Consider the following 72,089-nt stretch of genomic DNA (forward strand, 5'->3'; position numbering starts at 1 on the left):
GATCATCAGAAGAAGACACTCTACAATCAACACAAGGTGACCATTTTGGATGATTGTTTGTCAATAACATACTTGAGCTAGACATTGCTGAAGCATTGATTTGCTGGAAATAGATAACAGATATGAGCATTCTGACGCCAGATATGAGGCATTCATTTGCTCAGAGTAGAGTAATAAAATAATTGTTTTTTTAAAACCTTTTTCTTCTTTCTCAACCTGTTCAATTTGAAATCATTTTAAATCTGTTTTTGTTTTCAATCTGTATTCTTGGGTCAAAATAAGCTAACCCCATTAAGCTTAACGGCTTTTTGAGTGAATCATCAATTAGTTATCTTGTAATTCACAGGGCAAAATGTACTAGAAGGCTGAGTGACTATTTTTAAAATAAAAAGCCTTATAATTGATATTCCTGGATGGGCCACCTCTATTAAAAAGAATAAAATGACGCATTCAAACTCAAAAAAGGACAATCATAGATGAAATAGCATTTTCAGTATAAAACAGAAAAGTTACTTATTAATGAGGGTTTGAATCAAATGATCCTAAATGGAGATAGCTTGATATTTGAAGTGGAACAGTATAATCAAGGTACAATCAAGCCAGAAGAGACAGTTTGAAAATGATGAGGTGAAAAGATCACATAAAGAAAATAAATTGTGGAATACAGCACAAAAACTCAGTGATTACAGGCTGCGGTCAATCAATCGTTAAAAGAACTAAGTGAAGATAAAGAAAACTGGGAACGCAAATCTGAGCATAAGTTCACTGAAGTTTGATACCAAAAAAAGGTATTTGTGAAACAGAGTTTAAGCAAGAAATGGGAAGAGGAAGCTTGTAATCAGGAAAGCGAACAAAAGGAGAGAACAGGACGAAGCCTTGAAAAGTGCAGTGAGGGTAGCAGGGGAGGTGGTGGTGTTATTTTCAGTAGAACAGCAAATAGAGACCCAGGGCAAGATCTGGACACCCAGGTTCAAATCCCACAGATGGTGAAATTTGATTTCAATAACAAACCTAGAATTAAAAGTCTAATGATGACCTTGAGACCATTATCGATTGTTGTAAAAATCCCCTTTAGGGAAGGAAATCTGCCATCCTTACCTGGTCTATATGTGACTCCAGGTCCACAGCAATGTGGTTGACTCTCAAATGTTGTTTAAAATGGAGCCACAGTCTCCTTCCAGGATAAATTGGTGCACAATGCCCACATAGGAGGAAGCCAACCTTTAGACCCCCACCCTCCCACTTTGAGAAGAACATTGGAGCAGGTGCACACCCACTCAACTATTGTTATAAAATAAAGCAAGTTCAATGGCATCTTGACAGTGTGAGATTAATAACTGAGCATGTGCATCATTGCCTTGATACCTCTCGGAAACATCACACAGACATGATCTCCACACCCACCCACATCCCTTCTCTGTAGGGAAGGGTACTTTGATTAGTAAATTATGTGTGCTCAAATGCACACTCATTTAACTTCACAGGACAGATACCTGACAAAATTTGACACTGAACCATTTGCAGAAATATTAGTAAAGGTGACTAGAAGCTTGGTCAATCATAGAATCATAGAAACCCTACAGTGCAGAAGGAGGCCATTCGGCCCATCGAGTCTGCACCGACCACAATCCCACCCAGGCCCTACCCCCACATATTTACCCACTAATAACTCTAACCTACGCATCCCAGTACTCCAAGGGGCAATTTTTAACCTGGCCAATCAACATAACCCGCACATCTTTGGACTGTGGGAGGAAACCGGAGCACCCGGAGGAAACCCACGCAGACACGAGGAGAATGTGCAAACTCCACACAGACAGTGACCCGAGCCGGGAATTGAACCCGGGACCCTGGAGCTGTGAAGCAGCAGTGCTAACCACTGTACTACCGTGCCGCCCTACACAAGAGGTAGGTTATAAGGAGAAGAAAGAGAGAGATGGATAGGTTGATGAAGGGACTTCCAGAGGTTAGGGACTAGGCAGCTGAAGGTACAGCCAGCAATGAAGAAGTGATGGAGATTGGGGTTGTGCTAGAGGCTAGAATTAAAGGAATGCAGAGAGCTCAGGTGATTATATTTGTGAAATAGGTTACACAGATAGGACAAAGCCATGGATGAGATTGAACACATGGATTCGAACTTAAAAGTTCCTGGTGTTGTGAGACCAAGATTCAATATCTATAAGGGAATATAGGTTGAAGGGACATAACCATGGGTATACTTTTCTGACCCAACCGCTGCTGGAATTGTCTGGACCTGCCAAAAATCAATGGAAATTTGTCTGGGCCACTGCAACTCTTAACAGGTCCCACCACAGTGGGGTTGGAAAATACCTGGCCCGTGAGATTGGGATATAGGCAGCAGAGCTTTGGATGAGCTGAAGTTCATGGAAGGTGGGAATCCAGCCTGGGGAGCTTTGAAACAATGGAATCTGGTGGTAACAAAGGCATGGATGAAAGTTTCAGCAGCTGAAGAGGGAACGTAGGCATCTTTACAAGATGACTTAGTGGTGGAGGGATACAGTGAAGGTTGAAAGTGGTTGATGTGTTGTGATTTAATGGATGAGGGAATGGCCCCTTATTCCAATGTTGGGGAGAAGGCTATGGTGTTGATAGTACACAGACGACTCCAGAGATGACTACATCTGTGATACTTCTTGTAATAAAGATTAGTTAAGTTTCCATTAATCCCTTTGCATGGTACTGTTTGCCTTCCTGAGGATGGCATATCAGAGAATGCCCATAGGGGATGCCACACCATCTCTTGAGAGCCTTTGTGGGTAAAGGACATGGGACTGAAAAGGGGTTGGTGGTGGGGGATGGGGGGGGTTGTGTTGGGGGGTTGGTCTAAAAATCTGTTGGTGTTCTAAGCCTGAAAGGCAGAATGCTTAACTTCATTCCTCAGCTGCAAAAACTAGCATTTAAAATTGGCAGATTTTTCTGTGTCAGAAGTTTCTCATTTCTGTCTTTGATTAGCGGATCCTGCAATTGATGCACCTCATAAAATCTCAGTCTGTTACTCATTGCAGTGAGAGTGTAACATCAGGAAAATCACAGCTGTAACCATGAGTTGTCACTCTGAGCTATGCAAAGAGCTCAATGGGGACTTTCTAGGCAGAATGCAAGCTCAGAAAACAGGAGGAAAAGGGATTATCAGCCACAAGTGATGGACTTGATTTCCATTTGAATTTGCTCACGGAAAGTTTTCATGCATTACCCATTCACAACTTTATGACTTTCAGCTCTAGGATAGGTGACTTTTGCTATGTACAGATATCAAGGGATATGAATCAAAGGATTTAAAATGGAGCAAAAGTATAAATCAGGTGTGATCTAATTAAATGAAAAACCAGGCTTGAGGGTCTAAATGGTCTGATCCTGTTCATATACAATACCCTGAAAAGTTCAAGGACATTTTTCACCCTGTTATGAAGTTCAGGCAGTGTTATCGCACTGAGCTGCTACTCCCTCCTGAGGTCCTGGAAACTCCTGTTACCCGAGCGCCAGGTTAGAGAGACCACACTGTTGCTGCTCACTTCCACAGCTACTTCCAATTATCCATGGTTGTTCGAGGTGTTGTCCTTTTCCCTCTACCCGACCTCACTGCAGCCTCTCAGCTCTCTCTGCTGGATCTGCAGGCTAGATATCTGGGAATGGAGGTGAGCGGTATTGGGGCAAGCGGTAATGTTGTAGCCTTCATCATTCCTGTGGTTGCTCAGAAAATATGCCTAAAAATTCAAGTCCTGATGAACTTCTCTAAAATATGGCCGTGGCCCCTCTGACCAAATAGCTATATCATCTAATTAGGCCCTCCCTAGTTGGTTGAGAAGTCCAGGGTCTGGGTAAATTGGTCCAACAAATATAACTGGAAGGCCTGCTGCTGTTCATGACCACAAAATGGTCCTAACATTCCCTCAGACTCTGATCCTGGTCTAACATCCAACAGAGTAGGTTGTGACTGTCAGAAAATTGCCAGTTAATAGAAAAGTCTTCAGCAGGGTAACAATAGGTATTTGATACACACGGGTCTTAAAAAATCCGATCACCAAAACCATCAGAGGCAAAGGGCACATAGACTGTGGGTTCAGACTTTACTCAAAGAAGCACACACAGCCAGCAGATTTAAATGTTAAAAAGGTACCTTTTCTTTCCCCATGCTGCAAAGAACAGTTGTTCAATAGGCACCTGTCATAGAAATAGAATAAATAATGATGGTACCGTGTTGATGTAGAGGGAGGGTTTTCAAATTTTCAATACTTAAGTGTCACTGGAGACACAGAACATCTTTCTGAAACATTATCCTAGTTCTGACGAAAGGTCACAGTCTGAAACATTAACTTTGTTTCCCTCACTTGCCAGACCTACTGAGTATTTCCAGCATTTTCTGTTTTTATTTAAGATCTTCAATCATTCTGTTCCATTCTGTTAGAATTGCCCTAATGGTATAACACAATTCCCTGCTTAAGACAGGATTTATGAGTGCTCTCTCTCTCCCTTTCTTTCTTCCTCCACTGTTTGAATCTTAGGCTGCCTTTTCATTATGTGAAAGCTTTTGAAATTCTTCCTAATAATAAAGCCTTTGAATATAGTGGCAAACTGAGAAATTGGATTTTTCAATCTAAAGTAGCATTGTAAAGCCTTTCACTGAAATGCTGATGGACGGAATGACAAGAAAAGTACAAGAAAGGATGATGGTTTTATGCTTTTCATGTCTTTAATGATGTACGTCACATCACCCACTTTTTGAATTTTTCCTATATATTCAAAGAAAAATTGATTAGACAATTACCCATCTTGATCTCGCAAACCACCTTGGTGAAATGAATGGGATTGAAGATGGTGGGGTTGTGGAATAATTGCACTGCTTTCTGCTGTGCTGAGCTTACTATTGTCTTCCTGATTGGTGGGAGGACTTGCAAAGTGAAGGCCTTGATTTAGCTGTGATGTGCAACGGTATTGAAGCTGTGAAAGTTGAAACTATGACTGTCGATTCATTCAGCTGTAGATTTTCTGGGAATCCAGGATCCTTTTTCTTGCATGCCAGTGCTGTAAATACAACACTGGGTCTGCCCTTTATAAAGGCAAAATATTGGAAACACTGGAAACGTGAAAATTTTTTTTTGGTTTATTTATTAGTGTCACAAGTTGGCTTACATTAACACTGCAATGTGGTTACTGTGAAAATCCCCTAGTCACCATACTCTGACGCCTGTTTAGATACACTGAGGGAGAATTTAGCATGGCAAATGCACCTAACCAGCATATCTTCCTGACCATGGGAGGAAACTGGAGCACCCGGAGGAAACCCACGCAGACATGGGGGGAATGCGTAGACTCCACACAGACAGTGACTCAAGCCAGGAATCTAATCCGGGTCCCTGACGCGGTGAGGCAGCAGTACTAACCAAGTCAAAGAAAAAGAAAAGAGCTAAAAACTTAATTAAGCAGCTCATTATTGTTGGTCCATGTCAAGCAGCTGATTTGCTGATTGTTTTCTTTTGTGGTTTGAACTTGTCTGATTATGTCATTTACCTTATAAGACTGAAAGTGGGTCCAAAAATGAATAAAGAAAGCAGTCGAAAATTGGTTATTGAAACCCAGCAGGTCAGTCAATGTTTCAGGCTGTACACTTCTGCACAATTGGAAGGCTATGAAGAAAGGAACAAGCCCAAGATATCCTCTCTATACATTGTTACACGTATGTTGCTGGTAAGATTGTTATGTTTGGGATTGAGTCTCCAATCTAGAGTAAAATTAAAGGATCATGTGACCTGTTCTAAAGCCTGCCTGACAAAAGGCCTGGATAATGCGGCTGCAAAAGATTAAAGGGAGGCCTAGTTTGCTTTACTGGAAAGAAGGTGCAAGGTGTTCACATTTGGAGACAATGGCAGAAGCATTTGTGTTTACAGTTGTTAGACTTCTAGGACCAGATTTTCATAGCATGAGTAAGGGGAATTTGCCAGCTACCACACAGCCATGTGTCCTTTCAGAGACAATTTTCTCTTCAGGGCAGAGGTGCAGAATGGAATCAGGCCCACCACCATGGGACAGAGATCAGAGGCAGCCACAGAGACTGCCAAGAGTTGAGGCAGGCTGTTTAAAAAGCTTACCTCAGTCTCTGGGACATCATCCCTATTGTTTTGTGAAATATTATATCCTCTAGCCCTCAACCATGAGCCTCATCATCCACCCCCACCCTCCCTATGCCAACATGTCAACTCGGTCCCCAACCACCAAACTTTATCCTCACACCCTTCATACCTACTCACCCTTTTGCACCATGGGTGTGGATCTCTTCAGCCATGTTGAGATGTGATAAAATAAATGTCTAGATGGCTATTACATCCTTTACTATAATGAAAACTCTCCCATTCATGAAAAACCATATAAAACATGAAAAGGCCTTCAAGCACTTAATCCCTTATCAAAACAGATGAATTCATAATTTAACATCAAAGATAGATAATCCTTCAAAAACCTTTTTGAGCTGTCAATAAAACCCCTCAAATGCAACCCCACTCTGCTACCTCCTACCCCATGCAGGGATAATTATGGGTTATGGAAGTGGCCAACCATTAATACTGATATAATAATAGCAACCCTTGTGGTAATAACAGCAAATAGCGATTGCAAATTCTGGAACAGATTATTTTCAACTCTCACTGACACAGGCAGGCTTTTACTATTTTTTGAAAGACTCAGCATTTAACTAAATTCACAGATTAAGTCCTTTCATCTCTAACTGATACAAGCAGATTGCTTTTAAATTTACCAATGAAACATTTTTGAAGTGTAGTCACTGTGTTAATGCTGGCAGACTATTTGTGCACAGCAATAGCCCACAAACAGCAACAAGATAAATGGCCACATGATCAATCATTTAGTAATGTTTGTATTGGTATTGAGGGATTAATTTCAACAAATGTCAATTGGAACATCTCAATGTAGGAAATTAAAGCTTGAGAAAGATGAACTCAGGGAAGTGTATGAAAAAAAATAGGGATAATCCAGCACTCCATTGTGGAATCAGGCATCCATTTTAGAAATAATCCTATTTTCCTGTCCATTGATTACATTAAAGACCACCCAAACTGCAAAAAAAAGTTTTACTCCCGAGTGGTAAGATGAAAATTTCCCCAGTGTCATGAACAACATGATTTCACTTCACTTAAAGACTGATTAACAATGCAGTCTGCTCCTGCAAACCTTTTGCCATCTGTGAGACAGTATGAAGCAGGTTTGCATCAAGGAATGATTTGTTTTATTAATCCACTGCTTCAAATGCAATGTCAAGAGACTTTCATTAATCATGTGGCGTATGAACTGGCATAGAAATAATGAAACAGATAGTGTTATCAACCGCCACAGGCAATATGCACAGCAGAATATCAGCAGCTTATTATGACCATAGGTGAAGATCACACTGCTGCAGTCACCAATTGAAAAGTAGATATGAACTGAAAACAAATTATATGCAAATAAAGCAGTTGTGGGCTACCAACATCCTCTGGCAGCCCTTTGACAGTTGTTACAATTATGATGTTTATACAATTATGATATATTAGGACTGTAGCTTTAAACTTAGGGGAAATGGTGGTTCAGGTGACCTGATCTGAAGTCTGCCTGACAATATGGCTGGGTGGTTTGATTGTTAGAGATCAAAGGAAGGCTGAGATTGTTTTACTGGGAATAGGTGAAAGGTATTTATGCTTGAAGACAATGACAGCAGTCTCAGCATTTGCAATGAGTAGATTCTGAGTCTCCCAAATTCCCAGAAAGGTGTTGCTGGTATTGGGTTTCAAGCAGTTGTGCTGCAAACTGTTTCTTTAACCCTCAGATGAAAGTGAGCTGAGATCAAGAGTAGATAATTAACAATTCTACCGAGAGAAAAGGACAATGGGGGTGGTTCTCCCAGCCCGCTGTGCTGCTTTAACAGTGCAACGGGCCAGGAGACATCAGCAGGGGCTGTAGAGCGGGCTCCCCGCTGGGCGCCACAGCGTCCGTGCGTCTCCGGTTCCACGTTTGTTAGAGTCATCAGCTCTGCACCAGAAATCGGCACGGAGCTGATTTCCATGTTAAAATTTGAATATAAATCCCATTAGCGGGGCCCGGAGACTAGCACCTCTACCCCCGCCACCCACCCAGAGTGATTCACTCCAGCAGGGTTTACTCCTGCTCCCTACGAATGGGGAGCAGGTGGCCTGACCCTGCTGGAGGGAACAGAGGCTAAGGAGCCCTCGCCAGGAGGTTGGGGTAGGGGGGGGGGGGTGCCCTTGGGCACTGCCACCCTGGCCCCCGGCCCCCTGGCACTGCCTAAGGGGCAAACTGACAATGCCCAAGGGGCATCTTGGCATTGCCCATTGGACAGATTACTGTTCCCTGCAGCGGCAGGAGAGCGGGAGAGATGGCTGTGGCTGGTAGTGTACCAGTGATGGTCTATCCCTTTACAGGCCCAGCTTGGTCCTTCTCCAGTGTCTCCCCTTGGACGTGTAGTGATCTTGTAGCCGGTTTTCATGCGGATCCAGTGTGGAATTGGCTGGTTCTGCTTCATCTTCCTAGTGAGGAATTGCTTCATCCTGAAGGTTTTGTGGGATGGCATGGCCGCACGTCCACTCCGGCAGGAGGGATTCATTTCTCCTGTGGGGAGGAGGGATCGCCCGCAGAGTGGCGACGGACCTCCCTGCCCCCTCCCTCCCCACCGATCGGCCGCAGACTGGCAGCGGACACCCCCCCCCCCGACCAGAGGATGATCTGGGTCCCACCCCCCCACCCCCCCACCCCCCTCATCCCACCCCCCCACCCCACCCCCCTCCTCCCACCCCCGCACCCCTCCCTCCCTCCCCCCCCTCCAACCAGAGGATGACCTGGGTCAGAGAGCTGTTGCAGGCTCTGAGCCCACTCTTCGGAAGCTGCAGCAGTGACTTCAGACTTTTATTTTGAAGGTTGGTAACAGCTCAGACGCGGATCGGGCCAGAAGACGGTAAAGTGGGATTTGGCGGTAGAGTTGGGCGCACGGTTCATTAAGTCGATTTAAATGCATGCTAATGCATTTAAATCGTCGGGCCGCCCGATTCGGGTGCGGGCCAGACCCGCGCCTAAATCGGGTGTCAGTAAAGCCGCAATCTGCTCGGAATTGAGTGCAGATCGCGGTATAGGCCCGACGCCCAACTTTACTGCGATTTCGCGCCCGTTTTGGTAAAATCGGGCCCAGAATGTTTCAGGGAGAATCACCCCCAATGTGTTCCATGTTGCAATGGGGAAGACAGCAGAACAAGCCATTTTTGCTTCCCCACGGATTTATGTAGCTCTCCAAAACCCGAGGAAGGCACCTGGAAACAGTCACTTGAAGTCACCACTCAGCAAAAGGGGGATACGGGAACCCATTGGAAGCTAGGAAAAACAATGGACTGTTTGCTAAAAGGACCGTATTTCCACGGAGAGTGCATGGAGACAAGTGTACAAGGCAGATGTCACTTTTTGTAGCTTCAAGTATAGATTTTCTACAGAAAAAGGAAATAGCATATAGAGAGTAGTTTTAAGTTATTTCACAGAAACACAGAATTTTAGAATTTCTGCGGCACAGAGAGACCATTTGACCCATCATGTCTGCACTAGCTCTGCAAATGACCATTATGACTTGGTGCTATTCCCCTGCCTTTTCCCTCGAGCTCTGCACATTTTCTATTCAGATTATCAGCTAATGCCCTCTTGAATGTCTCAATTCAATCTGCCTCCCCCACATTTCCAGGCAGTGCATCCCAGACCTGAACTATTCATTATGTGAGAAAGTTGTTTTTTCTCACATCATATTTCTTTCTTTTGCAAATCATTTCAAATGTATACTGTCATTTGTGATCCTTTTAAGAGTAGCAACAGTTTCTCCCTATCCATTCTATCCAGCATCCTCATAATTTTGAACATCTCGATGAAATCTCCTCTTAGTCATATTCTCTCAAAGGAGAACATTCCCAACATATCCAATCTATCCTCATAATGAAGTTTCTCATCCCTGGAACCAGTCTTGTAAACCTTCCCTACTGATGCGCGATTGATTCACACGGGAGACTAGGACGTACCCGGGAATAAAGGCTTTTATTCACAACAAGATTGGAGCACACTACTTAACACGATTATCCCAGACTAAGGGCTACTAGGAAGGAGCAGTGACCTTTATACTCCTGTAAGAAGGCGGAGCCAAACAGAGTGTACCACATAAACAATAATAACAGGTGGAACACCCAAACCCTAACCCCAACAGTAACAAGAGTAACATATGTACAAGTACCCATAGTGGTCACCATCTATGGTTCACCACATTCACCCCTCCTTTAAAAACAAAGGCCGGTGGGGTAAGGAGACAATACGAACTGTCCACTTGTTCACAAGTTCAGCCGTATCGGGGGTCCGCACCGTCTCTGCAACCTCCGCAGCACTGGCTCCAGTGCCGGATCTGGTGACCGTGGTGACGACCCTCTCTCCGAGATGGTGTACACTGACTCCTCCAGTTCCTCACACGCCTGTCGACCTTGAGGTGGTGACAATCTCCTGGACTCAGGCAAGCTGTACACGGGAGTAAGAGGATTAAGTTGAGGTCCCGATGCTGCCCGTGCCGTGTCAGGAGGGGAGAGAATGGGCAAAGGAATCCTAACCAGGGGTGCGGGAGTGACGGGGGTTTCCAGGTCCCCTGCAGGCGCCAGATCTCTGATAGAGACCATGTCCTCTCGCCCATCAGGATATGCCACATAGGCATATTGAGGGTTGGCATGGAGGAGATGGACCTGTTCAACCAAAGGGTCGGACTTGCGGGCCCTAACATGCCGCCGCAGGAGGACAGGTCCTGAGTACGTCAACCAAGACGGCAGTGAGGTCCCAGTGGAAGACTTCCTAGGGAAGGTAAACATCCGCTCATGTGGGGTAGCGTTGGTTGCCGTACACAGGAGGGACCGGATTGAATGGAGCGCATCAGAAAGTACCTCTTGCCAACGGGTGACTGGAAGAACCCTAGACCTTAGCGCCAGTAAAACAGCCTTCCAGACTGTAGCGTTTTCTCTCTCGACCTGTCCGTTACCCCTGGGGTTGTAACTCGTACTCCGACTTGAGGCAATTCCCTTAGAGACCAAGTCGTCGCTCATATACGACGAACCCCTATCACTGTGGATATAACTGGGGTAGCCGAACAGGGTAAAAAGACTCCACAGGGCTTTGATGACCGTGGCAGAGGACATGTCAGAACAGGGGATGGCAAAAGGGAATCGGGAGTATTCGTCAACCACGTTGAGGAAATACACGTTACGATCTGTCAAAGGAAGGGGCCTCTTGAAGTCGACACTCAGTCGTTCAAAAGGGCGAGTGGCCTTAATGAGGTGTGCCCTGTCAGGCCAGTAGAAGTGCGGCTTGCACTCTGCACAAACCTGGCAGCTTCGAGTTATCGACCTGACATCCTCTATGGAGTAGGGCAGATTCCGAGCCTTTACAAAATGGAAAAACCGAGTGATCCCCAGATGGCAGAGATCACTGTGGAGGGCCAGTAACCGGTCCTCCTGCACACTGGCACATGTTCCATGCGACAGGGCATCTGAGGGCTCATTGAGCTTGCCCGGACGGTACATAATATCATAGTTGTAGGTGGAGAGTTCGATTCTTCACCTCAAGATTTTATCATTCTTAATTTTTCCCTTTAACGTGTTGTTGAACATGAATGCCACGGACTGCTGGTCCGTGAGCAGGGTAAATCGTTTGCCAGACAAATAATGGCGCCAATGCCGTACGGCCTCCACAATGGCCTGAGCCTCTTTCTCCACAGAGGAGTGCCGAATTTCAGGGCCTTGGAGGGTGCGAGAGAAAAAGGCGACGGGCCTGCCCGCCTGGTTAAGTGTGGCGGCCAGGGCGAAATCAGATGCATCACTCTCCACTTGAAAAGGGATGGACTCATCAACAGCGTGCATCGTGGCTTTCGCGATGTCGGCTTTTATCCCTGCAAAGGCTAAGCGAGCCTCTGCTGTCAGGGGAAAAGAGGTAGATTTTATGAGCGGACGGGCTTTGTCCGCGTAATTGGGGACCCACTGTGCATAGTACGAGAAGAAGCCTAAACATCTTCTCAGTGCTTTGATGCTAATGGGTAGGGGAAGTTCAAGGAGGGGACGCATACGGTCTGGATCGGGGCCGATGACCCCGTTTTCCACCATGTATCCGAGGATTGCTAGGCGGTGCTTGCTAAATACGCACTTCTCCTTGTTATAGGTCAGGTTCAGGAGAGACGCAGTGCGTAAAAACTTCTGGAGGTTTGTGTCGTGGCCCTGCTCGTAATGGCCGCAGATAGTGACGTTGTCCAGTTGCGGGAAGGTAGCCCGTAGCCCGTTTTGGTCCACCATTCAGTCCATCTCACGCTGGAAGACCGAGACCCCATTAGTGACGCCAAAAGGGACTCTTAAAAAGTGATAGAGACGGCCATCCGCCTCAAAGGCCGTGTATTTGCGGTCCTCTGGGCGAATGGGGAGCTGGTGGTAGGCTGACTTCAAGTCGATGGTGGAGAACACCCGGTACTGCGCAATCTGGTTGACCATGTCAGATATGCGCGGGAGAGGGTACACGTCCAGCTGCGTGTACCTATTAATGGTCTGACTATAGTCTATGACCATCCGGGGCTTGTCTACAGTCTTAACCACCACGACTTGTGCTCTCCATGGGCTAGTGCTAGGTTGAATGACCCCTTCCCTGAGGAGCCGCTGAACCTCAGATCTAATAAAGATCCGATCCTCAGCGCTGTAACGCCTGCTCTTAGTCGCGATGGGCTTGTAGCCTGGCACGAGATTTTCGAATAGGGAAGGAGGGGTAATTTTGAGTGTTGAGAGGCCGCATGTAGAGCGCGCTGGACAATTTGGAGGCTGCTGTTCTCCCACTGAAAGTGGAGGGAGTGGCCCATCGTACTGCAGGGTCACACTCTTCAGGTGGACCATAAAGTCTAGCCCCAGGAGTACCGGAGCGCAAAGGTGCGGTAACACGAGGAGCCTGAAGTTCTCGTAGACTGTGCCCCGCACCGTTAAGGTTACCACACAGCTCCCAAGAACGAGGACAGATCGGGACCTCGACGCCATGGAGATTGTGTGCCTGACAGTTTGCACATGGAGAGCGCACCGTTTTACTTTATCCGGATGGATGAAGCTCTCCGTGCTCCCGCTGCCAAACAGGCAATGCGCCAGGCGCCCGTTTACCTCTATGTCCATCATGGACTTGTCGAATCTGTGAGGCTTGGCCTGGTCCAGGATGATTGACTCCACTGTTGGATCCCGAGCGTAACTGCAGGCAGCTGAGATAGCCGCCGATGAGGACCCCTGCTGGTCTTCTGCGGCCAGTGTCGACCAAAGTGGCAATGCCCCTGAATCACACGTGGTCGATGATGTTGAAAATGGCGGCACCCGCAGGTCGCACGTGGCTTGCGTCGTCATCATAGGAAATGGCGGCACCCGCGGATCGCACGTGGCTGAAGACATCGACGAGGCCGGAGACGAGGAGATGGATCCTGGGGAGTCACACGCAGCACTGCTGGGCTTGGAAGGGGTCTTTGCTCGGCACACTTTTGCATGGTGCCCTTTCTTTCCACAGGCGGAGCAAAACACCGTCCTGGCCGGACATCTCTGGCGAGGATGCTTCACCAATCCGCAGAAATAGCACCGTGGGCCTCCAGGAGCTGCCGCAGCCATCAGGTCTGAAGTTGGGAGCATTATCGCGCAGTTCCGAGGAGCCGCCGAGTACAGTTGAGGCGGTGGCTGTGCTTGCCACGCTGTTCCCACGTGGTCAGTGGGGTAGGTTTCGAGACTTCTGGAGGCCGTTTCCATTGCATCGGCCAATTCTACCGTCTTAGCCAGGTCCAGGTTATCCTGTTCTCGCAGCCGCAGGCGAATATAGGATGAGCCGATTCCTGCCACGAACGCGTCCCGAATAAGATCGTTGGTGTATTGAGTAGCCGACACCTCCTTGCAGTTGCAGGCTCTGGCTAGCTGTTGAAGTTCGCGCAGGTACTGCCCCGTAGTTTCGCCGGGCTGCCGCCGTCGAGTGGCTAATAGGTGACGAGCATGAATTTTGTTCGGCTGCTTATTATACAGCTTCTTGAGTAATTCGATAGCATCTTTGTAATTTTGGGAATCGTGAATTGTTGCATACACAGTGTCGCTCACCCTGGCGTGGAGGACCCGCAATCTGTCGGCGTCGGACTGGACTGCTGTCGAGGCCTCAACGTAACCCTCGAAGCACTTCAACCAATGGTCGAAAGTATTCGATGCCCCAGCGGCATGTGGATCCAAGGTTAGCCGATCGGGCTTTAGCATCTGCTCCATTTTTTTTTTCGAACAAAATTTTCAGTATTTTGTTGTGAATAAAATTGATGCGCGATTGATTCACACGGGAGGCTAGGACGTACCTGGGAATAAAGGCTTTTATTCACAACAAGATTGGAGCACACTACTTAACACGATTATCCCAGACTAAGGGCTACTAGGAAGTAGCAGTGACCTTTATACTCCTGTAAGAAGGCGGAGCCGAACGGAGTGTACCACATAAACAATAATAACAGATGGAACACCCAAACCCTAACCCCAACAGTAACAAGAGTAACATATGGACAAGTACCCATAGTGGTAACCATCTATGGTTCACCACACCTACACTCTCTCCAAAGCATTCTCATCCTTCCCATAGTGTGGCACCCAGAACTGTGCACAATATTCCAGCTGAGCTCTAATGAGTATCCCTTATAAGCTCAGCATAAACTCTATGATTTGATTTGATTCGATTTATTATTGTCACATATATTAACATACACTGAAAAGTATTGTTTCTTGCATGCTATACAGACAAAATATACCGTTTATAGAGAAGGAAAACGAGAGGGTGCAGAATGTAGTGTTACAGTCATAGCTAGGGTGTAGAGAAAGATCAACTTAATGTAATGTTAGTCCATTCAAAAGTCTGGCAGCAGCAGGGAAGAAGCAGTTCTTGAGTTGGTTGGTATTTGACCTCAGGCTTTCGTATCTTTTTCCCGATGGAAGAAGGTGGAAGAGAGAATGTCCGGGGTGTGTGGGATCCTTAATTATGCTGGCTGCTTTGCCGAGGCAGCGGGAAGTGTAGACAGAGTCAATGGATGGGAGGCTGGTTTGCGTGATGGGTTGGGCTACATTCACAACATTTTGTAGTTCCTTGCGGTCTTGGGCAGAGCAGGAGCAAAATCAAGCTGTGATACAACCAGAAAGAATGCTTTCTATGGTGCATCTGTAAATGTTGGTGAGAGTCGGAGCTGACATGCCAAATTTCCTTAGTCTTCTGAGAAAGTGGAGGCGTTGATGGGCTTTCTAGCCTGGGACTCTATCTTGGTCCGGTACTGTCTTTTGGCATCTTTGATGGATCTCCTTAGATTGTATCTGGCTTGCTTGTTTAGGTCAGTGTCGCCTGACTTGAACGCCTCAGACCTGGACTTCAGCAAGCAGTGGATATTCCTGTTCATCCATGGTTTCCGGTTGGGGAACACATGGATTTGCTTCTTTGGCACACAGTCTTCTACACACTTACTAATGAAGTCAGTTACTGTAGTGGCGTACCCGTTCAGGCTGGTTGCAGAGTTTTTAAATACTGACCAGTCCACTGATTCCAAGAAGCCCCATAGGAGATCATCCGATTCCTCAGACCAACATTGCACGACTTTTTTGATGGACTCTCCCGCTTCAGGTTTTGCTTGTAAGCTGGGAGCAGGAGCACAGTCTTGTGGTCTGATTTGCCAAAGTGTGGGTGGACGATAGAGCGATAGGCATGTTTGATATTTGTGTAGCAGTGGTCTAGGATGTTTCGACCTCTGGTGGAACAGGAGACATGTTGGTGGTAACTTGGTAGTCCGCTCTTGAGTTTGGCCTGATTGAGGTCCCCGGCCACGATGAACAAAGCCTCGGGATGTTTCATCTCAAGGCTATTCATAGTGGTGTCAATTTGTCCAGTGCAATCTTCACATCCGCATGGGGTGTGATGTAAACTGCCATCAGGATAACGGAGGTGAACTCCCACGGAAGGTAGCAGGGGTGACATTTTAGCGCCAGGTATTCTCGGTCTGGGGAGCAGAAAGTTATGATGTGGAGATGCCGGGGAGATGTGCAGAAAGTTGCCAGTGTTGCTACGTCTAGGCACCACGAGGTTAATTAGGAAGCAGACTTCATCTCCCCTAGCCTTGCCTGAGGCTGCTGTATGATCCATTCGATGGATTGAAAAGCCCTCTGGTGTAGGGCACTGTCCGATGAAGCAGGAGTGAGCCAAGTCTCCATGAAGCAGAGTCCACAGCAGTCCCTCAGTCCTCTTTGGAAAGAGAGTCTAGCTTGTTTTCCAGAGACTGGGCATTTGCAAGCAGTAAGCTGGGGAGGGGGGCCTTGGGACCCCATTGTTTCACTCTCACCTGCAGCCTGCACATTTTCCACGCTTCCTGCAGTATCTGCTTCTTTTTGAGCCTGGGAGACAGTGAGAGTAGTTTGCGGTGTTAAGGGTATGGTTGTGTCCAATGAGGTTCTTTGCTCTGGTCAGTGTGTGATGGAGGATATTTTGCCTTGCTTGCAGTTCCTGCGTCGGTAGATGGGTCTGCGGGGTCAGATGTTCTGGTCGCTGTCGGGCTGCGTTTTGGCTTCGCTGGTCGGAGGGTATCCAGACCACGCTCTGTTATGGATGGTTCGAAGGCTTGTAAGTGGATGATGTCCCTGGGGTCACGGTCGCGGATGAGTCCGTGTATCAGCGTCCATTGGCTCACTGTCAGTTGGGGCTCTTCCTGCAAGTGACCCCTCCCAGCCTCTCCCCAAAATGGCAATTCTGGGACTCTCGTTCCCATTCCTATGTTGAACATATCCATGTCCCCTGAGTCTTCCTTGGTGCTCTCTGAGCTGTGCACACTGTGGAGGGTGCTGGCTGACTGAGCATTCACCTTTGAAATCCCCCTCGGATGTGACGGTGCCAGGTTCATGCTTATGTCGACCTGTTGTAAATGGTGCCGGCATGATCTGGTGAGGGGGGAAGTCCCAGAGAGAGTGCCTCTACGCCTCTATTAATAAAGCCCAGAATACTATATGCTTTACTAACTGCTCTCTCCACCTGTCTTGCCATTCTTAATAAATTATGCACAAAGACTACCATGTCCCTCTGCTCCAATATTTTATATTGGGTACGAACCCGGACTCTTTGTGCATGGGGTCACGGGCAGGAGTGCAAATTCTGTAGAAAACCAAAAATTGTGAATCTCGCTGGCAAGATCGCGATTTCCAATTGCTCCGCCCCTCGCTGCCGACATTATCAAGTTCACGCCTATAATGTGCATGAATCTGATTTTAATACATTTATCCACATAATCCCCACTCACAATATTTTCAAATACTCGTCATGCCGGTGAGGTTTTCAACAGGTGCTAAAAATGTAAATCCGTTGAGGAGATCCCTCTGGGGGAGCAAAGGCAAGTATATCCCCCAGGGGAGAGGGACATGGCCAGAGGTACCCTGGCAATTCCCCCTGGCACAGGTTACCACTGCCAAGTTAGCACTGCTGGCAATGATAGTGTGTGTGGGGAATCTGCTGGTGATGATTGCATGGGAGGTGAAGGGGGTGCAGTAGGGTTAAATAATGGTGATAATTGTGGGCGGGTGTTTGTAGAGCCCCCAATCCTTCTGCGGTGACAAGGGGTGATATATTATTTCTGATCAGGGTACGCTATCTCAATGGAGCCTGTTGCCGACTCTAACAGGATGGTTTTGAGCCTGTATTCTCCGTCTGTGGGAATGGCAGCACATGGTCAAAAACTGGAGAGCGCGAATCACGCCAGCGAGTTTCTGATCCTCCTCCCCCCCCCCCCCCCACTGATGAAGTAGTGTAATAAATGGCGCCGGACTACAGAAAGCTCATTTTAATACATTAGCATGTCATTGGCGAGCACTCTTTCTGGGACTTCCCCCTCACCAGATCATGTCGGCACCATTTACAACAAGTCGACATAAGCATGAACCTGGCACCTTCACATCTGAGGGGGATTTCAAAGGTGAATGCTCAGTCAGCCAGCACCCTCCACAGCGTGCACTACTCAGAAGGAACCAGGGATGAATCAGGGGACATGGATATGTTCAACATAGGACGGGGAATGAGGGTCATAGAATTGCCATTTTGGGGAGTGGCTTGGATGGGTCACTTGCATGTCCTACCTTCGCTTCATATTGGGGCACCTCTTGCTTTAAAGGGGTGGTGCAGGCTGGTATACAGGCAGCACTTCCTCTGTCCTCCTTCCTAGGTTCCTATCCATATCTGTCCACTGCACCAACTTGTCCATGTCCTTTTGAAGTTCTGCACTGTCCTCTTCACAGTTTACAATGCTTCCAAGTTTTGTATCATCTGCAAGCTTTGAAATTGTTCCCTGCACACCAAGATCGAGATCATTAATATATATCAGAAGAAGTAAAAGTCCCAATATTGTCCCCTGGATTGCCTTTTGTCCTTTTCTATCATTATACTAAACCTTATGACATAGTGATCACTGTCTCCTAAATGTTCCCCCAGTGAGACTTGAGCTACTTGGCCCAAATCACTTTCAAAACCCAGCTCCAACAGTGCATCATTTCTTGTTTCAATGGACACAGACTGCTGTGGAAATATTTCCTGAGCATGATCTAGGGGATTTTGCCCCTCTCTGTTCTTTACACTATCACTCTCCCAGTCTACATTTAAGTAATGAAAGCCCCTCATTATAACTGCTCTATGTTTGCATCTCTCCATAATTTTCCGACAGATTTGTTCTTCTATATCTGTGACAATAAAAATTTAAAAATGTGAAATCTTGCAATGCCACTCTTTTAGCTCGTAACTGGAAGTTTGAATCTCTTTTTAAAAGTTATTAGTCTCAAGATTGTAACAGATGATGGATAATAAGAATCTATTCAGTATCTTCCACTTCAGTAACATGGTTACCATCCACTGCCATGAATGTGGATCCCTTGACAATCATAGAATAGATGAGAATCACAGAATCCCTACAGAGCATAAGGAGGCCATTCAGCCCATCGAGTCTGCATCGACTCTTCAACAGAGCATCTTACCCAGGCCCTATCCCCGTATCCTCATGTATTTACCCTGCTAATCCCCCCACCCATCTTGGTACACTAAGGGGCAATTTAGCATGGCCAATCCACCTAACCTGCACATATTTGGACTGTGGGACTAATCAGAAGCATTCAGAGAAAGCCCACACAGACATGGGGAAAATGTATAAACTCCACACAGACTGTTACCCAAGGTTGGAATTGAACTTGGGCCTCTGGTGCTGTGTGACAGCAGTGCTAATCACTCCATCATTGTGCTGTCCACTATACAATTCCATTTCTCTTGTCGCTGTATAAATATCCCTGAGTGAAACCAATGCTTTGACAAAATGGAGCAAAGTACCGCTGAATGTCGAACGCAGGATGCCCTATTTACTAGACAGGTGCTTTAACCAAGGAAGCTTTAACCGACAATGCAAAAGGTACAGACACCTGGAATCACCTATTTTTCATCTGATTTGAGCCTGACAACCGAGCGTTCTCCAGTGACGTAACAAGTTAAAAAATAGCCCCAAACTGCTTTACTTTAGACCTGTGGCAACAATGTTAATTGTAGTGACCTTAAATGAATGTTCTTTGAGCCATAACAGGTGACAGGAATGTAGGAATCATTGGACAAAGAAGGTTAATCTATTTCACCTTTTACTATTCCAGTAGTGGCATGACACAATGTTAATCAATTTCTATCAATTAGTCAACAACAAATCCAAAGACACAAGGAAAACGCCAGAGAGCTTTGGAAACCATAGATTCAAAGTCACCTGTCAAACATGCGAGACTTATCATGTTGGTGGTGAATCACCACCTATGGTATGTTAGTATTGTGCCTGAACTAAAAAGTTTGTTGTTAGATAATTAAGATTAATTGGTCTTCAAAAGTTTCTGATGAATTTTCCCATGCAAAGAACAAGGTCACCTAAACAACAGTTTTCCCTCATCTGTGAATACATCCCACTGAAAGTGGCAAACCCAATTATAGCAGAGACATCCAAACTCTTGTAAAAGATCCTGACAACAGAGGATAGTCACACATGAGAGAAGGACTTTTTTATCTTGTACAGCTGTCAAGCTTTATTTTGGAGGCAATGATAGTTTTTTTTTGCAATACCTCTATTAAGTGGCAAATCACAGACACTTTGAATTCACGTTTCAATCCCTCAGGATATGGTTGAAGAAGAAATCTATTTTTTTTTAAATCGCAATAAAAAGTTTACCTGGGTAATGTTCTTTCAACTTCCTCAAGAAATCCTGTAGCATGTTCCCAGATATCTGCTTTTACCATTGACAATAGTTTTAATCCATTCATTGATTAGTATATATTATCTAGCTTGGAGGACTGTTGGCACGTGTGATCACCACATTACAGGAAGTGTTCACACTGGAGAAGGTATAAAGAAGATTTATGAGGATTGTCATGATCCCCTTTGAGACCGATACTTTTTTAAAGAAAGTAATCCCCAACTGTGCCAAGAATGAAAACTGCTGGCTAAGATTTTATTAATTAAAACTTTTACTACAACAACCCAAGAAAAATCAATGCAATTCAAACATTAATTAACAGGTGAAGGATATTTCAAACAAAAAAGTAAACTTCACTTTAAGCAGTTGATACAACAAAGATATGCCTCATGTAGTTACTGTACTTGTATCGCTTGTCAAGCAAATGAGGTAGAACATACAAGTACTGAAGACTTGTTCTCCAGAACTAGTCGTGCCCCGAGCCAAGCTGTTCTAGTACTGCTACAATACAGGCATCCACCCGACAATGTGGATAAATTCCTACATGTCTTGTAAACAAATAGCAGGATAAATCCAAACCAGCCAATTCCTGTCTCATCAGTCTACTCTCAATCATCAGCAAAATGATAGAAGGTGTTGTTGACAGTGCAATCAAGCAGCCACTTACTCAACCATAATCTGCTCACTGACACTCAGTTTGGGTTCCGTCAGGGTCACTCAGCTCCTGACCCCATTCCAGCCTTATTCCAAACATGGACAAAAGATTTGAATTCAAGAGGTGAGGTGAAACTGACTGCCCTTGACACCAAGGCGGCATTTGACCAGCAATGGCATCAAAGAGCAATAGTTGGTCAAATGAAGTCAATGGGTATCGGGGGGAAAACTCCACTGGTTAGAGTCATAACCGAGCACAAAGGAAGATGGTTGTGGTTGTTGGCGGTCAATTATTTCAGTCCCAGGATTTCACTGCAGTTCCTCAGAGTAGTATTCAAGACCCAACCATTTCAGCTGCTTCATCAATGACCTTCCCTCCATGACATGGTCAGAAGTGGGGATGCCTGCTGATAATTCTGCAATGTTCAGCACCATTCCCGACTCCTCAGATACTGATGCAGTCGTGCCCATATGCATCAAGACCTGGAAAACATCCAGGCTTGGGCTGTTAAATGGCAAGTAACATTCATGACACACTAGTGCCAAGCAATAACCATTTCCAATAAGAGAGAATCCAACCATCTTCCCTTGACATTCAATGGCATTATTATCACTGAAAACCCCACTATTTACATCCTGGGTTACCATTGAGCAGAAAGTGAAATGGACTAGCCCTATAAATACTGTGGCTAAAACAGCAGGTCAGAGGCTGGGAATCGTGTGGTGGATAATTCAGTTCCTGACTTCCCAGACCCTGTCCCCCTTATACAAGGCGCAAGTCAAGTAACATTCAAGTAACAGAAGGACGTGGAGGCTTTAGAGAGAGTGCAGAGGAGGTTTACCAGGATGTTGCCTGGTATGGAAGGGCTTAGTTATGAGGAGAGATTGGGTAAACTGGGGTTGTTCTCCCTGGAAAGACGGAGGATGAGGGGTGACCTAGTAGAGGTGTATAAAATTATGAAAGGCATAGATAGGGTGAACGGTGGGAAGCTTTTTCCCAGGTCGTTGGTGATGTTCACGAGGGGTCATAGGTTCAAGGTGAGGGGGGGGAGGTTTAACACGGATATCAGAAGGACGTATTTTACACAGAGGGTGGTGGGGGCCTGGAATGCGCTGCCGGGCAAGGTGGTGGAGGCGGACACACTGGGAACGTTTAAGACTTACCTAGATAGCCACATGAACGGAGTGGGAATGGAGGGATACAAAAGAATGGTCTAGTTTGGACCAGGGAGCGGCACGGGCTTGGAGGGCCGAAGGGCCTGTTCCTGTGCTGTATTGTTCTTTGTTCTTCAAGAGTGTGATGAAATGCCTTGCACTTGCCTGGATGAATGCAACTCCAACAACACTGAAGAAGTTTTCAAGCAGCCCATTTGATTGATCCCATTCCACCACCTTCAACATTCACTCCCTCCACCACTTTCATGTAATTGCAGCAGTATGTACAATCTATAAGATGCACTGCAGCAACTCACCAAGACTCTTTTGACAGCACCTTCCAAACCCACGACCTCGACCACATAGAGGGACAAGGGCAGCAGATGCATGGAAACATCACCACCTACAGGTTTCCCTCCAAGCCACACATCATCCTGACCTAGAGCTATATTGCCATTCCTTCACTGTCTCTGAGTTCAAATCAGTAAGAAGTCTCACAACACTAGGTTAAAGTCCATTTGGTAGCAAAAGCCACTTGCTTTCGGAGCACTGTTCCTTCATCAGGTAAGTGGAAGTTCTGTTCACAAACAGGGCATATAAAGACACAAACTCGATTTACAAATAATGGTTGGAATGCGAGTCTTTACAGGTCATCAAGTCTTAAAGGTACAGACAATGTGAGTGGAGAGAGGGTTAAGCACAGGTTAAAGAGATGTGTATTGTCTCCAGACAGGACAGTTTGTGAGATTTTGTAAGCCCAGGCAAGTCATGGGAGTTACAGATAATATGACATGAACCCAAGATCCCGGTTGAGGCCGTCCTCATGTGTGCAGAACTTGGCTATCAGTCTCTGCTCAGCGACTCTGCGGTGTCGTGTGTCGTGAAGGCCGCCTTGGAGAACGCTTACCCGAAGATCAGAGGCCGAATGCCCGTGACCGCTGAAGTGTTCCCCAACAGGAAGAGAGCACTCTTGCCTGGTGATTGTCGAGCGGTGTTCATTCATCAGTTGTCGTAGCATCTGCATGGTCTCCCCAATGGATGCTTTCGCTGCAGGAAAGGATGTCCCGAGGCATGGTATATTGGGGAGACCAACGACAACGGATGAATGAACACCGCACGACAATCACCAGGCAAGAGTGTTCTCTTCCTGTTGGGGAACACTTCAGCGGTCACGGGCATTCGGCCTCTGATCTTCGGGTAAGCGTTCTCCAAGGCAGCCTTCACGACACACGACAATGCAGAGTCGCTGAGCAGAGACTGATAGCCAAGTTCCGCACACACGAGGACGGCCTCAACCGGGATCTTGGGTTCATGTTACACTATCTGTAACCCCATGACTTGCCTGGGCTTGCAAAATCTCACTAACTGTCCCGGCTGGAGACAAAACACATCTCTTTAACCTGTGCTTAACCCTCTCTCCACTCACATTGTCTGTACCTTTAAGGCTTGATTACCTGTAAAGACTTGCACTCCAACCATTATTTTGTAAATTGAGTTTGTGTCTTTATATGCCCCGTTTGTGAACAGAACTTCCACTTACCTGACGAAGGAGCAGCGCCCGGAAAGTTAGAGGCTTTTTCTACCAAATAAACCTGTTGGACTTTAACCTGGTGTTGTGAGACTTCTTACTGTATTTACCCCAGTCCAATGCCGGCATCTCCACATTCTGAGTTAAAATCTCAGAACCCCCTCTCGAACAGCATTGCGGTTGTACTTGTACCACCTGGCTTGCAGTGGTTCAAGAAGGCAACTCATTTCTCAAGGGCAATTAAGGATGGGCAATAATTCAAGCCTAGGCAGCGATCCACATTATAAAAGAATAAAACTTCACGTTATGAATGAATAAAAATTATCTCTCATTTCCTTTCCAATTGTTTCAGTTCTTTAGTCACATTCACCGACAACCAACTAAAGTTCCTGGACATGGTTAGCACTGGCAAAACAAAATGCACTCTCTCACAGAGTTCACAACAGTCATGGCAGCGTGGAATCTATCAAGGCTCCCTTCGCTGATGCTTTTAAATGGTCTGGTGGTCTCTGGCAAAATTGAAACCTCAGTAATGTGTCTTGTCCAAAGCACAATCCCTTGACCTTCCAGTCTTCAGTTCTCTGTCCATTCCAAAACATAAGGCCCAATTTTACCATCGCGTTGCGCCCGTTTTCAAAGGTGTGAAAACTTGGTAAAGTCGGGTGTGAGGCAAGTATCGCAATCCGCGCCCACCTCCGTGCCGGTTCCCTCTTTACCAAGGCCCGAAAATGGATGCGATCAGGACCACGCCCGAAACAGGCGTGACATCCATTTAAATGCATTTGACTGCATTTAAATTGACTTAATGGGCTGCACTCCCAACCTTACCGGCACTTCCCCCTTTACCACCACATTTGTCCATCCAGAATCGGCACGAAACAGGCATGCTCATAAAAGTCCGATTCGGGCGCTCCAGTTAGTGAAGAGATAAGTGCTGAGCGTCCGACAACTCTCTGCTTGAGATCGGAGGTGGGGGAGCAGGTCCGTAGCCACTCTGTCTGAGATCAGTGGGAGGGTAAGGGGGTCTGCTGCCACTCTGCCTGAGATCAGTGGAGGGTAAGAGGGGTCCACTGCCACTCTGCCTGAGATCGGTGGGGGGGAAGAGGGGGAGGGGGCCACGATTGGTCTGGGTGGCGGGGGATGGGGGGGATAAGGAGATCAGTAATGTTCATGAGGCAATGTCTGTGGGGGCAAGGGGGAGGCATTATCCGGCCCAGGAGTGATGTGGCAGGGGAGCCGCATTCTATTATTTCTTTTCTGCGCATGCGCAGTTGGAGGCGCCGACCGGAGCTGCAGGATTTTGGATGTGTTAAGCCCCACCCCAGGCTTGAGCAGCACAATTCGGAATCGCTGACGTTTTTGCATGCAGAGTGTGTATGGGGGCGCCTCAGAACGGGTCTAAAAGTTGGATCTGAAACACTCCCCGTTTCAAATCCGCCCAGCACTTAGATTCTAAATGGTAAAATAGGGTCCATAGAGTCTCACAGTTTCTGCTCTATTTTCATAAAACAGTTATACCAAAAGGGTCCATATGAATACTGCCAAAGTGAGAATTGTTTCTTCAGATAACTATTTTTTCTCTCACACAAATTTTCAGTGTGTTCTGAACTGCCAAATATAAAACAAAGGCTGGCACAACCCCACTATAATTAGCTTTCTCTTTACCTTTTGTTTCTTAGCTCTTCAGCCCCATGATGACCTCTGGTCACATGGTAATTTCTTGGAATCTAATGATGACCAATTGTCCACCTTTCAGAATACTCACCAGTTCAGCCTGGCCTTTAAATGGACAATGCATAAACAGAGCATATGGATCCTCACAGGCTTTTGCCAGGGTGAGACTATTTTAGCTCTGACAAAAGGCTGGATGGGCTGGAGTTGTTTTCTTTGGAATGGAGGAGACTAAGGATAGATGTAATTGAGATGTATAAAATTAAGAGAGGCCGAGTTAGAATGGATAGAATGTACCTATTTCCTTTGGCAGTGAGGATAATAATTTTAAAACAATTGGTCGAAGGACCAGAGTGGAGTTATGGAGAATTATTTTTATCCAGAGGGGTCTGGAAATTACTGCTTGAAAGGGTTTTGAAGGCAGAAATCCTTTATGCAATAAAAAAATTGTTTGAAATGCCATAGCCCACTAGGCTAGGAAATGCCATAGCCCACTAGGCTAGGGAGCTGGAAAGTGAAATTAGGCTGGATAACTCGATTTTGGTTGACATAGACATGATGAGCTGAAAAGCCTCCGCCTCTGATAAAGTATCATAAAATGCTGTTTGAGCTATGTCATTTATTTACAAGCAGTAACCATGCTTTGCATTGCTTCTTTGAAACCTTCTGCTTTGTAACTAGCTGACAAGTTGACTTCACTATTCAAGCTTTGTTTATATCTCATTTTCCACTATGCAATACTGAAGAATGCTATAATTGGCCTTTAAAGCTGATTTTACTCTCTCACTGGTTTTCGGTGAAACTCACTGTTTCTCAGGAGTAGATTTCAAAGCAGGGGCCCAAATGGACAAAAAGTCAGTCACTTTCTCAATTAATCTTACTGCCCTGTTTGCTCTCATAAACTGTATTCTCAAAGGAAAAAATGCCTCCAGAGGACAGATTCAGTGTGGCTACTCTCCCGAGTGCAAGTTATAGTTTATTCCTAGTGAAGTTCCAATTTTGCTTCAATGAATTTGCCAGTAAATCTTTTCCAAAACATTCAGATTCTGTAACAGTAGTATTTGAATAGATTTAATGCTGTTGCATTACAATGAATATGTTCTGCATTTCATCTGGTAATTGTCACACATTAGTAAAATACTTCTTAAGAAATCACTCCTTAGCAACGTGGCACAGTCAAGTCTAGATAAACCCATACCTAATCCGATTATAATACGGAGCCAGGTGAAGAATTCAATTGTACCATTTCTTGCACATTTCCACTCTATCGACGTCCTAACCCATGCGTAATATGTGCACATCGAAATCTCAAGCCAAGTACAAAATGTTGCAGAGAAATCAGTTTCTATGGCGCTCATTACCTTCAATATGGACAATCTGATGCAATTTTATTCTGAGGCAAATGCAGAACAAAGACAATTACAGCACAGGAACAGGCCCCTCAGCCCTCCAAGCCTGCACCGACCATGCTGCACAACTGAACTAAAACCCCCTACCCTTCCGGGAACCATATCCCTGTATTCCCATCCTATTCATGTACTTGTCAAGACGTCCCTTAAAAGTCACTACCTTATCTGCTTCCACTACCTCCCCCGGCAGCGAGTTCCAGGCACCCACCACCCTCTGTGTAAAAAACTTGCCTTGTGCATCTCCTTTAAACCTTGCCCCTTGAACCTTAAACCTCTGGCCCCTGGTAATTGACTCTTCCATCCTAGGAAAAAGCTTCTGACTATCCACGCTGTCCATGCCCCTCATAATCTTGTAGACTTCTATCAGGTTGCCCCTCAACCTCCGTCGTTCCAGTGAGAACAAACCAAGTTTCTCCAACCTCTCCTCATAACTAATGCCCTCCATATCAGGCAACATTCTGGTAAATCTTTTCTGTACCCTCTCCAAAGGCTCCACATCCTTCTGGTAGTGTGGCAACCAGAATTGAACATTCTATTCCAAGTGCGACCTAACTAAGGCTCTATAAAGCTGCAACATGACTTGCCAATTTTTAAACTCAATACCCGGCCAATGAAAGCAAGCATGACGTATGCTTTCTTGACTACTTTCTCCACCTGTGTTGCCACTTTCAGTGACCTGTGTACCTGTACACCCAGATCCCTCTGCCTATCAATACCCTTAAGGGTTCTGCCATTTACCGTATATTTCCCATCTGTATTAGACCTTCCAAAATTTATTACCTCACAGTTGTCTGGATTAACCTCCATCCGCCATCTAACCCTGAAGTCTCCAACCAATCTATATATATCCTGTTGTATCCTCTGACGGTCCTCATCGCTATCCGCAATTCCACCAAACTTTGTGTCGTCTGCAAACTTACTAATCAAACCAGTTACATTTTCCTCCAAATCATTCATATATATTACAAACAGCAAAGGTCCCAGCACTAGTCCCTGAGGAACGCCACTAGTCACAGCCCTCCATTCAGAAACGCACCTTCCACTGCTACCCTCTGTCTTCTATGACCGAGCCAGTTCTGTCTCCATCTTGCCAGCTCACCTCTGACTCCGTGCATTTCATCTTCTGTTCCAGTCTGCCATGAGGGACCTTGTCAAAGGCCTTACTGAAGTCCATGTAACAATCTGATCACTTTTTATGATTTATAAAATTCAAAATTACTGCAAATTTAAAATTAAAACAAAGAATTATTGAAAATACGCAACTGGCCTGTCAATAATAGAAATGAGACATGATAGGTTATTATTCCGGGTTTAAAGTTTATTTATTATTGTCACAAGAAGGTTTACATTAGCACTGCAATAAAGTTACTGTGAAAATCCCCTAGGCACTTGTTCGGATACACTGAGGGAGAATTTAACATGGCCACTGAACCTTAGCAGCATATTTTTCGGACTGTGGGAGGAAACTGGAGCACCCAGAGGAAACCCACGCAGACACTTGAAGAACATACAGACGCCGCACAGACAGTGACTGAAGCCAGGAATCGAACCCAGGTCCCTGGCATTGTGAGGCAGCAGTGCTAACCACTTGCCACTGTGTGTGTTTACCAAAGCAAGAAGCTGATGGTGGGAAGGTCCCTTCATTGATCTAGCACAAAGGAAGAGAGAAGGAAAGGAACAGTAGGCAAAGGGGACTAGTCAAGTAACTTAAAACTAGAGACCAACGGACAGATGCTGCATTTGCAGGGGTTGTAATGGAAGTTGTAATGGAAGATGTCATGGAAGGTAAAGCTGGGGTTGAAGGTAATGGAGAAATGGATAAGAGTGTTACAAAGGGATCACCTGTCTATTTACATTTTTCCACACCCTTACACAGAGTTCGAATCAGTCTTTGTGTGTGAGACAGGATCTTTACTATGACCGCAAGAAGTCAATGCATTGAAGTATGTTGATGTCCCTCTTCCACTTTTCAGAAATCTGCAACATTTTCACACAAAGTCAGCATGGATTTACAAAAGGGAAATCACGCTTGACGAACCTATTGGAATTCTTTGACGGTGTAACTAGTACAGTTGATCAAGGAAAACCAGTGGTTTATTTAGACTTTCAGAAGGCTTTCGACAAGGCCTTGCATGGCAGATTATTATGTAAAGCAAAAGCACCGTGGGATTGCAGGTAATGTTTTGAGATGAATAGAAAGCTGGATAACAGATAGGAAGCCAACAGATGGCATGAATGGTTTTATTTTGATAGGCAGTCAGTGACTAGTGGGGTTCCGCAGGACCTATGCTGGGACCCCTACTGTTCACATTTATATTAATGATTTGGAAGAGGGAACTAAATGTATTATCTCCAAATTTGAAAATGATACAAACTTGGGCGACAGGGTGGGCAGTGAGGAGGGTGCAGAGATGCTTCAGCGTGATTTGAACAGGCTGAGTATGTGGGCATATGAATGGCAGATGTAGTATAATGTGAGTAAATATAAGGTTACCCACTTTGGTAGCAATAATAGGGAGACAGATTATTACTTGAATGGGTGTAAATTGAGAGAGATGGATACTCAGTGAGACCTTGGTGTCCTCATGCTTCAGTCACTGAAAGTAAGTACGGAGGTACAGCAGCCAGTAAAGAAGGTGAATGGTATGTTGGCCATTATAGCGAGAGGATTTGAGTATAGGAATAGAAATGTTTTACTGCAATGGTAAAGTGCATTGGGAAGTCCACACCTGAAGTATTGTGTGCAGTTTTTGGTGTCCTTATCTGAGGAAAGGTGTTCTTGCTACAGAGGGAGTACAGCGAAGGTTTACCTGGCTGATTCTTGGGATGGCAGGTCTGACATCTGAAGGAAAACCAAGTCAGTTAGGATTATATTCTTTGGAGTTTAGAAAAGTGAGGGGGATCTCACAGAAACTTATAAGATTCTAACTGGTTTGGACAGAGTAGATTCAGAAAGAATGTTCCCAATGGTGGAGGAGTCCAGAACTCGGGGTCATAGTTTGACGATAAGGGAGGAACCTTTTAGAACTGAGGTGAGGAGAAATTATATCACCCAGAGAGGAGTGAATCTGTGTATTCACTATCACAGAAAATACGTGATGCAAAAACGTTGCATAAGATATAGATTAGATATAACTCTTGGGGCCAACGGGATCAAGGGACATATGGGGGTGGGAGGGGGAATCAAGATATTGAATTGATGATCAACCATGATCATAATGAATGATGGAGAAGGCTAAAAGGCCAAATGGCCGACTCCTGCTTCTAGATTCCATGTATCGATGTTTACCGTCCCACTGTGAATGGTGAGCACATACAGAGCAGGACTGGTGCCCTCATATTATTCATTATTATGCAGTGCCAGTCACATTCTTTAAATCAAAGGCAAATGTGAGAATGAAGGAATTGGAAAAAGATAGACTTGTGCTCTTTGCTTATTTACAATTGGATGTCTTAACAGATAAATCATATCTTTGATGTTTGACGAGGACTATTTGGTGGCCTTAATTAGAAAGAAATCTCTTCTCACAGATAACCCAAGAGGAAAAAAGCAAATAGAGCAAAAGTACTGCAAATTTCATTAAACAAATCTTGATGCAGGTAACTATAGAATGGCAAAGTTGAATTAAGTTCCATTATTCAGCACTTGGAGACTCAGAACTTAGGCATCTTCCTGATGGAAGGCTAGATCTTGCCTGGCAAGGATGGCAGATCATTGGTCAGCAATAAATGGAACATTAAAGAGCAGTCTTGCCTGTAGATATTTGTCAAAGTGAAATCAAAGGAAGATTGACTCCTATGAACAGTGGGCACTAAATTGGACAGTCACCAGAAATGGACGTGGATTCACAATATGCCTTGAAATGGTGTCTACGGCTTCCAAAATTGCATGATATCTGAATGTTGCCACTACTAATTACATAGGGTTACATAGAAAGGGTCGAGAGCTTCAAGTTTTTAGGTGTCCAGATCACCAACAACCTGTCCTGGTCCCCCCATGCCAAGACTACAGTTAAGAAAGCCCACCAATGCCTCTACTTTCTCAGAAGACTAAGGAAATTTGGCATGTCAGCTACAACTCTCACCAACTTTTACAGATGCACCATAGAAAGCATTCTTTCTGGTTGTATCACAGCCTGGTATGGCTCCTGCTTTGCCCAAGACCGCAAAGAACTAAAAAAGGTTGTGAATGTAGCCCAGTCCATCACGCAAACCAGCCTCCCATCCATTGACTCTGTCTACACTTCTCGCTGCCTCGGCAAAGCAGCCAGCATAATTAAAGACCCCACACACCCGGACATTCTCTCTTCCACCTTCTTCCTTCGGGAAAACTGTACAAAAGTCTGAGGTCACGTATCAACCGACTCAAGAACAGCTTCTTCCCTGCTGCTGTCAGACTTTTGAATGGATTTACCTTGCACTAAGTTGATCTTTCTCTATGCCCTAGCTATGACGTTAACAATACATTCTGCACTCTTTCATTTCTTTCTCTATGAACGGTATATTTTGTCTGAATAGTGCACAAAAAACAATACTTTTCACTATTCCAATAGATGTGATAATAATAAATCAAATCAAATAAGCAAAGGGCCCAAGTGTGTGCAAGACTTGCACCACTAACCACTCTTATAAAAAACAAAAGTGCTGGAAATAGCCTCAAAGTTCTGGCAGTATTTGTGGTGAGAGGAACAGAGTTAGGAGGCTTTGGATTTTCTCAGAGTCGGGGAGACTCCGTGAACCTTTAAAAGCAGCATCCAGGACCTGATTCCAGGATTCCTGACCCCATTCCCGGAGGATCCAATTTTCACCAGGAATTTTAAGCATGTCCTCTATGCCAAGGTATACCCTCATCTACCCTCTGTGATCCTTCATGGCCCCCGTGCTTTGGACTTCCATGTCCATTCACCCACTATACATTGTGTAGAACCAATGAACCCTAAAGTGACAGTAGGACATGTAAAAATGCTTTAAAAAAAAATCTTCCATTGCTAACATTTCACTTTCTGAAAAAAACACTCATCTTTACTATAGCCCAACAAAAGTATCAATCATGCAGACCCTTTAAAGCATCAGTAGCAGAAACTAAAAGGACTTGAATCCTCTTTGTATAAATAAACACTGTGCAATTGATGGCTTTAATCGGAAAGACAGTAAAGCAATGTTTTCCTTGGGCTTTAAGGGATCAATCCCGAAGGACCACGTGATCAGGCCAGAGTGGCAGCATGGGGAGCCAAGCCAATTGGGTGCAAGGGTACATGTCCTGGGTCATGGAAGATCCTCAGTTAGAGCAAGGGAGGAGTGGAGTTGTATATTCAGTTTGTCAGACTCTTGTTTGTAAGTAACTATTTGGTAATAAACCATTTATAACTTTAAGCCACAGCAAGTCACCTTCAAAGTTATTACACTGGCAATGAGGAAAAACATTTGATAATCATTGGGGATTATAGTGTGCAGCTAGAGGTGAGGAGACTTGAGCATTGAAACTAAATAGAAGCAAGGCACGTACGCATATTAAAATGCCTTTGATTGATCCAGAAGTGGATTGCAGAGCACAGTATATTTGAAGGCTATGTTATTTCTTTATAACAAGTGAAATCACAGCAGAGTTGCAGTCAAAAACTTTGCAGCTGGACTGACACGGGTGGCTGGAAAGATTGTGGAAAGAAAAGGACCGGTTTCCTTTGTTGTAGAGATACAACGCTGTTGTGTCAAAAACATGTAGATCATTTGAGGAAGAGAGCTAGGCCTGATGCAGGGGTTCAAGAGGTAACCCCTGCTGTAGATTTGGGTTTACCAGGATGGGGTTTACCAGGATTGGTTACAGGGATCCATATTGTAAATGTGGAACTGCAGCAACCAGCAGTTTGTGTAACTGAGGAGACAGCGGCTACAGAGGAGGATCTCAAGCCCGGATTGATGAGTTAGCTTTTCATATCAGTCTGACCAGATTCTTCATTTCCTGAAGAACATAACACAGATTTGTGACTCTCTAGCAGGGTCCATAAGTCCCCAGACCAACTGAACTTGTGATGGGTTTTCCTGGGGTAATTCTGATATCTGTTGCAATTTGTTTGCTGATGTTAATGATGTTCCTTTTGTTTCGTCCATTGATGAACTCAAGAATTAGGGGGAAAGGAGTTTAGTAACGTGGTTCCTTTAAGGGGGCGATCCCTGAGGGCCATGTGATTGGGCTGGAGGGTAGCGTGGTTGGCCAAGCCAATCGAATGCAAGGGCATGCGGCCTGGATTGGGGAGGATACTCAGTTGGAGCCAGGGAGGAGTGGAGAGCAGTCGTGAATTCAGTTCTGTCAGACTCTTGTTTGTACATGTGTATATTTATTGTTGGTAATAAACCCTTTATAACTTAAAGCCACAACGAGTTGCCTTTGAAGTTATTACAATGATCTATCATGTGTACAAAAGTTCAGTGTCTTCGTTTTCCAATGCCATATCTCACCAACTCCACAACAAACCTCAAACACTAGTCGATGCATTACACTGCTTCACTCACCGACCAATAATCTCCATCAGTGACAACTGATATCTAATAGTTTCACCTTGACCTCATACACTTGTGTACTCTGCTAACCTCTTATCCACATCTCACAGCTTTCACAAACAGCGAACAATTCATCATGACAGCCACATCACCGAAACACACTGCACAGCACCCACTGACACACTTCCGTCACTCTTGCAGAACATGTTTGTGCATCAACAGTGGGAATAGGAGATAACTGTTAAGGGACAGGCATGACTATATCCTTACTCTGATGGAGGTGATAGTGTTTGCCAACATTGGAGCAGCTATCGTTATGACCAGCAATGGGGCTGTAACCATCAATGGTGACAGTATGCTCATTATTAATCCTCCTTCTAACATCCCCCTTACCCCATTTCCCATTATCTCAGTTTATTTACAAGCTGCAGATGGTCTAACTATAAAGCATGTTTCCCCCTTGTCCATCTCCATGACTATATAATTTCTCCTTTCAAACAGAAAAGAACCATAACCAGGCAGTGGTGGAAGGAAAAGTGATGTAAGGCGGAATGCAGTGATGAAGGAAAAAACAGTTGTTCAGTCTCACCAGCAAACACCAGCTCAGAGACTGACACTTTGCATATTTTAGAGGATAGATTAGCGACAGGAATTTCACGTGGGGAGATAACGGCAACAAGAAGCTTGCAGCCATGGCAGGGTGCAATGGTTAGTGCAGGTTCATACATGTGTTCTGTTGCAGGGACTCAGATGAGGACATTAATGAGGTGACCTGCAACAGAAAGCTGATGAATATGAACAATAATAACTTGGTGCAGTGGCAAGTCTGCTAGAAAGCCTGTGGTCACTGTGAAAGAACAAAGGAGAGGCTGGCACCAGCTTAGCACATGGCTTTATGCTAAATTTGGAGCCCACCATTTCCAGTGTGGAAGTGGTGGCCAATGCCATTAGCACAGCTGTGGACCTAACCAGATGGAGCATATGGTCACCAATGTCACAGCTTTCACTGTAGCACAAGCTAGAGCCACATAATATATGGGTGCTGCTGTGGAAGCTGAAAACTTCAGTAATGAAAGATTAGCTTATCCCCTGGAAACTCACATTTCTCTCATGCACCCTCAGACTGCTGTCATAATAGCTTCAGATACCAATGTTCAAAGGGGCTTTAGGGCCCATACAGCAGTCTAGCATTCTGTCCTCCAGCAGACTGCTAAAATTAATGAGATGCCACCCTAGTGGACTGGCTGTGATGCTGTGGAGCGTCAATCTAGTAACCACCCTTCAATTGGTCACAGTTGCTTGAATGGTGATGATAAATATGCAAAATGAAAGCATGATGACGACTGAACTATTGACTGGCATGAGGCACTGGAAGAAATTCCTTTTGATTGTGGAATATCTCAGGCTTGACTTGCAACATTGATAAATTGATGTGCATGCGATCCATTGTACCCTGTAATAGGGGAAGTCTGCAATCCCCACAAAGCCAACATGTTCACTCCTGCTGCTTCTCTCTGGCAAGAGGAAATGAAGAGTATTCAGCTCTCTTGGAATCTAAAGCCTCAATGGCCTCCCTTATGCAACAGGGGATGGCAAATGGGGAGACATAACAAATACACCTGATCCAGCCTGAAAAACTTTGGCCATGATCATTTTCACAGTCACTGGCAATTATGTTGCAGTTTGTCTTGTGGTTAATCCATACTGGAAATGTTTCCCACTACTCATAAATAACTCCAGTTGGATTCAGGTAGGTTACTTTAAAACTACTTCATGAACACTATATACATGATAAGCTACATCGCTCTTCAGTATACACCTCTACATCTGCTCCAATGAGTCTGTAGCACATGACAGCTGATGCCACTATATCATGATACAATTGCTATCTCAATACTATAATTATTAATACATTATACTACACCTCCCCTCCCCACGTACAATGTCAACTTCTTTAATAACAATGTTAAACTATTTCTCAAACTATTTATATTGCTTTTCCAACTTTTGTAACCTCCGTCACTGTTACAGATTCTATCCAACTCTCACTCCTACACTTTTTGCCCCCTCTCTCTCTGCCATCACCACCACCACCAAGTGATTGTTCTGAAGTATGCAATCTCCCACAGCCTTCATTGCTCTCCAGAAGGACTTCATGGACACACCTAGGCACTCGCCCATTTGACACTTGCTTGTTCGTTCTATTAGCCTGTAATCTGTTCCATTCAATGGGTATCATCCTCACCTTTTTGCCACACCTCCAAATAAAATTTCACTCTATTCCAATATCCAGGTGATTTATTAAAAGCAGTGTTGGTTCTAATACTGACCCTCAGGGAGCAATGCTGTCTATCTTCAGTCTGAAAAACAACCATGACTCATCGTGACCCACCTATTCCATCAGCTTCAATTTTGATAACCAGCCATTTATGTGATATTTTGTCAGATGGTTTCTTAAAATCCATTCAATCTCCATTGCATTCCCGTCATTAATCTTCTCTTTACTTCATCACAAAATGTAATTGGAATAGCTCGGCATGATCTGTCTTTTACAAATCCGCTGTGACTCTCCTTAGTTAACTCAAATCTCTCAATATGGCTGTTAAGTTTTTCTTGATTACAGTTTCTAAAATCTTCCCCGCCATTGATGTTCTTTCTCTGTTTCTTGTATAGAAACATAGAAACCCTACAGTGCAGAAGGAGGCCATTCGGCCCATCGAGTCTGCACCGACCACAATCCCACCCAGGCCCTACCCCCACATATTTACCCGCTAATCCCTCTAACCTACGCATCCCAGGGGCAATTTTTAACCTGGCCAATCAACCTAACCCGCACATCTTTGGACTGTGGGAGGAAACCGGAGCACCCGGAGGAAACCCACGCAGACACGAGGAGAATGTGCAAACTCCACACAGACAGTGACCTGAGCCGGGAATCGAACCCAGGACCCTGGAGCTGTGAAGCAGCACTGCTAACCACTGTGCTACCGTGCCACATTTAACACTTCCCAAACCTTTGGCACCTCCTCCCCCTTCTAGGGAAGATTGGAAATTGATAGCAAGCCCCTTCAGTATCTCCACCCTCCCCATTTCCCTTAACAACATGGGATGCAAGCCATTATGACCAGACGACATATCCACTCTTATCGTAACCAGACTTTGCAGTGCATTCTGCCTATTAATTTTCACCCCGTCCATTACCTCTGCTATCCACACTTCCACCGATATTTTAAAGCATCCTCTTCCTTAGAAAACGTTGGTACAAAGTAGCCTTATCCTGCCCCTCTAAGTATCTATCACCCTTTTTGTCCCTAATAGGCTCCAACCAGCCTCTTACTATCCGTTAACATGTAGAAGATTTTTGGATTTCCTTTTAAGTTAATAGCTTTTTTATTCTCATATTCTCTCTTCTGCAATTTTCAATTTCCTTTCCACTTTTCTCAACTTACTTGGTGGGATTGTCCGGCCTTGCTCGCCCCAAGGCCATAAAATCCCGCCCGGGGTCAACAAACCTTTGCACGGTCCATGTCCCCACCCGCTACAACTTGCTGTGGCGGGTGTGGCAGGAAAATTCCACCCACTGTGTTTGGCAAATTCACCTGACGTGCATCATACACTCTGTTTCTTGTCTTATCATATTCCCTCCCTCCTTCATTATCCAAGGAGCCCCAACTTTGGTTTTCCCACTTTTCCCTCTTGGTAGATGGCACCTAGCCTGTATCTAAACACTACTTCATCAAAGATCACCCATTGCTGCATTACACTTTTTCTGTCGAACTTTGGTTCCATTTCACCCTGATTAGATCCCCTCTCAAGTTTGCGGACGACACAAAACTGGCAGGACTTGCAGGTAGTGAGGAACATTGTCAGAGGCTACAGAAGGATATAGATAGGCTGGAAATTTGGGCAAGGAAATGGCAGATGGAGTTCAATCCTGATAAATGCGAAGTGATGCATTTTGGTGGGAATAATGTAGGGAGGAGCTACACGATAAATGGAAGAACCATAAAGGGTGTAGAGACGCAGAGGGACCTGGGTGTGCAAGTCCACAGATCTTTGAAGGTGACGTCACAGGTGGAGAAGGTGGTGAAGAAGGCATATGGCATGCTTGCCTTTATAGGACGGGGCATAGAGTATAAAAGTTGGGGTCTGATGTTGCAGATGTATAGAACGTTGGTTCGGCCGCATTTGGAATACTGCGTCCAGTTCTGGTCGCCACACTACCAGAAGGACGTGGAGGCTTTGGAGAGAGTACAGAGGAGGTTTACCAGGATGTTGCCTGGTATGGAGGGGCTTGGTTATGAGGAGAGATTGGGGAAACTGGGGTTGTTCTCCTTGGAAAGACGGAGGATGAGGGGAGACTTAATAGAGGTGTATAAAATTATGAAAGGCATAGATAGGGTGAACGGTGGGAAGCTTTTCCCCGGGTCGGTGGTGACGTTCACGAGGGGTCATAGGTTCAAGGTGAAGGGGGGGAGGTTTAACACAGATATCAGAAGGACATATTTTACACAGAGGGTCGTGGGGACCTGGAATGTGTTGCCGGGCAAGGTGGTGGAGGCGGACACACTGGGAACGTTTAAGACTTATCTAGACAGCTATATGAACGGAGTGGGAATGGAGGGATACAAAAGAGTGGTCTAGTTTGGACCAGGGAGCGGCGCGGGCTAATTGTTCTTTGTTTCTCATTTCAAGGCTTCATTCTATGATCATCTTGCTGGTGCCAGTACAGAGCGAGACTGCGGATAGTTGGGAACCTGTCTCGGGGGCAGGGAATTCAGATGGTGTTCGTAAAGCAGAAGGGGAAATGAATAGGGTTGGGAAGCATTTTCTGATCTGGGCCAGTGTGATCTCCTGGACTCGTTTCGATCGCCTCAGGGGGTCGGAGAGGAATTTCCCAGATTTTTTTTCCCCATACTAAGGAGGTTGAATCTCTCGTGAAGAGGAAGAAGGAGACTTATGTTAAGATGAGACGTGAAGGCTCAGTTAGGGCACTTGGGAGTTACAAGTTAGCCAGGAAGGACCTAAAGAAAGAGTTAAGAAGAGCCAGGAGGGGATATGAGAAGTCTTTGGCAAGTAGGATCAAGGAAAACCCTAAAGCTTTCTATAGGTATGTCAGGAGTAAAAGAATGACTAGGGTAAGATTAGGGCCAGTCAAGGACAGTAGTGGGAATTGTGCATGGAGTCTGAAGAGATAGGAGAGGCACTAAATGAATATTTATGGATGAGACAAAGGTAAGATTTAGAAAAGGGAAGGGGGTAAATAAGGAAAAAGAGTGGAGGGGGGGAAGAAAAATGAAGAAAGACAATAAAGAAATAAAAGGTAAAGAACAGAAAACTGGAAAGAGTGCAAAGGAGATTTACCAGGATGCTGCCTGGTTTGGAGGGTAGGTCTTAAGAGGAAAGGTTGAGGGAACTTGGGCTTTTCTCTTTGGAGCGGAGGAGGTTGAGAGGAGACTTGATAGAGGTTTATAAGATGATGAGGGGGATAGATAGAGTGAACGTTCAAAGACTATTTCCTCGGGTGAATGGAGTGGTAACTAGGGGGCATAACTATAGGGTTCATGGTGGGAGATATAGGAAGGATGTCCGAGGTAGTTTTTTAATCAGAGAGTGGTTGGGGTGTGGAATGGACTGCCTGCAGTGATAGTGGAGTCAGAAACTTTAGGAACATTTAAGAAGCTATTGGATAGGCACATGGAGTACTTCGGGATGATAGGGAGGAAATAGCTTGATCTGGGTTTCAGACAAAGCTCGGCACAACAACGTGGGCCGAAGGGCCTGTTCTGTGCTGTACTATTCTATGTTCTATGTTCTATATTGGCCCTGGGGTTTTCACTCTGGGTTTTCGCCTCTCCCTGGAGATCACATGGTCTGGAATGGGGGGGTGGGGGTGAGTTAATAGGTTGTGATGAACAAAGCATCGTAGCTGTGAGGGACAGCTCGGTGGATAGGATATTAGGATGTAGATAGGCTGGAAAATTGGGCGGGGATCCTGGATTCAGGATTCAATCCTGGACCGGGGAGCGGCGCAGGCTTGGAGGGCCGAAGGGCCTGTTCCTGTGCTGTATTGTTCTTTGTTCTTTGTTTTGTTCTCATCTCACTGAAATAATCCCCCTTTCAATTTAGACATTTTATTTAACTTGGTCTTTGCTAATCTCCATCATTCTTCTAAACCTTATGATGCAATGATCATTTTTATCCAAATGTCGACTTAATCCACCTCATTCTCCAGCATCAGATCAGCGATGCCTCCTTCCTTGTTGGACCAAAAAAATGCTGGTCAGGGAAGTTCTCATGAACATGTTTCAGATATTCCTCTCCCTCCTTTCCCTTTATTCTAACACTATCTCAAACAATATTTGGATAATTAAATTGCCCCAATATCATTACTCTATAGTTCTTGCATATCTTTGTGATTTCCCAGTAGATTTGTTCTTCTATCCATCTCTCACTGTTTGGAGGCCTTTAAATACTCAACAGTATGATTGTCCTTTTTTTGCTTCTCAACTCTAACCAAATAGATTTTCTTCTTGTTCCCCCAAGGACACTTCTCTTTCCAAAACTACAATGCCTTCCCTAATCAGTTTTGCTGCACCACATTTTTCCCTTATCTTTTCTGAACATTTGGTATCTCGATTAAGCATCCAGTTCTCACCATTTTAAGCTACATCTTTATTTTTGCAACTACGTCATTTTCCCAAAGGGCTACTGTGTTTGTAGCTGATCTACCTTATTCACCATTCTTTGTGCATGACATACATGCATTCTCAACCTGTTTCATGTCCAATGCCACCTCTGGCAATGCAGCATTCACTCAGTGCTGCCACTGAAGTATCAGTCTCAAACCTGACATTTACAAGTTTCTGGACTTGGTCTCGCAACCTCTGATTCAGAGGCCAGAGTGCTACTGCTGAGCAAAATGTTTCAGCTGGATCATACGTAATCTCTGCACATGGACTTTTAAACTTGTCACCTTTAAGACCAGCTCACAGCTGGCTGCAAGATAATGAAGTTCTCTTTAAAATCCTGTAGCTTTTCAGCAAAACTGTTCACCCCCGCCCCCCTCCCATCCCTATAGCTGTTACCTTCATTCTTGCAGTTAACAAAGGAGTTGAACAGAAGGTTTGTGAACATCCGATTTCACCCATTTCAGCTCAGTGAATCTACTGTGCAAGGGCACACATTCACATCCATCAAACCAACTTAACGTCCATGGAGAGCATTATGCAGACATGTTCATTACAGATACAGGATAATTCATCAGTCACGTCACCTTTAATTCCACTAACTACCATTCCTGTTACATAACCTTGCCCTTGCTCTGTGTATGATTAGAAATACAGGTATTAGAGGAAATAATAATGACATAGGAAAATGCACTATGTTCAGCTCAGGCTGATTTGCTGAGTCATCAGCCTGAAAATCCCCAATCTGCAAATCCCCAATCTGCTGCTCCATCCACTGATCTCTGGTGGAAAATTGTGAGCAATTGGCTCACTAATATCCACTGGGTACTGACGTGTGAGAAACTTTGACAAGCATGAGGACTTGGAAAATCAACCCTTCTGTGTATATATTGTGATCTTGTCCTCAGCTAAATCACAAACATCTCATCTTGTGCGTATGCATCTAAAATTTGCAAACTCCGTCAAAGCCTTGTAATAAATGAATCACTGATTGGGACTTTCTGCTTATTATTTATTGTAACGTGCTTTCCTGGTATTTTCTTTTTTCTAGGCTTTAAAGTTGTCTACCCAATACATTTGAAAACTTTGTTTCTTGTTGAGGTCAGAAGGCTCTTTGCCTGATTGTTAAAGTATTAAGTTGTGGCTCAGTGCTAACCCTCTCAGAAGTTTGCAAAGTGCCCAATAGAATGATGAGCTGCTGTTCCTCAAGTTAACATTGAGAACACTACAGTAGCCCAAAGCCAGAGAGGTCAACATGAGAATATGGGGAAGAATTAAAATAGGTCTCCAGGAGTCGGTGTCACAAATTTTAAAAATTCTTTCATGCAATTTTTGCACCATTGGCAAGGCCAGCATTTGTGTGTCCATTCTTAAATGCCATTGAGAAGGGGGTGGTGGGCCACCTTCTTGAATCATGCAGTCCATTTCACGCAGGTACACTGACAACCTTGTGAGAAAGGGAATTCCAGAAATTTGATCTAGTGCAGGAATGACGATATAGTTCCAAGTCAGGATGGTGTGTGGCTTAGAGGGGACTTTTCGGGTGGTAGATGCATCTGCTCCCGTTGTCCTTCTAGGTAATGGAGGTCATAAGTTTTGAAGGTGCTGTCAAAGAAGGCAAGTTGGTGAGTTGTCCATCTTGTAAATGGTACATACTGCTGCCACTGTGTGTCAGTGGTGGAGGGACTGCCAAATGTTCTGCTTTGTCCTTTTTTCTGTTTCAAGCTCACCCACTGCCAGTGCACTCTGTATTTTCCCTTCCAGAATCATTGTCAATATCTGAAGTTAACAGAGGAAGAAATATTGGTTCACTTTCCAGACATTTGTAATTCAAGTGAAGGAAGTCACAAAACTTCCTTTTCTTTAATGGCTGCTGATTTATTGTAAGAATGCAATGGAGAGAGAATAGAAGCCAAGCAATAGGAATAGCTATGGACAATGGGAGGAGTTTAAAGGAACACATTGCAAGTAAGAGGTGATTCTAAAGTGGAAAATGGACATCTGGAACAAAGGAATTGGAGTCTAAGACATGCTGAAAAATGTCAAAATTAGAGACATTGAGCGCACCTATGAGAATTGAAGGAAAGTATTTAAACTCATTTCACATCTTTCATTACTTTTGAATACCCAATGTGTTTCACAGATAATGAGATAGTTTTGAATGTCATCACTGTGCCAATGTAGGAAATGCAGCAGTCAATTTGCACACAGCAATGTCCCCAACCAGCAGTGAGATAATAAGCAGGGTTCTCTGGTCTCATCCATGGCAGACAAGAATAGACAATTTGACGTTCCAGCCAAACTCCATTCACTTTCAGCGGCATCGGAAAATCCCAGCCGTGAATGAGATCGGAGAATTTTGGCCAGTGTCCAGATAATCTGTTTATTGTGATGTTGGTTGAGGGATAAATATTGATCAGAACACCAGAGAGATCACATCTAATCTTCACCAAAATGGGGAAACGGGATCATTGATCTTTGTTCCAAGGATGAGGAACTTCAGTGATGAAGACAGACTGGAGAAGTCAACCATCAGCTGCAAGCACACACCCTTTCCAATGAAGTCAATGAAAAGGAGGGCCAGACAGCTGACCCATTGCCACTAATTTAGTTTCTGCCCCTGTCTGGCATGCGTTGCCATTCTGTTCTCGTGTTTGTTCAATGTCTCTATCTTAATTCCACCCTCGTTCATGGAGTGAAGGGGAATGACTTCCCCCATGGAGCCCCCAAAATATTCCATGTCAATACTACCTTTTTGATGTCTTGCTTCTACACAGAAAATCACAGGTTTCAAAAAAATGTTTTTCACTTACTATGACGGTTCCCAATGTCTGTTGTCGAGAAATATTATTACTCCTTTTGTGGCCAGATGATGATGTCATGCTGTTTCCTGCTGCTGGCTAAAGTACTATGGGAAGCTCTAAGTATTAGCAAGAGAGAGCTTTTTCAATTAAGAGATTACATAAAAACAGCCTTCTACTGGTGATTAAACAGAAGGTGCAATCTCTGCTCACTAATGGATCTACTCTGATGAAAGTACAAAAGCAAACATTCGCACAGTGCTAGATTTCCATGTAATTTCAGCCAGCAGTCTGCACAGTGACTGCTAACGATAGTTCAACAGTAATCTGCCAATAGCAAACATACTCTTCAAAACTGCATTTTACTCTGCAGAGAAAATAATGAAAAATTATAAGCAGTAGAAATCAAATGGTGGGGATATGTGGAAGAAACATAAGTTGCTTCGAGGTTGGAGTTTCCCTTTAAGTATTTATTGAAGCACTGCTTAATGACTTTGGTGGAATTAATTTCCCTTTTCTCCACATGGTTGACTAGAAGCAATTAAAATGAACATGATATCCATTATTAATTATTTACTGTCCTGGGTGAGTTTAACGATGTCGTAAAATTATTTCAAGCAGAAAGGAGACTCCTCCCCTGATTTTTAAGGCAGTCTAACTGTTTTGTGTAACTGTACAAATGGAATTACAACAAGTTCAGTACAACGATAATATTGAAAGACAAACAGAAGTGACGTTCACGAGGGGTCACGGGCTCAAGGTGAGAGGGGCGAAGTATAACTCAGATATTAGAGGGATGCTTTTTACACAGAGGGTGGTGGGGGCCTGGAATGCGCTGCCAAGTAGGGTGGTGGAGGCAGGCACGCTGACATCGTTTAAGACTTACCTGGATAGTCACATGAGCAGCCTGGGAATGGAGGGATACAAACGATTGGTCTAGTTGGACCAAGGAGCGGCACAGGCTTGGAGGGCCGAAGGGCCTGTTTCCTGTGCTGCACTGTTCTTTGTTCTTTGGATGCAGGGCAGCTCATTACCCTGGGGTAGAAACATCAGTTGCAATCTTCCAGACTGATAAAAATCTCAGACCCTGTCAATGTCTGTCATCCCCCCTCTTCTCCCCAGTGCAACCTTTCCATGAGTGGGACAATTAACGGGCAAGCTTAGCATTCGCTGTCCAATTAGGGACAATGGATGGGTTCTGGAGGTAGGGAACTGGAAGTCACACGGCTCATTTAAAGGTTGCTTGGCAACCTGAACTGCAGCTGCAAGCCAAGTGCCTCTGTGAACTGTGGTGTATGAAATAGAGGAGCAGGATGGAAGGGCAGCATCAAGATTTCTTGACACCGCCATAGAGATGGTGGTAGTGACATTGAGGGCCTATCTTGCTTCCAGAGATCAGGGGGAGGAGGTCCACCCCATTACAAAGCAGGCATGGCTGGAGGTGATGTAGCAGGTGTCTAGCTGTAGTGCAGTGAAGAGACCATAGATTCAGTGCTAGAAGCAAATCAATGATCGACTGAGGTCTAGGAAAGTGAATGTCATGAAATCCAGAGTTGGCACACTTGAAGGATTAAAAAGAGTAGCTGGCCCCTGCACTGCAATGTTTCAATGTAAACAGGTCCAATCAGTGCAGAGCCTTGTGTGGCCAAGTGCCCTCCATGTCCAACCAAGAATGGACTATGAGATAAATGTTCTGAGAAGCATTACATGGAGCAAGGTCTTTGCAGGAGCAACTGGGAGCCCTCTCATTCATAATATTATTTTTTACTTCACCTTGCAGGAGAAGAGAGCACAACGTGCCTGGGAATGGATTTGCACCAGGGATGAAGTTCTTTACTCTCAACCCTGATGCTGATGGAAGAGGAGACCATGGAGATTGACAGGGTTTCAGCAGGGCATGCAGCCACTGAGGGCGAGATGAATCAAGAGAAAGGGCGAAAGCTTAATATGTGATCTGCAGCAGCTCACTCATCTTTGCTTCTGTATTCATTTGCTCTCAACTGAAAACCAGCTGGAGATGTGTAGAAGCAATCAACAGAGCGATGTGAGCTGCACTAATTGATGTCTTCTCCAAACTGCAGGACTAATGTCAGAGGAAAAGCAGCAGAAGGCAGGGGGTGAGGCAATGCTCAACATCGTAGGGGTCAAGAACACCTTAATCAGCAAATATACAGGCACCTTCATGGAATGTAGTGCCATGTAGAACGGTTGGCACATCACAAGGTGCATTTCACACATGGGCAGTGTGAAGAACCCCATGGATTGCCAAGGAGTCATCAACTGAAATAACCAAATTTACTGAACCCTCAAATGAAGAAATAACATGAAGGTTCAATTTTTGCAGCTTTTACTTTAAAATAAATCAAAACCAACACAAATAACACACAAGTTAACAAGCAAATGATACTTCAAATACAAAGGTAAATTTCACTTGAAGATAGTCGGTAAAATAAAGATATGTCTTACACAACTAGAAGCCTTCCCCTTCCACATGCATTATGTAGTTCCATGATATGCTGCTCTTCATTCACCCTGGGTAGATCAACCATCCTGTTTGATGACAACTTTTACCCCCAAGTTTCACAAGTATGATTATCATCTGCAAGACACATTCCTGCAAACTCTCTTTCCCTCAGGTCACAACAACGCGGATGGTGTAGCTTTCCAAAATTCCTTTTCAACTGACCAGCTAAAAATACCCTGGTTCACAGTTTGACACGTCCGCTGAAACACCCAGCTGTTTGCATCTCCAAGCTTTGCAAACAGCCTTCTAGGTTTTAGATTTTTTTTTAGCCCTCTCGCACAGTGCCTTCAAAAGCATATGCATCTGTGTGCTGACTGCCTTTTGCCTGGAGACCTCTTTATCTGTCTGGCACACATCTTCTGTATCTTGGCTTGCTTTGTGTTGGTACTGCTTCCAGGTGGAAGGTCACCAAGTCACATACATCAGTATTTCGTATTATTACTACAATTGATCCTTACACTATTGATACAAACTTTTAAAGGTTCTTTCTAAACATTCTTAAAAACAATGGCAGGTTCCCTTACAATTCAGAGAAATTATAAATGTTCTCTTCTGAGTCAAAGGCCATCAGAATATATCCACAGCTGAGGGCTGGAAGGAGCTGGATACACATAAAATCAGGACAACACTCATCCTCACTCCCATGGAACTGCATATCCACCTGCTCTTTGAGGCCTGAGATCCTCATCGAAGAGGACACGTATGTCCAGGACAATCTGCTGGCTGCAAGAGGTGACACTATTGCTCAGTTCAGTTAAGGATGATGAACCTTTGCCAACGTACCCCACCGTGAGGTCGGGGCCTTTTACTGACTCCTGCACCTTTGCCGCTGTCTCTGTAGTGCTCCTCTGCTGTGGTTGAATGTGTTGCTGACCCTGCTGCTCTCCACTGTGGTTTGTCCAACCACTAAATGAGTGGACTTCATGTCAGGGGGTGCCCTTCAAACATCAGTCTGTGCAGCCCAGTTGCCTTGGCAGTTTATGCTGGCACGATGCCAGCCAATGTGAGTACATTTGAGATGGGTATATCAGCCAAGTCAGAACAACGTTGCCTCGGTGTCAGACGACTGACTGTGGAAAGAAACATCCTTGCTGTCTTCCTCCTTTATACTGCTGACTTGGGTTCAATTTCAATAGACAATGGCTTCTCACTGTACAACTGCCTCAGCTGAGGTGCGAAGGGCTGGCAGAATGCGGAGGCTGAGTGACATTCATAAAATTGAATTGAATTATCAAAAACAGGAGCTAATTGTCCTTTTAAATACCTTAATTGTCCACCCACTGCTGCCAGCCATGTAACTATTGTTGCTGGGAGCCTGCCTCCAGGAGAAACATACAAAACTTCACCAACCCCCAAACCTCTGAAGCCACTTCCATGAGAAGGGAAATTTACAGTCACAAAGTCAAGGCTAATCATAAAAATTAGATATATTAGGATAAATTCAACAGGGACTTGACATGAGTCAGAAGTTTTGGAATCATCACTTTAGCAATGTCTATTCTCCAAAGGTACTCTTATGAGCATGGCTCCAAGCTGGGAGTGCAGATTGGTGAATTTATTCTCGATTCTCATTCCATCAGAATAATAGGATGGGAGCTTATTCTATTCAGCAATACTTCTGAAGCAGCTACAGAGCTGCATAATTGTCATTTCCTCTGCACAGACTGTGAATGCAGCTGAGGAAATCAGATTGCTCAGTGAGTGACTGCTCCAAACATTCAACGCCATTCAATGAGGAGGCAGGGAAGGATAAAGGAAGATTTTGTATTGTACCTGTCTTTAGCTCTGGATGTACCAATTAGCACTCAGCAAGATTCCACAGACAGCAATGAAATAATGACCAGATGGTCTGCTTCAGTGATATTGATTGAGGGGTGGATATTAAGCCAGGGCAACAGGTTCCTCTGCTCCTCTTTGTAATATTGCCATAGGATCTTTCACCTGAGAGATCAGACAGGACCTTGGTTTATTGTCAATAGTTCAGTACTGTACTGAAATGCCAGCCTAAATTGTATGTTCACCATTCTAAAGTGGAATCTGAACCTACAACCTTTGGACTAAGAGGAAAGAATAGCAAGCTGAGGTAATGAAGAAATGCTGCAGCTCTTCCCAAGCACATATGTGCAAATTTCAGTTTGATATTCTAAGGTACTGCAGTAATTATCATTACATCCACACTTAAATCCTATGCTGGCACAGATAATAACTGTGCTAGAATGTCAGAACGACAGTGGCTTTTTTGGAAAGGTGAACCTTTGCAGAATGATGAAGGAAAATTAATCTGACATTATTGAGCTTGCCAACAGCATCTACAGATATCAATGTTGAAGTAGAGTTCGCAAAAGGTAACTAGATCCATATTGTGAACGCCCAAAAATCTTTGAACAATAGATACTGACCTCCATCGTAAGGAACTGTATGAGGAGATGGAAAGAAAAGACTCGGCTTAGATTGTCAAAAGATGCATCACTGAAAAGGGTGCTGTCAATAATACTCTGATCTTTGAGAAAGTAGGTCGGTTGACAGACATTTGCAGTTCAATTCAATAAAATGGTATATCTTCCTGAAAAGATTTTCAGTTACATTCTGATTGCAGCTGTTTGCTGAAAAGCAGCTGATTTCAATCAAGTCTTTGGTAGATGTCTGAAAGTTAATGGTGGCTGATTTGGCTTCCAGTTAATCAACACCTCAATTTTAACATTCCAACACCTGCTTTCAAATTTTGCCTTAGCCTCACCTTGTCCCAGTCTCTGTAATGTCCTCCAATCTTGCAAACACTCTGAAGAATCTCCAGTCCTCTGATTCTGACCTCTTGAACATCACCCAATTTAATTGCTGTACCATTATTGGACATGCCTTCATCTCCCTGAGCTGTAAGCTCTGCAATTCCCTCTCTTCCTTTCTACTTCTCTTTCCTCCTTTAAGGTTCTCCTTAAAACCTCTTTGATCTCGCTAACTTTTGGATAGTTATTCATTTAAGTGGCGTAGGCTTTGCCTGCAAGGCCAGCATTTATTGCCTATTCCTAATTGCCCTTGAGGAGGTTTATTTATTAGCATCACAAATAGGCTTACATTAACACTGCAATGAAGTTACTGTGAAAATTCCCTAGTCGCCGGCACCTGTTTGGGCACACTGAGGAAGAATTTAGCATGGTCAATACACCTAACCAACATATCTTTCAGACTGTGGGAGGAAACCGGAACACCCGGAGGAAACCCACGCAGACTCGGGGAGAACGTGCAAACTCCACACAGACAGTGACCCAAGTCGGGAATCGAACCAAGGTCCCTGGCGCTGTGAGGCAGCAGTGCTAACCACTGTGCCACTCTAGCAAGGTCTTGAACGACTGAAGCACCCATAGTGCTGTTAGGGAGGATTGACCTGTTCTGATAAATTCATGTGGTTTTGTGTCAAATATTGTTCTGTGCTGTGAAGAACCTTGAATGGTTTATAACTCTGAAGATGGTATATAAATACAAGTTGCTTTGAGATAGAAATTTTGAACAGTAGTTGCCTTGACTTCCCTTTGATATTGTCCTTTATTTGATATTGATATTGGTACTTCCTTTCATTGCCCTTATTAACTGGAGCTGCAGATCATCCCATGCTAATTGATACAACTTTAGTGACAACTTCTTGTCTCAGTCAGTGTCTAATCAGACACTCTTTCTCACTGAATTGTAGAACTTTTTGTGGTGGAGTTGGCAGGAAAACTGATATGCCAATATGTTCTTTATATCTGCACCATCTGTTCATCCATTACATTATAGCCTACAGTTTGTTCTACTGCTGCTCGTAGTTATGCAGATGAAACAAAATACCAGTTCACAGAATTATCAACTTGGAGCTGAGAGATAACATTTGATATGATCAGCAATGCTACAGCAACACACTAAAGTGAGGGTGATTCTAAGTTTTATGGATTCATTGTCCAAAACGAAAATCATCACACCGACAATAAATTCATTTCAAAATCTGACTGTTCTTTTGGCAAGTGCACAGCTGAGGCATGATAAATGCACAGCTGAGGCATATAATGCTAAAGTGCAAAGGGACTTGGGAGTCCTAGTCCAGGATTCCCTAAAGGTAAACTTGCAGGTTGAGTCCGTAATTAAGAAAGCAAATGTAATGTTGTCATTTATCTCAAGAGGCTTGGAATACAAAAGCAGGGATGTACTTCTGAGGCTTTATAAAGCACTGGTTAGGCCCCATTTGGAGTACTGTGAGCAATTTTGGGCCCCACACCTCAGGAAGGACATACTGGCACTGGAGCGGGTCCAGCGGAGATTCACACGGATGATCCCAGGAATGGTAGGCCTGACATACGATGAACGTCTGAGGATCGTGGGATTATATTCATTGGAGTTTAGGAGGTTGAGGGGAGATCTGATAGAAACTTACAAGATAATGAACGGCTTAGATAGGATGGACGTAGGGAAGTTGTTTCCATTAACAGGGGAGACTAGGACGCGGGGGCACAGCCTTAGAATAAAAGGGAGTCACTTTAGAACAGAGATGAGGAGAAATTTCTTCAGCCAGAGAGTGGTGGGTCTGTGGAATTCATTGCCACAGAGGGCTGTGGAGGCCGAGACGTTGAGCGTCTTCAAGACAGAAATTGATAAATTCTTGATTTCTCGAGGAATTAAGGGCTATGGGGAGAGAGCGGGTAAATGGAGTTGAAATCAACCATGATTGAATGGTGGAGTGGACTCGATGGGCCGAATGGCCTTACTTCCGCTCCTATGTCTTATGGTCTTATGGTCTTAAATAATGGCATCAAGTGACTTTACTCACAAACTTTGGGAAACAGTAGGACTGATTTTACAAATGGATACGGGGGAAGTTGGAGTCCTGGAAATGCGAAATGGCAGTTGTGCTCCTAGCAATCTTTAGTACTTTCATTATTTTTTAATAAATTTGTGGAGTGTGCGCACAGTTTTTTAATATGGACAGCCAGCAGATGAGCTTCCTAGCTGGGAGTGCAATTTTGTAAAATGACTTTGTCGAACTTTGCAAAAATAACGTGTGAAATAAGGCAATGATGAGTCAGTTGATGATTTAGAATATGTGAGCCCCCAGTGTGCTACATATATGTCTTACAGTTTTTCCTGTAAAGAGAATACACGAGCATTCCAAATACTACACATGGATCCACAGCTCTATTGAGTTAGATAGAGTTTTATGTACAGATGTCATTAATAACAATGAGGACTATGTATGAGAACAGAGACTGAGTTTGCAATGATTCCTAGCTGCCCTCCAACCACATCTTCCCTACATGAAAGAGCATGGCTCTCTAATGCTTGAAAGCATGCTTCCTGGTGTAGTTAAAGAGAAGACGTTTAAACAAAGTGTTACTGGTTTGGAATGACAATTTCATTCTTTAAAAATATATCCCTTGGATAACGTTAACAACTGTACTTCCAATATTAAATAGTTAACAAGCCTTAATGAGTATAGGGTTTTCATCTTCTTCTCTCTTATTATTTAAATATCAGCACTTTCTGAATGGGGAGAAATCAACTTTATAATTTGAATTAAGTGGCTTGAGGGAATTTACAAAGGATACCAGATTTCCTTGCCAGTTTGCAGAGTGCAACTATTTTATCGTATAATTTACCCCAGGATAAAAACAAAGGCTGAAGTTTAGCACTCTTTGATACTAAAATGGGTTTAATGGCAAGGGTGCATCTGGAAATAAATCCATACAAAGAATTGTAATTACAAAAATAAAATTAAAGTCTGCTTGTTTGAATACCCAAAACATTCATAATAAGATAGATGAACTAGCAACACAAATGGAGATGAATGATTTTGATATAATTACCGTTACAGGGACGTGCTTACACGGTGACCAATGTTGGAAAATAAATATTCCAGGATATACAACATTTTGAAAGACAGATAGACTGGAAGAAGTGGAGGACTGGCCCGGATAGTTAAGGATGATACAAGGATAGCAAAAAGAATAAATCTTAACTCAGAAGAGCAAGAAGTGGAATCTGCATGAGTGGAGATTAGGAATAAAAAGGGTCAGAAAAGCCTGTGGCAAGGTAGTTATGGCATTAGATAAAGCATTAAGCAACAAATAATTGGAGCCTGTAACAAAGGCAATGTAATAGTTGTGGGGAACTTTGAACTGAATAGACAAATAGAATTGGCAAAGATGCTTGAGAAAATAGGATACTTTTATGACATTTCTTGGAACAATATATTGCAGAACCAACTAAGAGTAAAACTATTTCAGACCTCATATTGTGCATTGAGGAATGTTTGATTCATAATCTCATAGTAAAAGCGGGAAGATAACATTTAAGTTGTCATTTCCCATTTAAGTTGTCAAGGCAACCAAACCTCATGGCAAATTCCTTCCCACTACTTGATGCATTGCCCCAAGACTTCCCAACCATATGCAAATACCCCGCACCAGTTGTTCTGATCAGGAGCACCATTCATTGGTGGACAGGTGATTCTACCCAATCCAAGGTCCACCCCAGTGTAGTTGGCAACTGTTTTGAGAAAATTCATCATTGCAAGATTAATCAAGAATAATGAAATGGATTATGGATAGGGAAGAGATTAAAACCTCCATGTAAATGAGGTGTGTAAAAACTATACCTTTGAAATTCCTAGGGTGTATGAATGCAGAAGACTCAAGAGATCATCAAAAAAGGATGGTCATTAAGTTGATTTTATGCTGAGTACAGCAGTAGATAGATTTTCATCTGTTACATTCTAGGCCCATGGCATTACAAGGAAGTGGGCTCGGCAGGATGGTTTACCTTGCTGGAATTCCTGAAGTTAAGGGCTTTCTTGTGACTAAATACCCAGAATATCCAAATTCATACAGGAGCATAAAGTGGTGTCCTTTGGTGTGTTGAGACCTGAATCTCAGCCTGGAGGTCTCACACAATCACTGGAAACCTCAGACACATTGAATCTTTTAAAGAGGAACACATTCAAGTTATTTGAAGACAGCTCAACCCATCTGAGTATATAGACAGCATCATTTCTTCTTCTTCTTCCCCCTCTTGTGCTTATCCAAATTGTGCCTGTAACTGGCACAGATACCCAACGATGACATTCATATTGATCACAATGCCTGGAGCACAACTCATCAATGGAGCAGCTCTGAAATCCTTTGGATGTTGGGTATATTTGCATTGCAATCTTTTCTTCTCCTGCATTACATGTCAGGGGGACATGTCTTCATTGTAAAAGCTGCTCATTTTTATGCAAAATCTAATATAATGTCAGGAAGATTTTCTGTGATATCAGCACATATAGCATCTATTGTCCAATAGACAAGAATTTGTACTTATGCTGTGATGCACCATTGATTATGCAAAGACTCGTTGTTGCGAAATAATAGGCTTTTATTTACGAAAGAATTGGAGCACACCTGAACCGATAGCTAATCCAAACTGAGACAAAAGGGGCGGAGACCAGTCGCCTTTATACCCAGAGAAGGGTGGAGTCCCAGATTGAGGCAGCAGGGGCGTGTCCAGGCATATCACACAAACAGACAATACTATAGTGGTTCACCACATTCCACCCCCTGTTCAAAAAAAAGTTCGGCGGGGGCGAGGTGGTGGAACAACAGTCACAGAGTTACAAGTTCAGTCTCTCCGGGGGCTTGATCTGCCGCTGTGACCGCCGCAGTGTCAGCTGTGGTGCCGGTTCAGGAGGCCACGGTGGTGAGTCAGATGCCAGTCCGTAATTGGTGAAGCCGTCCATAGCCCCTTCAGACTGCTGGTGTGTGGAGGCTGCTCCTGGGGCTCAGGCGTGCCGTACACGGGGGCTAGATGAGCATGCTGCGACCCTGGTGCATCATGGGCAACATTGGGAGCTGGGGGTGAGGGGCCATGGGACATAGTACCTGCAAGTGCCAGGCCGTGAATGGAGACCGTGTCCTCCCGCCCGTTGTGATACGCCACATAGGCATATTGGGGGTTGGCGTGGAGGAGTTGGACCATTTCGACCAGGGGGTCCGATTTATGAGTCCACACATGCTTCCGGAGCAGGACAGGGCCTGGGGATGTCAGCCACGACGGTAGTGAGGTCCCCAAGGAGGACTTCCTGGGGAAAACAAACATTCGTTCATGAGGGGTGGCATTGGTAGCCGTGCACAGTAGTGACCTAATTGAGTGTAGCGCATCAGGGAGGACCTCTTGCCAGCAGGAGACTGGAAGACCCTTAGACCGGAGGGCTAATAAAACGGCCTTCCAGACTGTCGCGTTCTCCCTCTCCACCTGTCCGTTCCTCCTGGGGTTGTAGCTGGTGATCCTACTCGAGGCTATACCTTTGGAGAGCAGGTACTGGCGCAGCTCGTCACTCATAAAAGAGGAACCCCGGTCGCTATGAAGATAGCTAGGGAAACCGAACAGGGTGAAGAGGCTGTGCAGGGCCCTGACGACCGTGGCCGAGTCATATCCGGGCAGGGAATAGCGAAGGAGAACTGCGAATACTCATCGATGACGTTGAGGAAGTATATGTTGCGGTCAGAAGAGGTGAGGGGGCCTTTGAAGTCAACACTCAGGCGTTCGAAAGGGTGGGTGGCTTTGATGAGGTGCGCTCTGTCTGGCCGATAGAAGTGCGGCTTGCATTCCGCGCAGACTTGGCAGTCCCTGGTTACAGACCTGACTTCCTTGATGGAATAGGGCAGGTTCCGGGCCTTGATGAAGTGGAAGAACCTGGTCACCCCCGGGTGGCAGAGATCGTCGTGGAGAGTCTGTAATCGGTCTAGGTTCGCGCTGGCACAGGTCCCCTGGGACAGGGCGTCTGGGGGCTCATTGAGCTTCCCAGACCAGTATAAAATGTCGTAATTGTAGGTGGAGAGCTCGATCCTCCACCTCAAAATCTTATCATTCCTGATTTTGCCCCGCTGCACGTTACTGAACATAAAGGCAACGGACCGTTGGTCCGTGAGCAGGGTGAACCGTTTGCCAGCTAAGTAGTGGCGCCAGTGCCGTACAACCTCCACGATGGCTTGTGCCTCTTTTTCGACAGAGGAATGTCGAATTTCAGGGCCTTGGAGGGTGCGCAAGAAGAAGGCCACGGGTCTGCCCGCCTGGTTAAGAGTGGCGGCTAGGGCAATGTCAGACGCATCGCTCTCCACCTGGAACGGGATGGATTCGTCTACAGCGTGCATCGTGGCCTCCGCCGCCAGGGGAAAAGATGTGGATTTGATGAGCGGACGGGCTTTGTCCGCATAATTGGGGACCCACTGGACATAGTACGAGAAGAAGCCCAGGCATCGCCGCAGTGCTTTGAGGGTGGTGGGGAGGGGAAGTTCCAGGAGGGGACGTATGCGGTTGGGATCGGGGCCGATGACCCCGTTCTCCACAACACAACCAAGGATGGCGAGGCGGCGCGTGCGGAATATGCGCTTCTCCTTATTATAGGTCAGATTGAGGAGTGCCGCGGTGTGGAGGGATTTTTGGAGGTTGGCGTCGTGGTCCTGCTGATCATGGCTGCAGATGGTGATGTTATCCAGGTACGGGAAGGTGGCCCGCAGCCCGTTCTGGTCTACCATTCGGTCCATCTCACGCTGGAAAACCGTTGGTGACACTGAAGGGGACCTGAAGGAAGTGATAGAGACGGCCATCCGCCTCGAAGGCAGTATATTGGCGGTCTTCCGGGCGGATAGGGAGCTGGTGGTATGCAGACTTCAAGTCAATGGTGGAGAACACCCGATATTGTGCAATCTGATTGACCATGTCAGAGATGCGGGGAAGGGAATACGCGTCCAGCTGCGTGTAGCGGTTAATGGTCTGACTGTAGTCAATGACCATGCGATGTTTCTCCCCAGTCTTAACAACCACCACTTGGGCTCTCCAGGGGCTGGTACTGGCCTCAATGATCCCCTCCCCCAGGAGGCGTCGCACCTTGGACTTAATAAACACTCTATCTCCAGCACTGTACCGTCTGCTTTTGGTAGCAATGGGCTTGCAGTCAGGGGTGAGGTGTTCAAAGAGCGAGGGAGGGGCGACTTTAAGGGTCAAGAGACCACAGGTGGTGCGCGGTGACTGGTCTAATAGCTGCAGATTGCGGACGGAGATTTGGGGAAAAGGCCCATTATACACCATGTTGACGTTCCCAAGGTGACACAGGAAATCTAGCCCCAGTAGTACGGCAGCACAGAGTTGTGGCAGCACGAGGAGCCTGCACTTCTCGTATTCGGTGCCCCGTACAGTCAGAGTTGCCACATAGTAGCCGAGGACATTCACTGACTGGGACGTCGAAGTCATGGAGATTGATTGCTGCATTGGCAGTACTGGCAGTGCGTAGCGACTCACCGTGTTAGGGTGGATAAAACTCTCCGTATTCCCACTGTCAAATAAACAGTTTGTAGTGTGACCGTTTACCTTGATGTCCATCATAGACCAGGCGCGTTGGTGAGGCCTGGACTGGTCCAACGCGACCGAGGCCACCGTCGGATTAGGCGAGGAGCCGCACGCGGTGGACGGTTCCCAAAATGGCAGCCCGTGTGGCTCGCACGCAGCTGACATCATCCAAGATGGCGGCCCCTGTGGGTTGCACGTGGCTGATGGCGTCCAAGATGGCGGCCCCCGTGGGTCGCACGCGGCCGATGGTGTCCAAAATGGCGGCTCCCGTGGATCGCACGCGGCCGATGGCGTCGAAGACGGTGCCTCCCGCGGATCGCACACGGCGCTGCGGGGCCTGGAGGCCGATTTTGCCCTGCAGACTTTCAAGTAATGCCCTTCTTACAACAGCCGGAGCAGATCGCGTCTTTCGCTGGGCAGCGTCATCGTGTGTGCTTCTCCAGGCCGCAGAAGTAGCACCTCGGGCCTCCGGAGGCTGCCGCAGTGGTCAGTTTGGTGTCGGGATGGGGCGTGGCATAGGTTTGCGGCCCTCCCGGGTACAGAGATGGCTGCGGTCGCGGTGTCCACGGTGCGCCCTCGTGGTCGGGGGTGTAGGCCTCGAGATTCCGAAAAGCCACCTCCAGCGAGCCGGCAAGCGCCACAGTCTTCTGCAGGTCCAGCCCACCTTGTTCCAGCAGACGCTGCCGGATATAGGTCGACCTGATGCGCGCGACAAAGGCATCTCTGATCAGGTCGTCGGCGTTTTGGGCGGCTGAAACGGCCTTGCAGCTGCAGGCTCTGCCGAGTGCACACAGTTCGCGCAGGAATTGTTCAGTCGATTCCCCCGGGCTGCTGTCTACGAGTGGCCAGCAGATGTCTGGCGTAGACCTCATTCGGCTGCCGGTTGTACTGGCTCTTTAGGAGATCGATTGCCTCCTGGTAAGTTTCCGCGTCTTGGATTATCGCGAAGACGTGAGCGCTGACGTGGGCGTGGAGCACGTGTGGTTTGTCGATGTCGGTTACGGCGACGGCGGTGGAGGAGGCGATGAAGGTCTCGAAGCAGCGCAGCCAGTGATCAAAACAGTTTGAGGCCCCAACAGCCTGGGGGTCCAAGTCCAGTTTATCAGGTTTTAAGAGTTGCTCCATCCCAAAAACTTTCGTAAATAAAATTGATGCACCATTGATTATGCAAAGACTCGTTGTTGCGAAATAACAGGCTTTTATTTACGAAAGAATTGGAGCACACCCGAACCGATAGCTAATCCGAACTGAGGCAAAAGGGGCGGAGAGCAGTCACCTTTATACCCAGAGAAGGGCGGAGCCCCGGATTGAGGCAGCAGGGGCGTGTCCAGGCATATCACACAAACAGACAATACTACAGTGGTTCACCGTGTGCTGTAAATTTGGATTGTGGGGAATTCTACATTGCTTTGATTCATTCACTCTTTGGTTACTTGGACAGCAACACATCAATTTAGCCAATTAATAGGAGACAGAATCTATCAACTGTTGATTTTTGTCACAATAATTTCAGATATCTGCCAGAAGCTATCTCGCATGAAAAACACAAAGGTATGAGAGAAAATTTCCATTGAACTATTATACAACATTATTCTGACAGTGCAATATTTGGAAAGGAAGTAATGGTTATGGCAATTTATTTTGTGTTAATCAATCTATAGATGAAGGCAAGAATCACAATTTAACACAGCATAATGATGTGTTACGATCAGCTGATTAGCCAGTTCCTTGAGTGTTTACTGGTTACGTGCAATGACTATAAAAGGCATAATATGTTAGGTTTTCTTGAATTTTTTTAGAAGAAAAGGGGATAACTTTTCTTGTGCTTAACTAGTCTAAGAAAAATAAGAAAAATGTTCTGACATTTTTACACACCTTCAATTATTATGCACACATGGATAGAATACAGAGTGGGGCGATGGGTTTAGTAACTTAGAGACCAGCAAAGCAGTAGGCAAATGATTTATCTATTCTTTTGGCAACAGGAGCATTGGGTTGAGCTCCTTGTAAAATCTCTGTCTACAGCACTTGGATAGTCAAAATTAGCAGATAGGATTCAATGAGAGAAAGCTTAAACACACAAAGGGTTTCCTTTTCACATGACCTTCCCTCCCCAGCTGCCCAGTGATCCAAATTTGGTCATAGCTTTTGTATTCCAGTTACCTTCATTAGATCATTTCTGGAATTTCCTCTCTCAGCCATGGTCTTAATGTTCAAGTGATTCTGTCGAATGCTTTATCTCCATCCAGTTGAGTATCCAGGTGATTGCCTGGATATTTGGCTAATGGGATAGAAGATGGCATCCATTCATCTCTTTCAAGGAAATTGTTCCTGATGTGGCCAAGCAGACAGGTTCATCAATTTCAATAGTTTTGGAATGTAGAATATGTAACCATTTTTGATTTGGATCCCAAGTCACTGGAATGTGGCTTTAAATCAATTAGGAGCTTATAGCCACAAAAATTAACAATCATTTTCTGATATAAAACATGGTTTTACAACAACAGGCAAGACAAATGATTCTCCCAGTTCTTTATTTTTTCATCAGGCATCTAACATGCACAGAAATCATTCGCAGAGCTTAAGAGTGGCCAGGTTACATTACTGAGAAATTATGAAACTCGGACTCCTCACTATCTGACTATAGGTGCATTCTGTGCCTGGGAGCTCCATGATGCTTCATGTTCTTGGATAACCACTTGTGCGAGTTGCTCAAACTCAAATTCAGGTTTTCTTAACTTAAGGAGTGGCTGGAATCACTCAGGGCAAAAGGACGCTCAGAATTTCCACTCTGGCCTCACACATTACATCCAGGTACTCCACCTCATCATCACAGACCTCCAAATGCTGTCAGCTTCACACCCATCTCTTACTTTCTCCACATATCTCCAGCTATTCAGCAATGGTAGGCACATTGACATTCTTCCCTCTCTCATACAAGACAAAGTGATGGACTATAGAAGGGAGAAGGGCAGGTCCAGTATGTGGCTTGGAACCTGACTCTCCTGAGCCCTATAGAGAAGATGACTCTCTGCCTCATGGGGCTGAATAGAGCCCATGAGATCTGGTATTGCTGAGAACATGGAGAACAATTTTCTTAGACTAGTTAAGCACAAGAAAAGTTATCCCCTGTCTTATGCTCCTTCTCAAGTCCCAGCTCACCCATACCCTGCTATCTGCACTATACTGATGGTGTGACCATTGGCATAATGCATTCTACCCCAGTCTCCCTGCATTCAGCCAACCTGATTTTTTGCTTTCAGAACTGCTGCAAGCCAAGCCATGGGAGCCTCAGCAGGAAGAGAGCAAACAACACCACATCACTGTTGAAGAACCCCATTATGTGATCTGACACTTGTAGCCATTTACATAGTGATGCGCGATTAATTCACTCGGGAGGCTAGGACGTACCTGGGAATAAAGGCTTTTATTCACAACAAGAATAGAGCATACTGCTTAACAATACTATCCCAAATTAAAGGCCACTAGGAAGTAGCAGTGACCTTTATACTCCTATAAGGAGGCGGAGCCAAACGGAGTGTACCACAGAACAATGCTAACAGGTGGAACACCTCAACCCTAACCCCAACAGTAACAAGAGTAACATATGTACAAGTACCCATAGTGGTAACCATCTATGGTTCACCACACATAGTTACTGGCATTATACTTCCCTTAACGGCTAATGAAGAGTTGGGATCAGCATGTGTTGAGTGACCGAATACAAGTGGCCTGTGGGCCAAAGGGTGGTTTGCTTGTCCAATCCTGTCTGGACAACTCAACTGAGAGATGCAAATGGGCAGGCACTCAGAGATTATGCCGCTCTCAAGGAAGTCCAGTTCCAAATTGGCAGAGGGCTTGCCCTCTCTGCAGCCTCTGCTCCATCTTCTTGGCATACTGCAGGGGCACTATAGCCCCATCCCATAGTCACTGGGGCAATGTTTATTGCATTTATTTATTACCCATTCCTAACCTTGAGCTGAGTGGCATTTAAGAGTCAACCTGTGGCTCTGGAGTCAGATAGAAGATTTCCTTCCCCATAGGAATGAGTTTTTATGACAGTCAGCAAAGATTTCATGCAACTTTGAATTTCATATTTTCTTATTCATCAGCTGAGGTGGGATTTGAACCTGGGTTTCCAAAACATTACCCTGGGCCTGTGAATTACTAATCCAGTGACAAAGCCACTATGCCTACCCTTTGAGTGTCTGTTGTAGCCTTTGTGTGGACATGTACGGGCGGCACGGTAGCACAGTGGTTAGCACTGCTGCTTCACAGTTCCAGGGACCTGGGTTCGAATCCCGGCTCGGGTCGCTGTCTGTGTGGAGTTTGCACATTCTCCCCATGTCTGCGTGGGTTTTCTCTGGGTGCTCCGGTTTCCTCCCACAGTCCAAAGATGTGCAGGCTAGGCTGATTGGCCATGCTAAATTTCCCCTTAGTGTCCATGGATGCATAGGTTAGAGGGGTTAGTGGGTAAATATGTAGGGATATGTGGATAGGGCCTGGGTGGGATTGTGGTTGGTGCAGACTCGATGGGCTGAATGGCCTCTTTCTGCACTGTAGGATTCTATGATCTATGATCTATGTCACCAAATCTCCTGCCCTCCTCTGTGTTTAACCCAGGAACTCACAACACTTCCAACTGAACTGCATAGTGTTTCCAGACACTTTGCAATAGCAGGGGATCTTAAAATGTACCTTCACTGCAAGTAGAGTGTCTGGCACTGTATGTAACACTCGTGTTGGCCCCTTTTTACAGCTGAATGCCTGAGCTCTGTTGAGCGATGTCCAAATTCATACTGTGGTCCAGTGCTGGCCAGATTTGGGCAATGAATGTCACATCAGCCACGTTGTTTATTTTGCATATCTTCACGCACTGAGGAAGTGTTGGGAGAATTCGTAGACTGATTATAAACCTGTTTGGTTGCGTCACAAACCTCCTTCCATGGTCACATCACCAAACAAATTTCTTATGCAGAGGCCCTTCTCTCAGGGGATGAAATTTGTTCCCACAGAGATCAACATTATATGTATGAAAGAGGTTTATAGCAAATGTAAGGTACATCATACCCAAGGACCAAGCTGAATATTGGAAGTACTGAGGAAATCTAAAAAAATGAGTAAGGGGAATAATATAAAAGGGGAAATAGAGAGTATGAGAGTAGGTTAGCAGCTAACATATCTCCAAAGTTTTGTCATAAAATGGTAATCAACACAAGGACGAGGCGATTTAGGAATAAAAAAGGTTGGCCGTAATTTTATCATCCCCCCTGCCATAGGAATCGAAGCGGGTGAGGGGCGGACCATGGAAAGGTCCATTGACCTCGGGTGGGATTTTCTGGTTTTGGGATGAGCGAGACCGTAAAATCCCATTCAATATTCTTGAGATAGCAGAGGGCATGACTGAGATGGTTAAATTAGCACTTTCTACTTGTCTTCATCAGACAAGAGATTGAACAACAAAGGTGGAGACACCAGTAATATTGGATAGGATAAAAATACATTTTAAAAAGTGAGCTATCCTTAAATGAAGTATGGAGCAGATGTGATGTATCCTAAGTTTCTGAGGGAAGTGAGGGTAAAAACTGAGGGAATAAAAGTAGAAAATGCTGGAAAATCTCAGCAGGTCTGACAGCATCTGTGCAGAGAGAATAGAGCCAATGTTTCGAGTCTGGATGACCCTTCGTCAGATCCTGGCTCTATTTCCCCCCATGATGTGGAGATGCCGGTGTTGGACTGGGGTAAGCACAGTAAGAAGTCTCACAACACCAGATATAAAGTCCAACAGGTTTATTTGGTAGCACAAGCCACGAGCTTTCAGAGCACTGCCCCTTCATCAGGTGAGTCTGATGAAGGGGCAGTGCTCCGAAAGCTAGTGGCTTGTGCTACCAAATAAACCTGTTGGACTTTAACCTGGTGTGGTGAGACTTCTTACTGTGTCTATTCCCCCCACCCAGATGCTGTCAGACCTGCTGAGATTTTCCAGCATTTTCTGTTTTTGTTTCAGATTCTAGCATCCGCAGTATTTTGCTTTTATCTCAGTATAAAAACTGAGGAGTCTGACCACATTCTTCCAATCTTCCTTAGATAGGGGGGTGGTTCCCGAGGATTGGAGGATTGTAAATGTTACATCCCTGTTTAAAATATGGACGAGGGATAAAGCTAGCAACTAAAGGCAAATCAGCTGAACATCAGTGGTGGAGAAACTTGGAGGCAAAATAATCTGAAACAAAATTAATTTCTATTTGAGATCATTGGGCTAAGAAATGAAAGTCAGCATGGATTTGTTAAAGTCAAACTGTGTTTGAATAACTTAATCAATACTTAAGGCCCAAGGACTGAAACCTGTGGCACACCACTAGTTACAGCTTGCCAAGCATTAAAAGACTCTTTTATCCCCATTCTTTGCTCTCTGTTGCTTAGCCAATTCTCTATCCAAGCTAATAGATTACCTCAACCCCAGGGGATCTTATCTTGTGTATTAACTTTTTATGCGGCACCTTATCAAACGTCTTCTGAAAGTCCAGATACACACTACACCTACAGGACACCCATTATCCATTTTGCTTATTACATGTGTGAAAAACTCCAGCAAATTAGTCAAACATGATTTACCCTTCATAAAACCATGCTGACTCTGATGGATTGCATTCTGACTTTCCAAATGTCCCATCACTACTTCCTCAATAATCGATTCCAACAATTTCCCAACAAACGTTAAACTAACTGCCCTATAGTTTCCCACTTGCTACTTTTCTACTTTTTGAACAGAGGTGTTACATTAGCCTTTTCCTAAGCCACTGGAAGCTTGTGTGGCTTTTGCTACCAAATAAACCTGTTGGACTTTAACCTGGTGTTGTTAAACTTCTTACTATCTTTCTAGAATCCAGGGAATTTTGGAATATTAAAACCAATGCCTCCTCTATCACTGCTGCCACTTCCTGTAAGACACTAGGATGTAGACCATCAGGCACTGGGGAATTGACTGCCTTTAATCCCAAAAGCTTGTTCAGTACATTTTCCCTAGTGATGTTGATTGTCTTGTGTGCCACCTTTTCAACAACCTCAGCATTACTTTGCAATTTTACCTGTGGACCCCATCCTCCATGCCCTCCTTGAAACTGGGTGCCCCTATCCCCTTGCCTTCAAACCACGGGCTCCTCCTTGCCCCTCCCAGGGCCTCCTGTCCTGGTTCTGTCCAGAGTTTTTCAGATTAGGGAGGCAGTAGCAGAGTGGTGTTGTCAGTAGACTAGTAATCCAGAGACCCAGAGACTATGGAGAAATAATTTTTTTAAAGTTTATTTATTAGTGTCACAAGTAGGCTTACATTAACACTGCAACGAAGTTACTGTGAAAATCTCATAGTCGCCACACTCCGCCGCCTGTTCGGGTATACTGACGGAGAATTTAGCATGGCCAATGCACCTAACCAGCACGTCTTTTGGACTGTGAGAGGAAACCGGAGCATCTGGAGGAAATCTGCGCAGAGATGGGGAGAATGTGCAGACTCTGCACAGACAGTGACTGTTCTGAGGCAGCAGTGCTATCCAGTGTGCTACCCTGCCATTAGTTGGAGTTGGATAGTGGGACTAGTTGGAAACCCTAAGGAAGAGCAGACACATGCAGAATAGGCCTATACTGTATTGTTTAATGATACAATGCATGCATGTAACTACATAACAATAATTTTCAGCCTGATAAATGGTAATATAAATAATCAGATGGCAACAGTACTATTATACTCCACATATTTCATCTGGAAGGGTTTTGGGAGAAGTCTCTTAGGACTACAAGATCAATCTTAGAAGCACATTAGCTCTAATCCCATTGGACATTTCTCCTGAAGATTATCTTCAGCTAATTCTCTAAAGTTCTGAAAGCTAATATGGTGAAGAAGTTAAAAAGACTGGGTCTCATAGCAACAAAAGAGTTGGCATTCTGCAACAACTAAGCTCCACGATCCTGGAAACCATGCAAAACATTTATGAATACAGGGCGGCATGGTGGCAAGAACTGCTGCCTCACAGCACCATGGACCGAGGGTCAATTCTGGCCCTGTATGGAGTTTGAATGTTCTCCCATGTCTGCAAGGATTTCCTCCGGGTGCTCCAGTGTCCTCCCACAGTCCACAGATGTGCAGGTTAGGTGAATTGACCATGCTAAATTGCCCCTCATTGTCTAAAGATGTGTAGGTTAGGTGGATTAACAGTGGTAAATGTGTGGGGTTATGGGGATAGGGGGGAGGGGAGGGCCTGCGTGGAATGCTCTTTCAGAGCATGGTGCAGGCTGGATGAACTGGACGGCCTCCTTCTGCGCTGTAGGGATTCTATGGCTCTATGGTTCAACGTATGTAACATGGCCCTTTTCTGCCCTGCCTCAGTTTATCAACTGCTGAAACATTGGGCAAGACTTTACAGTCTCGCTCGAGCGAGGACATTTCCATTGTCCGCCCCTTGCCCGCTCCGATTCCGTGGTAGGCGGGGCGGTAAAATTTCGGCAATTGATTTTTTTTAACGTCCAGACCCAACGATACCATGCTCTGCTGGTCAGCAACACATCTTCCGCTTTCCATAACCTGGAGTTCATTTAAAGCATTGCTTCCTTTATTCTAAGCAACACAAAGATCCCTCACCCGTCACCCTGGTGATGGGCTACATCACCAGTCCTGCAACACTCCCATTTTAAAATTCTCATAATCAAACTTGAATCCTTCCACCTCTCCCTCTCCCATAAAAAGTTTCCTAAATACTTTAACCAAATTTTTAGCCACCTGCCCTAATATCTCCTTCTTTGACTTGGTATCAATTTTTGTCTTGTTATCCAGCTGTGATGTGCCTTGGGATGCTTTCTCGCATTAGCGCATTATATAAACACAAATGGTTGTTGTTCCTATCTACACATGGTTGAACCTGGTTGCAGTCTCCACAGGTATAGTTAGCTTCTGACATTGGAATCTGTGTGGAAAGCAATTGTCAATTCAAACGATGTTTTATGAATACCAGGCACGGCACATAAATTCCTGGTGGAGAATATCAATGAGATTTGTTTGGTTCTCCCTGGATTTGCCATCCACATCAAATATTTTGCTTGTGCTCTGTGTGGGAATGCTTACATAATGTTTTCTACATTGCAAATTTTAAAGGACAATTATGGATTGCAGTCCTGCATTAAAACGTAGAATGTGGCCACATGCAGCATTATGTTGAGCTGCAGCCAGTGGTAGCACCGTCATCTCAGAGTGCAAAGGAGACTTGAACACAAAAACCTAGTGCAGTATGAAGGGTGTGCTGTCTTTCAGATGCCGTATTACGCCAAAGTCCAGTCTGTCCTCTCTGATGGATGTAAAATATATCATTGCACTATTTCAAAGAAGAGGGGATCCCCCCACTTCCCCCAGCCCCAGGGTCCTGCATTACCCTGAACCAACATCACTAAATTAAAAAAGTTATCTGTTCATTATCATATTTCTGTTTCTGGGACCTTAGATAGCTCAAACTGGCTGTCAGAACAATGACTACTCATCAAAATGAATTAGTTGACTGAGAAATGCTTTGAAATGTTCCAAGGTCCTGAAGGGAGCTACATAAATTAAGTGTTTCTCTCTTTATTAATTGGTCATTTGTATTGCATCTCCTTTAAACTGAAGCAAAACATATCCAATTACTGAATTAAGTGCCGATATCTGTATCTGTTGTGGAAGTCAGACTCATTTCCTGTTGTCTGTTGATTATGTGACATTCTAAGTGACATGTGTGGCTTTTGCTACCAAATAAACCTGTTGGACTTTAACCTGGTGTTGTTAAACTTCTTACTGTGTTTACCCCAGTCCAACGCAGGCATCTCCACATCATGACATTCTTAAGCAACAGGAATCGCTGTGAATTTTGTGTCCAAAAGATTCCAGTGTGGTACAGCACGATGTTAGAAACTTTATCAACTCACTGTGGCTCATTTTAAAACTAACACCCTGTCATTTTTCATGTATAATTGGCACCATGAAAAAAGTAACAGTTTCATGTCTTGCCTCTAACTATGGTCTGTGTGCTGCTGTAATACAGGCACCTATTCATAACAACAACCTGCGGATCCAATTGCAATTAGCCCCATAAAACATGTTATCCAAACTTCAAGACATCTGAACCACACAACACAATTTTCAGATTTATTTTGTCATTTGAGAAACAGCTCAGTAAGGGAAGGTTACAAAAAAATGATCATTAACCAAATAAGTCAAGTCAAATGCATCAAAGCTATCCTGGTACCCGTGACACTGGAACCGAGCTTTGAATATATTTGGGGATATCAAGTCTCACAGCCTGAAAGCTCAGATAGGGAGAGAATGTTGGGTAGTGTGATGCTGTGATCAAAGAAAAGCAACAACACAAGCAAAGAACTTCAACACAACATGGAGATTGAGGAAGGTCAGAGTGCTGGACAAGATTTCCTTCCTACACTATGAGTAATGGTGTTACAAATTCATTCACTCTGAACCTGCACAGGATTCTCTTGAAGGATCCGACTTACTTCAGAGCTTTTTGGGTCCAAGTCCAAAGTCAGAGACTCCAGCGCGTAATCTGGTACTGAGTGAGTGCTGCACTGACGCTGTCTTTCAGATGGGATTTTAAACCAAGGCCTCTGTCTGCCCTCTCTTGTAATTGCAAAAGGTTCCTTTGTGCTATTCAGGATGTGGACTGGGGTGGACAAGACGAGAGGTCACACGACACCAGGTTATAGTCCAACAGGTTTATTTGAAATCACAAGCTTTCAGAGCGCTGCTCCTTCGTCAAGTGAAGTCAGTGAAGTGAACTTATCTGGTCAGTAATCTCGATGCTGTTTGTGGGACCTTACTGTGTGCAAATTGGCCACCACAGTTCCTATACTACAACAGTGACTGCGGTGGGATTTTCTGCACCTCCTCCCCACAACCGCCCCCCCCTCCCACTCTGAGGCATAAAGAGTTCAGCTGTAAAAGATCATATTGATAACACTTCAACAACAAACAAAAGGGAACAGAGTAGACCAATAGTCAGAAGTTGTGCTTTAGGCACCACAGGTTAAGGGCAAACTAATAGATGCAAAGTAATTAAACCGGGCAGCAGGGTGGCACGGTGGTTAGCACTGCTACCACATTGTGCCAGGAACCCAGATTCAATTCAGACTTTGGGTGAGACATTCTCCCTGTGTCTGCATGGGTTTCCTCCGGGTGCCCTGGTTTCCTCCCACAGTCCAAAGATGTGCAGGTGGATTGGCCATGCTAAATTACCCCTTAGTATCCCAAGATGTGTAGGTTAGGTGGATTAGCCATGGTAAGTGTGTGCAGTTATGTGGATAGGATGGGGGATAGAGCGTGGGTAACACACTCTGTGTGAGAGTCTGTGCAGACTCAATGGGGCGAATGGACTCCTTCTGCACTGTAGGGATTCTATGTTATGATTCCATGATTCAGGAGAAAGAAATAAGAATTGTATAAATAAAACATTACAGCAGAAGTACAGGTTAGGGTTTATGGCTCAGATGAGCATTTTTTATACAAGTGTGGGAATGAATTGAATGAATTGCAGGTGCCAATTCAACTTGGAGGCTATGATACCGTGGTCATTATTGAGACATGGCTGCAAGATAGTCAGGAATGAGAATGGAATACATCAGGTTAGAAGATCTGCAGGGAATATAGAAAATAGTAGAGTTGGCATTGTGAATAAGGATGAAATCACTTCAATGCTAAAAAAGAATATAATGAAAAGTAAGCAGGCAGTGGAGCCTGTATAGGTAAAATTAAGAAAGTGAAGAAGATTTAAGGTTGGTGTATCTCAGACTAGGGGACAGAGTCTAAAAATTAGGGCTGGGATTCTCCTAAAGAAATTCTAAGTGCGAATTCGCGTAAAAACTAAAAAAATCATGCTGTTTTTATCAATGGGAATTTTAAAAAGAATCCCCCACACTCTGTGCACTGCAGTGTGCACTAGCGTGAATGATGTTAAAAATCTGTGGGTGGGGCCTTTTCCCGGAGAAGCCGGCAGCATAGCGCTGAGCGGGCCACTGCATGCACCGTTATCTGTCAGCGCCGAGATCGGCACATGCGCAGTGGCCCCTGTCTGCCGGCCTCTCGATTGCTGGCCAGCCCTACGAACCCACAATGCTGCCCCACTGCCCCCCCCCCACCCCGCCCACTCCCCCCCCCCCCCCCCGCCCCAACAGTGGACATGTCCAATCCAGCCTCATTTAAAACTTCGAGCATTTTTAGGACAAACTGCCTTTTAGGCTAGCCTGTTGAGAAAGTTGAAATGGAGTACACATTTCACTGGATACGACAGTAAGCTGTTCCAGCACCAATCGCCCAATCTCCCGCCATCCCCCCGATTCCACCCCCCAGACCAACAGTCCCAAATCCTCCCCCCACAGTGCTGACCCCCCCCCCCCCCCCCCACCCATAGTCCTGAACCTCCAAGCAGGCTGCCACTCCACCCCCCACAACCCTAGATGGCCATCCCTGATCACTGGCCTCCTCCCTCCCCCACTGATCCCGACTCTAGAGTGGCAGCAGGACCCTTCATCCCTACTGATTGCCCTCAGAGGCCCTATCCCCATTATGCCCTGTCCCATTGGCACTGCCATTTCACAGGTGGGCAGTGCCAAGGTGCCCCCATCATTCTTACTGAATGATGCAACAGACTTGACGGGCTAAATGGCCTACTCCTGTTACTGTGTTTCCATGTCCTAACCCAATGGAAATTCTCAGTGATTGTTTATGTACGATTTTATTGCACTTGGCACATAAAGCACCCTTCCCAGTAGAATGGCCGTTTTTGAATAGATGTGTTAATCTGTGATATCAGGTTAATAATGAATATGGAATTGAGCCTGAGGTCATCTAGACTTTGAACAGTTTGGAAAAGAATTGGTTGAACCATGTGAGAACAAAATCTGCCCTGAAAATATAATTTCTAATCCTTTCAAAGCTGGAGATATTGGAAAACAATAAACCAGAAAGGAATGCAAAAATATCTGAACTGGACTGGACCATCACCAAATCTTCAGAAATACCTGAAATTGATTCTATTTTAGATTCTTTGGGATGAAATTGAACCTTGTTTTGTCGATTTTCTGGAAGAAGCGCTGGGGTCAGAGAGACCCAGACTTCCACATTCAAATAGCATTGAGAAACACAGCTAACATCATATTGGTTCAATGCCCACAATCATTTTTACCCTTTGTATCTGTTCCCCTTTAAACTGTGAATGTGCAGAGAAAAATTTCAGATCTTTACAATTGGTAAATGGTTTCAAAAAAATCACTGCGAGAACAAAGGTTCATATTCATAAAGGTGCAATCCTCCAAAGAAAATGATTAAGTGTCATCTCCGGTGGGAAATGCAGTGCGATTCCTGCTGGGTGGGTTGTTGCGATCCCCATCACAACCTTCCCCTGCTTCATTTTTTTTGAAAAGGTTTGATTTGCACCGTGAATGAGAGGGACGGGGCCTAAAGACACTGGCAAGGCCTGCTCCTCAGAAATCAGATTTTGTAGGGCGCTCCGTATCAAAATAAGGTTAAAGATCCCCAATATCCCCACAATGTCTGGCATCAAGCCATCAACCAACACCCCTACCCCCCCAAACACTGTTATCAGGGCACCCTCCCCGCCCTCATGTGAGCAAGACCCTGCAATGGGGTTGCCAAAGGAACCCACTCAGGCTCTGCCCCCTTCAGGCCCCACCCCTTGCCAGGTTGGCAGTGCCAGGTGGCCCCCAAGCCCTTCCCCCGGCATGATCATCATGTCTGGTCTTTGTTTGCAGAGACCAGTAGTGATTCCCGCTGACTTCAGATTGCGCCGGTGGGTAGGTAAATTCTCCAAGCCAGGTGAACCAGTTTAAAACAGATCCTGCATGTTTAAATAAAAATGTCATTGTACTAACTTGCTCCACGCCCTCTCTGGGCCTCTGGGCGTGAACCAGATTATGTCATCAGCCAGGGACAGGGAGAACCTCAAAATGAGTTGTCCCCTGTGCAAATCATATTATGGCCCCTCCCGTGAGAGTCTGGACATGACCGAGATTTGCGTCTGCGAGAGCAGGGCCGAGAATCGCCCCCATTGTGTATTCCATGAACCCAGAACATCTGGAAACAGCCAATGAAATACTTCTGAAGTGCTGTCACTGTTGCAATGTAGGAAAAATAGTGATAGATAATAGGATGTTGTCAGTGGAAACTGGAAACAGCTAATCTTGGGGAAGATAGGAGACTCTCAGGATGTGGCTATTGCCAGTAATTATTATCTATACATAGTTACCCTGATGCAATTGAATGGCAGGTCATTCCAGAGGGCAGTTAAAGGTCAGCCATAGATACCAAACTAGTGTCACATAAAACCAAGTAGAGAAAGGATGACTTGTTTCCTTCAGTGGAAGCTTCATGGAATGATGCAGCCCCCACATCATATCAGGGCACATCGGCATCAACACGATTTGGCCACTGGTGGTTGGTGTAACCAAAACCTTTGAAAAGGAGTTATTCACAGACCTGGGACTCAACAAACTAGGTAAGAAGTCTCACAACACCAGGTTAGAGTCCAACAGGTTTATTTGGTAGCAAATACCATGAGCCTTCGGAGCACTGCTCCTTCGTCAGATGGAGTGGAAATGTGCTCTTAAACAGTGCAAACAGACACAAAATCAAGTTGCAGAATACTGATTAGAATGCGAACCCTACAACCAGCCAGGTCTTAAAGGTACAGACAATGTGGGTGGAGGGAACATTAAAAACAGGTTAAAGAGATGTGTATTGGCTCCAGACAGAACAGCTAGTGAGATTCTGCAAGCCCAGGAGGCAAGCTGTGGGGGTTACTGATAATGTGACATAAATCCAACATCCCGGTTTAGGCCGTCCTCATGTGTGCGGAACTTGGCTATCAGTTTCTGCTCAGCGACTCTGCGCTGTCGTGTGTCGTGAAGGCCGCCTTGGAGAACACTTACCTGAAGATCCAAGGCTGAATGCCCGTGACTGCTGAAGTGCTCCCCCACAGGAAGAGAACAGTCTTGCCTGGTGATTGTCGAGCGGTGTTCATTCATCCGTTGTCGTAGCGTCTGCATGGTTTCCCCAATGTACCATGCCTCGGGACATCCTTTTGTCACATTATCAGTAACCCCCACAGCTTGCCTCCTGGGCTTGCAGAATCTCACTAGCTGTTCTGTCTGGAGCCAATACACATCTCTTTAACCTGTTTTTAATGTTCCCTCAACCCACATTGTCTGTACCTTTAAGACCTGGCTGGTTGTAGGGTTCGCATTCTAATCAGTATTCTGCAACTTGATTTTGTGTCTGTTTGCACTGTTTGAGAGCACATTTCCACTCCATCTGACGAAGGAGCAGTGCTCCGAAAGCTTATGGTATTTGCTACCAAATAAACCTGTTGGACTTTAACCTGGTGTTGTGAGACTTCTTACTGTGTTCACCCCAGTCCAATGCCGGCATCTCCACATCATGACTCAACAAACTGGCAAAAAGGGTACACAGCAGCTGCAGGATTCGAGAAACTAAGGGGTGGGGTAGGGAGGAGGTGACTGAAGGTTGCAAGGCTTCATTTTCCCATAGCCTCCTGCAGTTGTGAACAGTGCGAGCAGCTGATTGAAGCTGCCTGATGTCTCCATCGGCTGTTGGGAATGTTGACGATCATGGGAGGCAGCGGAGAGTTCGGGGCAATGTCAATTTGCTGATGGTTATGTGAGAACAGGTCAAACGTCGCAGCAATTTCTTGGTTCTATTTATGCATCCATATTTCAAACATCTGCCTGATTAATCCAAAGTGCAATGCTGATTGGTTGCAGCTATAATTTAATAAGCCGGCCAGCACTCAGCTGCATGGAATGGCCCATGTGCTTAATATGGTGCCAACACATGTTGAGGCCCATTTTCTTATTATAGGCAGTTGTCTGAGATAAGCAAGGGCAGTAAATGGTGGGGACTGCAGCAGTGTTTTATTTCCTACTTTAAGGCAATTGAATCTAAATTCTCCAACTTGGTGAGATTTAAACTCGTATTCTCTGGATTACTAGTCCAGGGATATAACCAGCACACTAGCGTAGCTATCTGGTGATTTATGATGTTGAAAATCATCTTGGTTCCTTTGTGGTAGTTGTGATTCCCTAGTGATAGATATCGGGGATGGAGCTGCCTTTTCAATTACCTGGGAAGGCAGATTCTGAATCTAAATTCCTTGTTTCCCTCTCTCGAGCGGAAGACCAGGGAATTCAGAGGCAGACTCTGCACTGGAAAGCAAAGGAGCTGAATGCAGCAACTAATTGATTAGGAATTTTGGACACTGCGGTTACAGTGACAGGCACTCTCCACCATCAGCAGGGTTATCACGTTCATCATTAACCCACTGATGAGCAAATGCACTGGCCTTAGGAGCCACAATTAACTAATTTCTGGTGCATCTGAGTCAACTGTGATCAGGTGAGCAAATGAAAAACTTTCAAGTCA

Source organism: Mustelus asterias, chromosome 10 (genome assembly GCF_964213995.1).
Source record: "Mustelus asterias chromosome 10, sMusAst1.hap1.1, whole genome shotgun sequence".
NCBI lineage: Eukaryota > Metazoa > Chordata > Chondrichthyes > Carcharhiniformes > Triakidae > Mustelus > Mustelus asterias.